Raw genomic sequence first — 70313 nt, 5'->3', positions numbered from 1 at the left:
AAAAATAAAAATAAAAAGATAAATTGAGAAAAAGCTGGTATATATCTGCCTCAGAGATAAGACTTCATAGTTTTTCTACTCTTCCAAATATGAACATGTTAACTTCAGTCCAGAAAACCCTAATTTCACAAGATGAATGTGAAACTCACGCCCAGTTGTTCAAGATATCCTACCCACCCACTTCGAACTCAAACAAACAATCCATTCTAGGAGCTAACGTTTAAGTTGCCACTGTTGTTCTTATTGTTTTTTCAGATTACGAACTCTTGAAATTTCAACCGTAAACTCAAGCACAAATACCCGAAACACAGATAGATGCCACGAAGCCATGTTTCTAATTCCTCCAGCACGATTAATCAATCACTAAACCCTAACAAAAAATAAATGAAAGAAACAAAAGATGCGATGAACTCAAAAAACTTCACCGAACGAATATCTAGATAGCACTCTCCACAGACAAAATAATCAACTTCCAAATAAATATTACGAGAGAGAGAGAGTACATTGCCCATGAATTTCTGGATATTCTTGGTATTGTTGGCGAAAGTGTACATAAGAAAGATAGGAACGGTCACATAAACACCGAACTTTGCGATCTCCAAAATGCCCTTTGATGTTCCCAGCGATGACATTTTCCCGGGAAAATTTTGCCCACTACAGAAACTCAGCAGGCAGGAAGATCTCTAGATTATAGATAAAAAATCAGGCCGAGCCCTTAACTCTTTTGGGTTTATAACCACTCATAGACCCAATATTAGACAGGGCACCAGAATCCATAACCAGAGCCCATACAACAAAAGCACGGCCAAAAAAATCCATTGAAATTAATTTTATGGAAATTTTTCTTTGAAAAATATTTTTTTAAAATCATATTTTAAACATTCATAGATAAAAAAATATTTAAAAAATAAATAAAATATTTATGTGTGAGTGAAATTAAATATTAAAAATTAATTCATTAATTTTATTTTCAATAACCAACCTTAACCAATCAATTTTAACTCAATAATATTAAAATAATTAATTTAGCGAAACTCCTAATTGACATTTGCACTTTACAATTCGGTTAAAAAGATTAAAAACTTTATAAGATTTCGTTAATATGTAGAAAATAATTTGTATTTAGAAAAATATTTTATGTAAATGTAAAAATATAATATTTTATTATTATATTTTAAAATATAAATTATAACATGCGAAAGGGTATATAAACAAAAAGGAAAATCAAATATATAATTCTAAAATTAAGCAACTGATTCATTTATTAATATTTACTTCTTATATTAACATATTTATTTTCTATAATCTATAATATTTCGATCAAGTTAGAGCATAAATGTTAATTTATGTCAGACTTGTCACATATATAATCAATTTTAACATAAAGAGACCCAATCCAAAATAATCAAAATAAATAAAAGATAAGAAGAACAGAAACCGATGAATAGTATCTGTGAACAGTAACCAATGAACTGTGTCCAATGTCTCCAAATGTTACCATTTATGGGTGATAAAAAATAAACAGAACTCTAAATCTCCAAATATTACCCTTTATGGATAATCCTGATAAATAAAATCATAAATCTCTAAATGTTTTCCTTTATAAATAACTCAAAATGAACAAAATTTTAAATCTTTATGGATAATAAAAAATGAACAGAGTATTAAGTACCCAAATATTACCCTTTATGGGTAATCCAAATAAAAAGAGTTCTAAATTTTCAAATGATACATTTATAGATAATCCAAATGAAAAGAGTCGTAAGTCTCCAAATATTACTTTTTATGGTTAATCAAAAATGAATAGACGTTTAAATCTCCAAATGTTACTTTTATGGACAATCTAAATGAACAAAACCCCACATTTCAAAAAAAATTTAAATCTCTATGGGTGAGTCTCTAATACCATATAGAAATATAATATTTTGTTGTTATATTTCATAATAGTGATTATAATCTATTTATACATAAGAGCCGATATCTAAACAGAAAGGAAAATTAAATTTATGATTATACAATTCTAAGATTAAGCAAGTGATCCATTCATAATATTTATTTTTTATATTAATATATTTATTTTCTATAATCTATAATTTTTTAACGAGATAATTTATTTTTTATTATTTAATTTTAATTTAAAAAATAAATTTTATTAATAAATTTATATATATAAATTTTAATGCGTCAAAAATATTTATTTATTTTTAATTATAAAAATATTTTCTGTTAACTAAATTTTTTAAATATTTTAAATAATAAAAAATATAAAAAAAATATTTTCTATAAAACAAAAGAATGCAAAATATATATTTTTTGGCTTTAAATATTTTATTAACAATGTTTTTAAAAATTTTTATATAAAAACTGTTTATGCGAGTGTTATATTTTGCTGGTTTCACACTGCATCACTAACTCATGGAAAATACTCATGAAAAATATTTTTTCTTTATATTTGTAACTTTAAATTTTAATTATAAAATTTCAGACTTTATTTGATTAACAATTTTTTTTTAATCTTTCTATAAAAACTGTTTATGTGTGTGTTACATTTTTCAAGTTTCACACTGCATGAATAACTCATGGAAAATAACACATGAAAAAATATTTTCTTTATATCTGCAACTTTAAATTTTAGTTATAATTAGTCATATTTGAACATGTAATTTTGATTCACTGATCAATGGCTTCAACAAAGTCAATTTATAATTTATATATTAAACAAAAGTGTATAAAGAAAGTCAGTCATCCATGTATATTCCAAAGTCAACCTCCATTAAATTCATGTTCTTCTTCTATAATAGAAATATTCCAGTTAATAATTAAAACTTCGTCGCTAAAAGCTTTAAAATTAAATAGAATTTATTTATTACTCAATTAAAACTTCACCACTAAAAGATATTAAAATTAAATAGAGTTTATTTATTACTCATTCTATTTCATAATTTTTATTTATTTTTTTAATTATAACTAAAATTATTATCATTTTTTTAAACTATAATGATATATAAATTAATTATTATAATTTTATTTAATTTTAATATGTATTAAAAAATAAAATAAATAAAAATTATAAGATGTAAAAAATATATTTTAAATTTATCATATATTAAATTTAAATTTAATGTATAAATTATCTAATTTAATTTACTTTAGTGATTAAAATATAATTTGAATTTCATCACCACCGATCTTTAAAAAAAAAAGTTTTTCAAATATAATATTGTTTGATCCTATTGGGTGTTTCTTACCCAACTTTATTAGTATGATAACGACTTCTTTTTGCATAGTTGCCCAACAAGGCATATTATACCTAATGGTGCCTTCTTATTGGTCCAAGTAGATAACCCACCCAATCATCCTACCTGCTTTTTGTCAAGTTGCTATATTTAAAAATTAGGATTTTTATACAATGCCAAAACATTACACTATAATTACTCGTTAAAGCTAAATTTTGCCAATTCTCATATCTTATTCAGCAAGACTTCTTATTATCAAACGATATATTCTCTTCACGTTTCAGATCAACCGATGTTAAAAAACATATTTGAGTCTATTTATACATTTGAGTCATTTTAGGCGATGAATTTTGAAAGCAGTGGAAGATATAATATTTTTTAAGATGCAATTTTAAAATAAAAGTTATTATTTTTCATTGAACATGCTACTATGATACAGTCAATGTTATTTATAAGTATGATATATTTGATGTTTATTTTATTATATGTTAAATATTAATTTGCTATAATATTTTTTGTGGAGTGGTGTAGAGGATTTTTTGTGATATTAGTTGGACCAATTGGAGCGTTCTTATACTTCAAAATTCATGAGAGACTTAAGTTTAAAGGACTTTGAACTTTTTAATCTATCTTGTCTAACTAAACAATGTTACATCTTCTCTGCAACCCGCTAGCTTATGGATTTGAGTCCTGAAAGGCTATTATTTTCTAACGTATTCCTTTTGGGAGGCGGATTCAAAACCCAGCGTTCTTGACTTTGGTCTAGTCTTTTAGCAAGAATAAATGTTTTAAAGCAAGGGGTATGCATGAACATTGGTGATAGTATTGTTGATTGGAATAGTATGATCCTTGAGTACCTCAAAGTCAAAACTTGTTGGCTCCTCGACCATTTCAACAGTTGCCTGATATAGTTAAAGTTGTCGATTTGATTGATCAATCTACTCTTGATTAGAATTATAAGTTAGTGTTTCGGTTCTTTTTCTAACTTTAAGTTACTATATTCATTATTTCTGTACGCATGATGTTTTATTTTGATATTATGCGAGGGACAGTATAAGTGTATTCTGATTATAAACTTTTGATATCTCAAGCCCCCCATACTGCTTTTAATCTTTCGTATTTTATTTCTGCTTCAACTACTCTTTGATAAGGGGTTTTGGTCTCTAGATTATGCATGAATTGAAGCTATTTATTTGAAAATATTTACATAACGCCTTACCTACTATGGTCAATTTGGAACGCCGAGGTGGTTATTGTGGATCTACATTCTCTAAATGTCTTTTTATTTCATAAACTTTGGAGCATATGCTTTTTTCTCTATTGCTAAGTGCATTTGGTTTATCGGTTCTTGTGCATATAAATATGTTTCTATTGGTTGCACTCATTTCATTATCTTGTTGATTTTTTAGTTGATAATTTGAGTAGAGATAGTGACGGCCCATTATTATTAATTATGATTACTATTATTTTGTGGCATATATGAAAAGTGCGCAATAGATTAATTTTTGAAAATATTTATTTGGATTATGTAACTATGGCATATGTTCTATTTCGTTTGATTTTTCTTATTTGCATCGTGCTTTTTTCGATCCTTCTCATCCCTAGCGAAATTCATAGTCCAGTTCTAATTGGGTTCTTTCTTTGTTTTTTTTTTTTTCTGTTGACGTGGCTATTGTTACTGCTAATTGTGATGGTTTTATTTAGGAATGGTAACAGGTTTAGTATTTTCGAGTAATTGATCCAACTGAATCCTAATAGGACTATTTTAAATAGTTATAATAGTATTTGGGATGGATTAAAATATAAAAAATATTAGAGTTCTTATTTTATTTATAGGTCACTCACCGTTGAAATCTATTTACATAAATAAATAATTTAATATAAAAATATATATTTCACAATAATATTTATAAATTTTTTTATATATTTTTATAAAAATATAAAATTTAAATATTTTATAAGAATATTAAATTTTTTAAATAAAAAAATATTAATGAAAAATATTTCTTATATAAATTATTAATTAAAATATGTGAAATTAAATGGGTTTGAGTTGTATTCCGGAGATAATAATCGGATTTGAAATAGATTCAGATAATTTATATTAATTTTTAATTAAGTCTAAGACGGATATAAATATTGCTAATATGAATCATATTTAAATAGTTTAGTTACGAGTTTAAGTATTACTAATATGAATTGTATTTAAATCTATTAACTGATTTGTCAAAATTGGTGAAACTAAAACTCTATTAAAAAGTTTGGAACTAGCACTCTCCCTTAGTTTATCTCCATTGACTGTAAAATGGATTCAGACATATTAGTTCATGTTGTTCGCTTATGATATGGGATATTTTTGCGTCAATAGCATCCATTCTTAAACTTAATTTAGGTTTTCAGCATTTCTCCTTTGAATTTGCTTCTGATTAGGTAAATATACTGTAGCTAAGTTAACTTTAAAAAATCAATTACCACTCCAATAAATGTCATGATTTCTACTTTTACTTCATAGATTTTTATAGTGTCAATACTTTTTTAGTAGTTTTGTATTCAATTTTCTATCGTTTAAAAAGAAATACTAGTCGAAAGAGTTCTTATTGGTTTCTTTAAAAAATTTTCAATAAAATCAAAAATTTTTATTTTTTATAAAAAATAAATAAAATATAAAAAAGTTGTCAATAAATAATAAATAATTCTGTATTCAAATAATTTAAAAATATTCACATATTTAATTAAAGGCTTATTCATCTAAAAAATTCAAATTTTTTACAAATTCTCAATTATATTCATTTTTTTAATACTCTATATTATACTTCAAATTTTATAATTTATTGGAATTGTATTCGATTCCTCAAATTAATTCTGACCACTTTCAAAATTATAGGTATGCCATAACACATGAAATTTAAATATATTTTTTTAAAATAAAAAATTCCACGTCAAAAAAAAAAGTTAACCATGGTTAAAATGTTTAACAAAAAACTTTTCAGGGCCAAGATCGGATCCGGACCTGAATCCCAATCGGGATTCTACGTCGCCGTTGTTGTTGACCGAGAAATCATCCTTCTCGTTGGCGATTTGACCAAACAAAGCTTGTCCACGGCAACAGAGTCTACTCCACAAAGGCCAGAATTTGCGGCAAAAACAGAGATATTTCGATAGATTGCACCGCCAATAACGATGCAAGATTGTGTTTTAGCGTTGATAACAAGAGGGTTTTGCAGATAAAACGATTGAAGTGGAAATTTCGAGGGAATGAGAAAATTGAAGTAGATGAGGTGCCTATACAGGTCTCATGGGACGTCTACAACTGGCTATTTGAGGATATAAACAATAGCCATGCAGTGTTCATATTCTGATTCGAGACTTCAGAGAATGAAGACAAAGAAGAAGAGGAACACGAAAGACAAACTGAAAGCACATAAATATGCAGTGGGCAAGATGGGAAACACGGTATGGTTCCATGACAACAAAATCCATTTAATAGTTTTGGACTGAGTGGAATAGAGTGGATGAAGAGGAGAAGGAGTTTGATGAAGACGACAAGGAGCTCATCTTCGTCGTCGATTTCGATGTCATCTGCATCTTCAGGGGGCGGCTTTTCGTCCATAATGGAATGGGCAAGCACCGAGGAGAATGAGCTGAGTGCCCCTATTGGCTTCTCTCTGCTTGTTTACGCCCGGGGGAAATGGAAGTGACACGGAACAACTAGCCTTGAATTTTATGGTAGATTTGGACCGGGGCTAATTTTTATATTTTAATTATTATTTTAGATATTTTGAATATTTTGAATATTTTTATAATTTTGCATATTAGAGTTTTATTTCTATTGTAAATAGCCTCCCTTGGCTATTAGGATTTTAGACTCCTATTAGGATTAGGATTATTTTGCATATTAGAGTTTTATTTCTATTGTAAATAGCCTCCCTTGGCTATTAGGATTTTAGACTCCTATTAGGATTATGATTATTTTATTTCTATTATAAATAGCCTCCCTTAGCTATTAGGAACTCACTTTTCACTTTTCAATCTTTGAGCAATTTCAATAAGACTTTTAGTCTTTCAGCTTATCTTTTCTCCTATTTCGTCTTAGCCAAACGATATTGGTTAAACCTCCTGACGGAGTCTAAATAGTCATTCTTTTCTCTTATTTCGTCTTAACCAAACGATATTGGTTACAACTCCTGACGGAGTCTAAATAGTCCTACATCAGATTGGTATCAGAGCGAAGTTCGACCATGGCAGATAACCAAGAGGCGCGATTTGCTGCGATTGAGGCATCCTTGGCAGAATTGAGGGAGATGATCGGACAGCTGACCCTGCAACAGGGAATCCACCAACCCGCCGCCGCCGCACATCCTCATGTGGCCGCCAATCCTGTGGCCGCCATTCCTGTGGCCGTCATTCCTGTGGCCGCCATTCCTGTGGCCGTCATTCCTGTGGCCGCCAATCCTGAAGTCACCTATGTGGTGAAGAAAATCTTATGTTCAACAAAACAGGAGGATGAAACGCAAAGGAGGAAGATTTTTCAAGCAAAGTGTCGAATAGGAGAGGCAATTTGCAGGCTAATTATAGATAGCTGCAGTTGTGAGAATCTGATAGCTAAGCAATTGGTGGAGAAATTGCAGTTGCCTATACAGCCGCATCCTTCGCCATACAAAGTCGGATGGATTAAGGAAGGTCCGACAATTGAGGTCAACAGAATCTACAGAGTGCCTATCTCGATCGGTAAATCTTATACTGAATTTGTTAATTGTGATGTTGTGGATATGGATTGTTGTGGAATTTTGCTAGGCCGCCCTTGGCAGTTCGATGTTGATGCTTTGTATAAAGGGAAGGAGAACTCATATATGTTCACATGGAATCAAAAGAAGATTACTATCTTGCCTTCCGGTTCTGCGAAACATTCTAAAGTGAAAGAGAAGAATGTTGTTGCTATTTCTACGGGAGTGCAGAAGCTATCAGGCGCAGTTGAGAAATCTGAGGACACACAGACTTTATTGGTGAAAGAAAAAAGTACAATGGAGGATGTACCATCTTTACCACCGCCCGTCAAAGAGTTGTTAAAGGAGTTTCCTAAGATAGTGGAGGAATCATCAAAGCTTCCACCCCTGCGGGATATCCAACATCAGATTGATCTCATTCCTGGATCAAAATTACCGAATCTGCCTCATTATAAGATGAGTCCAAAGGAGAGTGAAATCCTCCAAGACCATGTGGAATTTACTTACAACAGTATTGCAGCAAGCAACTTGGCAAAGCAGCACGTGGATGTTTTCAAACAGGTACAACAATACCTTACAGAAGCCGATGACAAATATAAAGCTACAACTGATAAATATAGGCGTTTCAAGTCCTTCAATGTTGGTGACCAAGTTATGGTGTATTTACGCAAGGAGCGTGGTGGAGGACAGAAAAAGCTTGACGCCAAGAAGATTGGTCCATTCCGGATCATTCAGAAGATCAATGACAATGCCTATGTTCTTGACCTCCCACATGAAATGAAAATTTTCAAGACGTTTAATGTGACAGATTTATTTCAGTACTACCCTGCTGATGACAACTCGAGGACGAGTTTTTTACAAGTGGAAGGGAATGACACGGAACAACTAGCCTTGGATTTTATGGCAGACTTGGACCGGGGCTAACTTTTATATTTTAATTATTATTTTGGATATTTTGGGTATTTTTATAATTTTGCATATTAGAGTTTTATTTCTATTGTAAATAGCCTCGCTTGGCTATTAGGATTTTAGGCTCCTATTAGGATTAGGATTATTTTGCATATTAGAGTTTTATTTCTATTGTAAATAGCCTCTCTTGGCTATTAGGATTTTAGACTCCTATTAGGATTATGATTATTTTATTTCTATTATAAATAGCCTCCCTTAGCTATTAGGAACTCACTTTTCACTTTTCAATCTTTGAGGAATTTCAATAAGACTTTTAGTCTTTCAGCTTATCTTTTCTCCTATTTCGTCTTAGCCAAACGATATTGGTTAAACCTCCTGACGGAGTCTAAATAGTCCTTCTTTTCTCTTATTTCGTCTTAACCAAACGATATTGGTTATAACTCCTGACGGAGTCTAAATAGTCCTACATCAGGAAGGATTTGTGGTTTCTCTAATTTTCCAGTAACAATAATTAAAGTTTCAATTTTTTTTTTTTAGTTTTTTTTAGTTTATATAGGATTAGGATTCTCTTCATAGAAGTTTTTACCATGATCAATAATTTTTACTGCGATCAAATTTTTTATTTTAAAAAATTATACTTAAATTCTATGCATCATGACACATCTGTAATTTTCAAAATGGTTAAAATTAATTTGAGCATTTAAATATAATTATAATAAATCATAAAATTTGAGCTATAATGTAAAAAATTAGAAGAAATAAATATAATCCAGAATTCACGAAAAAGAATAGTTTTTTTTTAAGCCAATAAGCTTTAATTAAAAGATAAATCATTATAAAATATATTTAGAAACTTATTTTAGTTTAAAATTTTTAGTATGCATTATTTATAAAAGAGAATGCCAAAAGTGCACACATAGTTATATTGATATGATAAATATTAATTCATTTAATAATTAGTAATTTAATTTTTTTTTTAAAATTATTATTATAGTTAATATAAAAAAATAGTATTATTAACTTTTATAAGTAAAAATAATATTAGAAGTTTAAATAATAAATTTTCATTTTATTGATATTATGATTATAATACATTTTATTTAATACAATAAGAGTGAAATTAGAAGATACTCGAAATTTAGATATTCAAACAATACATTTCAAATCAATATATATGACACATAATAATATTAGCTTTATTTATAGTTTTAATTTATTTTAATTTTTTAATTATAATTAAATTATTTCATTTCAAAATCAATTAATTCAAATTTTTACAAAATTTTTAATTCCGGGATACAGTATTAATCAAATGATAATAATTTACTCATTGAATTGCTTTCTTTAGCCAACCAATTAAGCACTGAAGGTTTTCTGTATAAGTTATTTCAATGTTGGTATATTCCTGTAGTGGCCTGCCTGATTCTCACTACAAAACTCCAATTAACCAATAATGGGACCCCACCTAGAGTGGAGATTCTCTTGCTTGGGTTCGCTGTATGTTTAACAGCAAATTTAAATACTCCCTTTAAAAACTTGGAAAATATAATTAATTAAAATAAATAAAATTCTGTTATTCAATTAATAATTTAATGATAACTTAAATAATTTAAAATGAAGTCAACTAATTCATCATTATTTAGTTTCTTTTTTCTATGAAAAGGAGAAATTCGGTAAAAAAAAAGAATTTAAAAGGAAAAAAAATACATATATATAAATGGAACCACCGTGATTTGTTAACAAAACATGAATCTCAATAATGTTAACAGGTCACCGATGCATTTGACGTGGCACATCACCAGCCGTCCAACTCAACACAAAGTGACGCAATAACCATGGAAGAACATGACAATGAATGCCACCCCCGACTTCGTAGGTCACGCCACCCACCAATGAGTGAGACTGCAACCGTCATCAAGGACTTGCGACTCATAAAGTTACCAAAACGACCCTACAGTCAATACTTCCGTGAATACGACTCAAAGGTCAAACTACAACTACAGGTGCACAAGTAGCTCGTGAAAATTTCCTGGAAACTTAGAAACCGCCTTTTTATTTTCCAGTGGCTGCTTGGAATGCGCAATTAGAGTTCTCCAGAATCCTGCAAGGTGTAGCTATCAGAGAAAAATCTAATGGTCAGTTAGATTTTTCCTCATCCCCCCCTTAGTAAAATCACACAATTAACCTCGTTCAGCAAATAAAAATATATTATTTATTTGATAAATTTAAATATAAATATAAATTTCTATATTTTCAGTTTTTTATTAAAAACAGAAAATAGAAAGTGACCTTTTTATTATATTAAAATTTATAACAGAACACAGAGAAAAAGGCAAACATTTTTTAGAATATCTTTTGAGGAGAACGGACGGTGATTAGCAATTTTGTTTTGTTTAATTTGGTCGAATCATAGTAATTATGATGATTAATTGTGATTTGGTGAAGTGGTTGTCTCTTTCAATCACGTTTTTAAATATTTTTTTCGTCTTTCTTCTTTATGGTCTTCCACCTGTCAATTTTTTTTATTAATATTTCTATCAATTCATCATACTCCATTCAATAATTAAAATTATATTATTAATTTCATTTTAATTTTAAAAATTAATAGTATTTTTTTTCAAACAAATTAGCTTTAATTCCAATCCAGATATATGAATTCTATTTTAAAAAATAAATTATTGATTATATCATTATTAACTTTCGTATGAATATTCTCAATGTAATTTTAAATCTAAAATATTAATAAAAGGTTTAATTAAATTATGTGAGTGAAATAAAATTGTAAAACGGTGATCCAACGGTTAATAACATATTATCAATGATTCAAACGTCTAAACAGTCAATACAGCTAATAAGTACTTGATTCCTTGGTAGATTCTATAACAATCACAACTAAGGAGGGAGAATTTGGGAAAACAAAAAAAATCTAGCCAACCCTACGAGCCAACAAGCTGACTGCTCCGTCTCTTATATAAAACCCACCACTACAAATCACAGAAGCCTGTCCCGTGCAGAGTCCCTTGGGTTTCCTGCCACCCTCAGGCCATGGAACCATCACGGGCTCAGCCATCACCGCCGTCGCCCCTCCCCTTGAGGACCACCTCCTCCAGCATCCCCACCACCCTTCTTAACAGGTACGAACTCGGTAAATTATTGGGCCGCGGCAGCTTCGCCAAGGTTTACGCAGCTCGTTCTCTGACGGATGACAAGCTCGTAGCTATAAAGGTTATAGACAAAACGCGCATGGTGGACGCCGCCATGGAACCTCGGATACTTTGTGAGATTTCCGCCATGTGCCGCCTCAAGCACCATCCGAATATTCTTAAAATCCATGAGGTTATGGCCACCAGGACCAAAATTTACCTCGTGATTGAGCTGGCCTTGGGTGGCGAGCTCTTCTCCAAGGTTCTTCATCGTGTTAAACTCAAGGAATCTAAGGCTCGCCGCTACTTTCAACAGCTCGTGTCGGCTCTCCACTTTTGCCACCAGAACGGCGTAACTCACCGCGACCTCAAGCCTCAAAATCTCCTTCTCGACGAAAATGGTAATATAAAAGTATCCGATTTCGGTCTCTCGGCCTTGGCCGAGGCGCAGAAAGGCGATGTCCTTCAGACGGCTTGTGGGACGCCAGCTTTCACTGCGCCGGAGGTGATGGCACAGCGGGGATACGACGGTGCGAAAGCGGACGCGTGGTCTTGCGGGGTCATACTGTTCTTTCTACTATCAGCACAGCTGCCCTTCGATGATACGAATCTTGTAGCCATGTACAAGAAAATTCGTCGAAGAGAATATCAAATGCCTTCTCCAATCTCAAAATCAGCTAAATCTATCATAACTCGGCTTCTTGACCCAAATCCCAATACAAGAATGAGCATACAAGAACTAATGAATCATTCTTGGTTTCTGAAGAGTTATGAATTACCAACTCAAAATAGCATGTTCGAAACAGAACATACAAAATTCTGTAAATATGATCCTTCAAGTGTTAGTGCATTTGACATAATATCTTTATCTTCAGGGCTGGATCTCTCCGGCCTTTTTGATGTCACAAGTAGAAGAACGAAGAGCTTTACTTCAAGGGAGACGATGGAGAGAATGGCGGAGCGAGTGAGAGAGGTCGGCAGGCAATTGGGTTATAGAGTTGAGGAAGGAAAAGGTGGGGCAATTGGGTTGGGGAAAGGAAGGGTGGTTGTGGTGGTGGAGGCGGTGGAAGTAGCAGAGAAGTTACTGGTGGTGGAATTGAAGGTTGTGCAGGGCGGCGGTGTGGAATTTGGGGAGGCCCAGTGGGGAGAATTGAAGGATGGACTTCAAGATGTTGTTCTTCAATGACATAGCGATGCCATGTGAAAAGTGGAAGGGGAAGAGTACAGGGGACAATTCTTTAGTTTCAGCCTAGATGTTTAGTGTTAGGTTGGATCATTATCCTTTCTTATTACAAGTTTGTAAATGCAGTCTTGATTTAGTTGGATTGAGATTTGATTTTTGTTTGTGTTGTTTGATTTGGAATGATACAAAATCAAAATATGACTGCAAAATTATGTTCAGTAAATGAATAAGCGTTTAGTTGTGTAAGGTATCATCTAATTGTGAGCTTCAGTTGGTATATAAATCACACGTGACCAATAACATCATCATCAACCATGTCTGAGAATCTTGTTGCTTTCAGCTTATTAGTGGCCTGCTTTGATATTCCAAATTTCATTATATAGCTAGTTCAAAACTACAACTGTAAGTAGAATCAATCAGATTGTGTAGAAGCTCCTACCCTTTCCTTCGAAGTTCCCATTGCTTCTTTGAATCTGCCGTCCACCACATACAGCCCAACCACATTATGAAGTTCCCATTGCTTCTTTGAATCTGCCGTCCACCACATACAGCCCAACCACATTATGAAGCTTACAATAGCTAGTTTTCTCACATGTTTTGCAATTTGAATGCTTCTTCAAAACTCCCAAGTCTTTATACATGCATAACATCGTTCCAGAAGGAAAATTCATTTACATCCCCCCACCTTTTCTCTTCATTCATGTTCTCATAACAAATAATATCTCCCCTTTCTTGACCATAGATCGCTCAGTTTACATATCTATCACGCAATTTAAAGAATGTATAACAGGATTCACATCTGATGATTTGTCTAGTTTGTCCATTTGATGTGTTTCTCCAAATAGCTAATTTAGTTTCGAATAATTTAAATAATTTTTTAATACATAATTTTCATTTCAAATAAAAAAATAATTATTAAAAAATAAATATTAATGGCACTTTTTTTTTTGTTTTGGAAATTTTAAAAGTCATTAGAGAAAGAAGAATGAATCATTATATCTATACTTAGGAAGGAGAAGATTATGAAAATAAAAATTTTATATATTGAAAAGGAAAACAATTGTCATCTACCAGCGCAAAAAATATTCCTCATAATCTCCTAATTAAAAGAAAATACCTCCTTTTTTGTGTTGCTAATATGAATAAACAAAAAAATTTATTTTAATACTTAGGCCCAAGTTTTATTGCTTTTAACCCTTTGCTTGAATTATGCTTCAAACTCGGCGTTAAATTGCTGCTTTCTTGTGGGGCCAGAATTATTTAATTTCAAAATCTTATCGCTTTTATCACTCCTCCATCCTCGTACCACTGACAATGCATATAGGGGTTGTTGAACCCGGCTGTGGGTTGGACACTCCATCCCCTCCCCTACCCCTTATTGGAAAAAAAAAAAAAATGTCCATCACATAATTTTATTTTCTTTACTTTTCCATAATAAAAAAAAATAATTTTTTTATTAACTTTTTAAATATATCCATCTTAAAAATATTAAATTTTATTAAATATTAAAAAATATTATTATTTTAAAAATAAATAGTTAAATAGAATTATAATAATTCATTTATATATAATGTAAAAAATAATAATAATTTTATGACAATAAAATAAAAATATAAAAAAAAAATTATGAAACGAAATGGAGTATTATTTATTTAAAAAGCCACTTAGCAAGGCCACATTCATCTGAAACTTGGCCTGCAAATGACCTTAGTCATGCTAAAATGAAGTACATCAGGAACTGAAATTCACAAACTGAGGTACAATAAATAGGCTTAGATCAAGCAATAACCACATAACCACAAGAGACGGACTGAAAGAATCCTGAGAAGCAACGAAACCCAGCAAGTCAGTTCAGGTAGTCTTTGTTCTTCAAATTTTAAGAATGATAAATCTTCCATGCTGGATAACGGAGCTGAGAGAACACCCTCAAGATCAAGGTTTTACGAGTGGATTTCATCTTTAAATATCTTTAGGACCAATAATGGGTTTAGAATCCGCAGGCATTACCCAATCTGATATGTTCACTTACAGTATTTCTTGAACCACACCCCTATATTGAGGAAGCTTTCAAAGTCTGACTGCGGCCTGCAGAAAAAAGAAGACGCATTGAGCTTCGTCTGAAACATTGATGAATTTTGAAATATGCCCAAACAGCATTTGAGGCTCATGTTTTTACCTATCAATTCCATGAATATCATTGGGAAACATGAGGATTTTGACCTCTACTCCTTTCTCTTTCAATGCCCTTGCATACTGCACATACAAACATCAAATGCATTAACTTCGCTGTATTATTAATGATAACATTTATACAGAAAATTCCCACCAATTCAGGTCTCAGATTTTTCAATCATGTTATCATTCCTCAGTCAGAAACAGTTATCACTACCAAAAGAACTAAAATAAATTGTCTGCTGTAGATCATACTTGGAAAGGGTAAATATCTTACTTGCAAGCCATTAGACATTGGAACACGGAGATCCTGGGCACCTATAAGAAAGATGGTTGGTGTTTTGACCTGTAGAATCATCAATCATAGTTCAACGGCAAAGATCTTCTTCAAGGTATGAAAGCTTAGTCCCACCATGCACCAGATATGATTGCAGGTTTTGAATCTAGATATTATAGCCTCTCAAGTCAAGTCGTCCAGCAGCATTGAATAGTTATTCTTGCAAATTCATTTCACAGATTGCGATGCAACCATATATGTTTGATAAGTTATTTTTCTAGTTCATTTTATTTGGATTAGAACATACTGCGCTGCTTTTTTTTTTTTTTGGTTGGCCTCGGTGCTTCTACCAAAAGCCCCAAAATCAGCAGTAAAATACTATACTAGAAAACCTGTTTAGAGTACCTTTCCAATGTGTGATATGGGGGACTTGCTATAAAAGAGACGCAGGTCCTCAGCTGAAGGTGCTTCTGTGAATTTATGTTTCCCATCAAGCCCATAAGTTTCCACATAGCACCAATCAGGAATGTCTGTTGTACCAACCATTGATGCGAGATTACAAACAGGATTTCTCGCAGCTGCTGCAACAAACTTATCAGGTGCCTGCAGAAAGTTATAAAGAAATATCCTCCATTCAGAACACATCCATGGAATATCACAAGCCTTCTCATCCAGTCTACTACATGCATTGACCATCGTTAACACAACAGAATTATCATGTTAGAAACCATTGCACCTGGCCAATTAAGTGTGTTGTGAGAAAGCCGCCATGGGAACCACCAAGCACAGCTATGCTAGAGGGGCTAGCAAGACCCATGTCAATGACATGATCTATAGCTGTAAGTACATCATTGACATCCTGTGGATAAAGAGCTAATGTTAAAAGTCTGAATGAAATGGTTTAGCACAAAATCTGCTATATCATTTAAACATATAATTATGGGCTTTACCATATAAAAGATTGGAGGCGGGAAAAATTGCAAGCATGCAGAGATTAAGAACAATAAAGAAAAAATAAATGGAAGATAAATAGGAAAGAAGTAAAAGATAAGAGAGAGAGAAGTGGAGAAACTACAAAGGTACCCCCTCAAACTCAGCAGAAAAAAGGGACTCTTTCAAAGAATTATAACCTAATGTGATGCAAATAAGCCTCAACTTCAACTTTAACAAAACTACTAAATCAAATCGCATTATTAAGCATGCATCGCAAACTAGATAGAGAGCGAGCACCTGGGATCCGATTTTTCCTGGAAGAGATTGCAATGCTTCCTCACCAAATCCTATTGAACCTCTGAGATCAATTACTGTTAGCAAAATGCTTCAAAGAATATCAATGCATAATTTCATTCACAAATGGAAGACAGCCTTTGCTAGACCACAATAAAAATGTGATTCAGCAGAGTACAGCATACATTCAGCTTGAAGGTTGTAAAGGTTAAGTTCAAAGCTTCCTCTAACCTGTAATTTACAATCAATAAGCTATAACCTATTGAAGAGAGAAATGCCAAAGACTTTGAGAAGCTTGACAATGAGGCAGAATGCGGGCCTCCATGAAGCATTACTATTAGTGGATCACAAACACCATTCTTCTTAGAATTGGAAGACACAAATATAGCTTCAAAAGGTTTGCTAGAACCTGAGAAGAAAGGCACACAGGTCTCCAATCAATTTTATCAAAACAGAAACATATGATGCACATAATTCATATCCTCATATATGATAAATAATTTATTTTATAATAAAACATGTTCATCCAATTTGCTGCAAGATGGACTAATACTTGAGGAATATGTGAGAATCTCAGAAGCAGATTTTGAGAATATGAAGGAAAAGTTCCATTTTGTCTCTCATACAGTTCATGAATTTAATTTTCACCATACTTCTCTTTAAAACAATGTTTAGAGATAAACTGAAAATCATTAATAAATTCAGATTACGCATGTTTCTGTACCTAACTTGCTTTCACACAAAACAACTGCAATAAACATCCCATTTTACTCCATAATGGACTAATATACACATGCAATATCTTTCTATCTTGAGGGGATTTTATCTCAACAGTCCACCTTTACACAAAAGTTGTGATAACCAAATACTTAGTACTACCGTCACAATCAATTGAGACATAAAGTAGTCAGAAGGCTATAGGAAATAGACAACCAGGAGTTGTCTGAGAGGGGAATCTGTTTTCTACTGGTTGGTTGAAAAAAACAAAGCTCATATTTCTTGTTATACCTTTTGTCAGGCAAGTGGAAACATCCTTGATTGGGATCTTCAGTATATCAAACTGCCGAGATGAAAGCAAGGATCTTACCTGTACCAAGAGGAGGCTCTGCCATTAAAAACAATAATCTATAGAGTGATGAGCAAATGCAGTAGATAGGAAAGCCCAGTAATAGAAACCTTCTCAGAGCATCTGAATATTGGGCTTGAAATATTTAACCAATTCCATGCTGCATTTGTAGTTGCTTTCTCAACAAGACAACCATATCTGATCTCAGGCAAATCAACTGGACTGCTAGATACTGGCATAAGGAAAAAAAGGAAATCTTTTATTTCAACTCCCTTCACTTTCAAATAATAGATTAGGAGCATTGGGTTCTACCAGCAATAACGTTGTCCCCATCAAGAGCAAGAAGATTCCAAGAAAACTTTGAGTCAGCAGGACTAATGCGTTTTACATCCCCACTGTAGTTTGATAATCATATCATGAATCAAATATGAAAAAGATTACAAAGATCATTAAAAAAAAAGAGACAGACAGCTATTAAAATTTACTTTAACACATTCACAGAAATTAAAACTTGACTGCTGCCCCATACTGAAGATAAAATCATAGAGCACCCATCAGAAAGCCAGGGATTTCTAAGGAATTCTGAACAATAAAGCCCAGGGAAACAACCATCCTCTGAGCACTGCACAACAGGAATCTGCAAGGATGATAGAAGAAAATTCTCAGTACAACTAGACAATAAATATGATAACAGAAGGACGAGAAAAGCTGAAGAGAAGAAACATATGTGATATGACATTATTGATTTCCATAGTTTTTTATCCTTAAATAGAAAATGAAGACAATCCCAAGAAAGGTTCAACTTATTGTTTTGTTTTCCTTGGTTATTGTTTAACTTAATTGAATAAGCTAGTCATATCTTAATTTAATAGAACAAGGTAGTCATTAAAACAATAATAAAAAAGAGACAAATTCCCAAGTCGAATTCATCACATTTTCCAATCAATGAGTTAAAACGGTTCTTCCTTGTCATTCAGTTAAATGATCATATTTCTAGCATCTCCAATGCCTACCGGCATGGCAAGGTTGCATCACCTCCGTCCCTATAAGTTGTTCACTACAATAGAGAATTCAAAAGTGCTTGATTTATATCCATTACATAATTTCAGGGAGAACGAATTGTTACTGATTGGTCATTTATGATCTTGTTGGTTAATATGAATATCAGTGATTAAAACATGCAGATTGCTAGGTAGAGATATAGTACATTTAACATCCCATTAAAATAATTATATAAAGAAAAATCTTTCCCTCCTAAATCTGAAAAAGTAAAAGGACAAGCAAAGAAAGTATCTGGTTCTGATTACTTTGTTAAGTGAGCTCATAAGAGGGCCATTGTGGCAATTTAAATGCTTAACTAAACATTTCACAAGGAAATAAATGTTTGTAACTTCTCACACATGCATAACCACGCAGTTACACATGAAATGAGTAATTTTAAACTTGCCAACAGAATCACCAAATTTAGATTGAAGGCAATGAAGAGCTCACCACATCAACAATTTTCGCAGGTGAACTCAATTGTCCATTAACCGGCCAATCAATTTTATGGAGTGATTCTGTTGCTGAATGCGCCCCAGAATCTACAGAACTTTTAGCAGACAAGAACACAAGGAACCTTCCATCTGGGCTGGATATGAAAAGTTCACAAAATAATAATGTTATCAGCTACAAGGGTTTTGGCTAACTTTTATGCAATTTTAACAGCCACATGCATGATGAAAAATGCAAATTGTATATATTAAGTCTGCTAAATACTGTTTAAATTGTACATAGATTATATTTGCAAGTTATTCATTCTTACACTTTCCAATTACACCACTCGAGTGCTCAATGGTTATGAAGGATATACAGAACATGTGGATAATTAGTTGATATGCCAACACTTTAGAGTTAGTGAAGCCACATTTCACATAATTTCCAACAAATAACGACTTGCTAAGATTCAATACACCTGCACAAGCATGTGCAAAAGAACTCCACGACACACATATTCACACACATACACACACACACACAAATGCAAACATGCAAGAAAATTAGTCTAATATTGAATCTCAGAGTTATGTGAATGGTCCTTCCATAAAAGAAAATTTGTAGGCAGAAATTTTTTAACTATAATCAAAGACGGAAATCCCATAAATCTGTTTGCTTAGAATACAGTGGGCACAGAGAAAGAAAGAGAAAAACAAGTGTAGTGTGTCAAACAATAACTGGGCCAAAACTAATGTCAAACAACTAGAAAACAAAAAATTCCACTATATTTATACATAAGCAAGATAGTGTCCCTCAAATTGAAAACAGGACATGGAACAAAAACTACATATAAGATCTATTCCAGGCTAAGGATTTAGGAGAAATACAATGTTCCAGAAAAGTTACATTTGGTGCAGCTACAGATATTCCTGAAAAAATTCTTTTTTTCAACAGCTGAAGGAACGCACTTCAAGGGTTATAAGTATGACACCTTGAAATGGATTGAGAAGGATAAGATTTATAGTCTACAGTGCATCCCCAAAACCAAGCCTCTGAGTGGCATACCTGAACAAGGGATAGAAGGCGCTGCTTATGCTTTGAGTGAGGTTGAGCACCTGTGAACCTTCAATAGGACTATCTCTGGAAGATTGAAACAAATAAAGAATTGGATCCATACCATAGTTAGAATAAACAACCTCCTAAAGACATTATTTACAGGCAGAAAAAAGAAATATAATAAATAACATAAGCACTACAAAAAAGATCCCACTTGAGTTCAAATGCATCAGCCTCTGATTTGTACACTGGTGCTTGAACTGCATATAGTGCACAGGGCCTATTGTAGCAGTATTTTATGCCAAGCTTTCTTGGATCTGATGACCAACCCACAAAAACTAAATACCGGCTTGGGCCTTCAGTTGACGGAGCCCACACAACTTGGCCAACACTCAAAGACTTTGCAATTCCTTTAACAGACTGTATTTCTCCACTGTTGCACGGTAAGGCAAGTTCAAATTATGGATTGGATATCCAAAGAAATATGATCTTTTGCCTAGTCATAGAACTAGGGAAAACAAAGATAGAAGCACAACACCTTCTGGTACTAATGACAAAGAGAGCAGGCTGCTTTTTCCCTGCATAGGTCTCCCCCCAATCCTCCTCCCATTCCCCTTGACCTTTCCAGCTGCCACTGTCCTTATCCGTGGATGCACTGCCTTTTCTGTAGCCCAGACCACTGAACACAGGCTTGGAGGGAGATGGTTCCTCAGCAACATAAGCAATGAGAGTTTCATCAGAGTTCCAAGATATTCCCTCAAACCTATAAAATAAAAAGGTATTCCATATTTTGAGGTTCCATTCCAAAGACATACTTGTGAAAATGTATCAACAGCATAATAGCAAATACTCAATGGAGCCACCAGTGGAAAAAATAGATTCACATGATCACTCACCATCCATCAGTATATACTGAACCATGAACAGATTGTGGGATGTGGAATTCCTTTTCTACCTGTCCTTGGCCCCAGATTTCAAATCGAGTCGGAGATTCATTTTCAGGATTCCGAATTACAAGAAGCTTTGAACCTGATGGTGATGGAACTGTTGTAGACACACCTCCCATCTCAATGGGAAACTGGGCCCACTGAAAGTTCACAGCACTGTTACTTTCTTTTGAAATTCTAGCTGATAGAATGAATTTCCTCCTTTTATTAGCCAATAGATTTGCCTGGCTAATAGAAAACATTGCCTGGGAGCCCATTCCTGCATGCATTGGCTTTTTCCCAAATAATTAAATGTATAGAAAAAAAGAAACAGGAATAGAGGAGAAATGCAAAGTTAGAAAATCACAAGTCATACCGCTGTTAGACTTAAAAGTCCACGCCTTGTCAATACTGGAGATACTTGTGAACTCTTGAAGCAGCTTGGACTGGGAAGCATACTCTTCCTCAGTACTCGCATCCAATCCCAGTGGCAATTCCTTTGGCGAGGCATCTTTTGAAGCATCCATGGCTGAAATAGCTAAAGATCTTTTACTGCAAATAAAAAAGAAAGTAAACTCAAAATAACAAAAATAACGAATATTGAACTGGGTTGGGCACGTTAAAAATGAAGACGTGTCTCAAAATCAGAAACAAAACCATCAATTCGTAGTAAAGAAAGAGTAACAGAAGCATACGAAAAAGACTTGAGACGATCATCCAACAAGTTCTTCTTCACACAAAATATAACAAAAAGCACGTTCCAGTGAGTAGAAGTTGAAAGAAATATACACAGACTACCAGCTGGTACAAGAACAAGCACATTCAGTACAGTTACTGGATTTTAACCAACTTTTTAAGAATCTTTCTTGTACATGAAACTAAACCCATCTAATTTTCCCTTGAATAAGATATGAAAATTCACTCACCATCAAAATAGCATTGGCAGTTCTTTTTTCCAATATTAATCACCATGAAGAAAATCAATTTGAAAAAAAAAAAAGTCAACGGAAAATAGGGATTGAAATAAAAAGGAAGAAAATAGATAATTTACCTAAACAGAAACAAGTTTCTAAGAACAAATTGAACTGAATGCAATGAAGAGGAAAGATATGGATTGCTTACGTGAGTAAAGGAATAGGATTGGGAGCTCTAAGCGAAACAGTGATAGTGGGCGAGTGAGAAGATAAAAAGAGAGGGAACAAATTCGGAAGAAAATTAGCGCAAGAGGACCAATCACAGCTTCTCATGCAATTGTGTATCAGGTATCGTCTTGCCATTTGGAGAATCCGTCGTCTCTAGATATCTTCTATTCGCCCACAGAGCTGGGCCTAAGCATGTTGACCTTTTTTTTTTTCGTTAAGGCATGGTGGTTGTTGAAGCATCACGGTTAAAAATGTTAAGGCGTATGAAAGCCCCATAATCGTTAAAATTGAAAGACATTGGGCCGAGAAAATGGCCATGTGATCACGTTACCCTAAATGATTTTAATTGATGTAATTTAAGTGTTTAATAAATTATACTTAATTGCAGTTGGTATTAAAATATTAATAAAAATATATATTAATTTATTATATAACAAATATAAAAATATCAATTTATTATATAATATATATAATAATAAATAAATAATATTTAATTTTTTGAAATGTTTAATTTTTTTTTATTTATATATAATTTTTATTATATAATAATAAATATTATAATTAGTTTAATTATTATTTATAATAGTTTAATTTATATTATGTATTATAATTCTAAATAATTTATTAAATAAAAATTTTAATTTTAAAATATTATAATTAATAAATTATAAAAAATAATATGTCAAATTTAATCTGATGTTCAATTTCTATTTAAAAAAATATATAATTTAATAAAAAATAAAATTACAATAATTATCAGATTAAAAATAAATTTAAAATTATATTTAATTTAAAATATAACTGATAGATGTTACATCAACGGTCTACGATGCTGTTCCGTTGTTAATTGTATTTAACTGCTAAACCAAATACTCTTTAAATATGAATTTATTTATTTATCGATCATTTAATTTTTTGAAAATTTGTTACAGACTTAATTGGACTGTTCGGTTATTAATTGTATTTAACTGTTAAATTAAATACTCTTTAAATATGAATTTATTTTTATTATATTATTTTATTTAGATCCTCTTATTCTTAAAAAATAATAATAAAATTAATTTTTTTATTAATCTAATTAAATAAAACTTTAATATGTTTAAATTTAATAAATTAAATTATATTTTTACTGGATATAATATTAATTAAATTATTATTAGATTAATATAATTATATTAAATTTAAATTTATTAAATTATACCTCACTTCTACTAAATATAAATATATCCTCAATTAATTATCTAAATATAAATATTACGTTAACCCCTTAAATATAAATTTTGTATTTTTAACTACACACTTTAGCCTATATCATAAAGAGAAAATTACTATATAATTTTTGTAATATGATAAAATTAATTAATTAATTAATTAATTTCTTAATTTTAAAAATATATTAAATTTTTCTAAAATTTTAAAAAATAATACTAATTAATCACAGCCATTAATTTTAAACTAATTTTGTGATATTTAATACTTTGTTATAAAATTTATGTAACTGAAAATATTGAAAAAGCATATTAATGGTATACTTGCCGTTAAATTTTTTTTTTCTCCTATAATTAGATTTAACTTTTTCATTTAGTATGATTTATTTTAAAAAAATAATTCAAATAAATTCTTATAAAGTTATATATAATTATAATTTTTTTAAATGAATGTTTTTAAAATAAAAAATAATTGAATTATTTGATTATAAATAAATTGTTAAAAAAAATTAATTTAATTTAATTTTTATGAAATAAATAAATTTCTCACTAATCATAAAATAAATGATTTGAACGAAAACAAGATTTTCAGTATAGTGTTAAGATTTGGTTCATATTTATCATGAATGAATGCCTATATTTAAATTGGAAATTCCATTTTCAATGATTTCTTGTTTTGTAAGACATGTTACGTATATTTGATTTATATGTTATTAATTTTTAAAATTTTAAATTAAATTATAAAATTATAAAAAATTTATTTTTCATGTAAATAGACCTTAAACCTCAATGCCTGTTTAAACCGTTGGACTCTATTTTTTGAGTTGCTTATATACGAACCTTCATCATTACCTTTAAAGAGTTTATATATTAAAAACAGATTAAGAGTGAGAAATTTCTTTTTCCTTTTTTCTAAAAAACGATTTGCGTCAATTAACTATTAATAAAAAAAAAATATTGTTATCCCTATTAACAACTCCAGATATATTTTGATCGTCATTTATAATTTCTGTATGGTGAGATATATCTCATATACAATTCAATCAATTTTCAAAATATGTAGATTTATTTGACAGATTTATGGCGGTAATTTTCAGACAGTTATTGTATTGAAGAATCTGGTTCTTAATTACAAGTCGGACATTTTATTTTTGATGAAAACAAAAACTCTTAATTCTTGTATAATTTTTTTTTGTAATTTTTTACATTTTGATGGTTGCTTCTCAGTTAATAGACAATAATTGAGAAAAGATATTTCATTAACATGGAAGAGTAATGAGTGGTTGACTTTTCTTCAAATTTTATTGATTCGGTTGTTTCAGAATGTAATATTTAATGAGGATTTACTAAGTATTATGGATTTTTGGAATCGCAACAATAATGTCAGTTTTGAAACCTTATTCGAGCTTTATTTAGTAAAAACTCTATTTTGATTTTATTTGGGAGATTTTAATAATTTATATTTGAGAGATGAGAAAGAAGTTGGAGTATTTTTGTCAAATTATCTTATGCAGAGGTTTAGACAAGCACTTGAAGAGTATTTTTGCCAAATTATCTTATGTAGGATTTGATTTTGAATGATGTTAAATTTTTATTGGACTCTAGAATTAATATTTTTCTTAGATGGGTTCGTCGTAATAGTATTATAACCGCTCATATTTTGTCTAGAGAATTTATTAGGTATAATCGTCTCTTTGTTTAGAATGATATCCTTTTATATTTGATGAAATTTTATTAATACAGTTGGTAGTTTTATTTTAAAAAAATAAAAAACATAAGTGGGAAAGAAAAACCAATTAACATGTGTGATTATATGTAGAAACAGAGGCCACAAGACAAAAGCGTTGTCGGGACTCGTTTAAGTAGGGCATATACAACGTTGCCACTTTTGGGGCGTGGCCAAATAGAGGGTCCTGCGACAATATGACGGGCTTGTCGCAAACTGAAGTGAAAACACATTATGGGTTTTACCGACCGCTCATTATTTAGCGGTTGTGATAAAAAAGACAACTCGGACGACATTTTCTTAAATAGATGCCATGTTTTTAATTCCGTGGGGAATTTTTGCAGTGTCTGAACTTGTCAAATTGGAGAGCTATTGTCAATTCGTCACGAGTGGGCTTTAATTTGGCTGTGTGGTACATCGCTGCATGTTTGTTATATTTACTGTAAATTGTACAATACATTTCATTCATAATGTGAAATGTACATGTGAATTTTAACTTGTAAAAGATAATTTTTTAAAATATTGAAAATAAATAAATTCATTGTATAAAATTTTTAAATTCACATTGGTGCAATACTAGTTGTCTAATTGATGAGACTTTATATTTTAATTTTTTATTAACAGATATTAAGATAATAAAATAATATTTAAAATTAATTTTAATAATATTACTTTTTTAGTTCTTAAAGATTATATACATGATTTTCAGTATTATTAACTATAAAATATTGAACATAAGTATTTCATGAAACTTTTAATAGATTGGCTTGTTGATAAGATAATGTTAAGAATCATCAAAGTAATTATATTAATGACACTTCTTTTTTTAGGTTTAAAATAAATTTAATTAGGATATGTTATAAAACTGACTTAATCTGCTTATAAGTTAATACATTTTATTTATAATATTTTTGAATTTACAAATTATTTATAAAGTAAAGAAAAAAGTAGAGGAACCACATTTTCACTTTGATATTATAAAGTATTAAATTTATTGTTTTAATAATAATAAATTTTTAAAATAATTTTAAAAATTAATTAGTAGATATTTTTATAAAAAAATAATTAATTATTTTTTTATAAATTAAATAATAAAAAATTGAATAATTAAAATTAATAAAGATTAATTAATAAATTTTTAATAATTTAAAGATATTTTAAAATATTTTTAAAATTTAAAAAGTAATTAATAAATTTATCTAAATAATAAATTTTATTAATAATAAATAATAAGAGAAATATAGGAAAAAACGCTTTTGAGCTTTTCCTGTACGAAAGATGTAAATATAGGTTTTATGGTTTATGTGGCCCCCAAATGCATCCACTGTATGATCAGTGATCAGGCTGGACCTGGACTAGTAGATTCAACGAAAAGGACGCTTCCTTTTCCATTCCTATTTCAGTCCATCTCTTTCTGTTCTGCTTCTTTCTCTATAGGTGAAGGATCCACCTAAAGATTAATCACATTCTCTTTTTTCTCGTCCTCTCATTTTTTCTCTCTCAGTATTTTCTTCAAGCACATAGAGATTCAGAACGAGAGGAAGAAGTGGGATGCGTCTTAGTCAGTTGCAGAGCTCTTCTCAGGCATGGATATCTCCGCCTCGATTCCCGACATTAAGTCTCCTTTCTCCCTCTTCCAGAAAGAGGTAATTACTTGTTTATGTTCAGTCTTCTCATTGTTAGTGGAAGCATTGACTCCAAATTTGTCGAAACATAAATTCTATGCATCAGCAATTTATCGGGTTGCATGATCTTTTGCTTAGCTATCCTTGTTTACCTGCTATTGTTCTTAAGGAAATATTAGGCCTATGCGATTGAGAATTCACTTGTCGTTTTGCATTTTAACATTTTAGTTTGGAGGAAAAGGGAGTAAAATCTAAATCGATTACATGCTTTTAGAGATTAAATGTTATTCTATATACAGGCAATTGGTGTTGTATTTGGGCAGGGTTTTCTTTAACTGCTTTTATCTGTTTGTTAAATGGATAAAAGGGGTGCATCAATCTCCTCGTATGATTATTGCTTGGATTGCCAATTTGGAATACTGATAGGAAGTTGTTTTCCTCTTAGTGCTTTAATAATTACAACATGTGCAATGTTGTTCATGGAAACATCTCACATGGAAACGGAAAATTGATTTATTAATTTCTTTATTGTCGAGAATGGCATTTTTCTTCGAGGTAACCACCTTTTCGGGGAGCTCATCTCTGTAGCATTAATGGTTACCTAAACTGGGTTATTGTGTGTGTGTTTTTTTCCCCCTTTCCTGCAATGAATACGTCCCCAACTCATATTCCTAACTGCTTTTTCAAGCCTTTAATAACCTGTGATTTATTGAGTGTGCACGTTTCCCAAGAGAAACATGTAGTCTTGTTCGAGCAACTGTTCGATGACCATTTATTTATTAGTTTGTTCATAATGTTGTATCAATTAAGCATTATATGATGTATAGACTGCTAGGTGAATCTGTTTATGGTGCTTTTTCTCCTGCTTTGTTTCTTTTTTAATTCTATTACGTTTTTGCATATTCGTAACTTACCTGTGGCACATGGCTGAAGTCTTATCAGCTAAACATTACACACAGACACATTGACACAAAGACACACAAAACAATGGCATCTATTAAGTTTTATGCTGATGTAATAGTTTAACAGGAAGTCAATGCCAAACCAACTTTGGTGTATCAAGTCTTCTGCTTTACATGCACGGGATTTCAGAATACGCCTTGGTGGTGAGTTAAAAGCAAAATACTTAAAAAATACTTTTCTTGATATATAGATATGCATTTGTATGAAGATGGAGATCTCACATGTTAGCTCGAAAAGACAAAGGGGGTCTTATGTCATGATGAGCATATCATTTTGCTCTAGATAGACTCCAAGCATGGGATACTAGGGATCATAAGTTCATAACAGCAAAACAATTATATAAGACATTTCTCTTTAAAAGCCAACTAAACTTAACTATATGAAATTTCATTAGCTTTCTGATTAAAAATGGTGGGCTAGAGCTATATAAGTCAGAGTTGTGATTGATACTGTGTGTCAACCCTTTTTCATGAGTTTTCTGAGAACCTAACAACTTTTCCTATTAAGTAGGCCCACGTTGTAATAGGAACTTCTGGAGCACTTAAGTGAGTTTTCATTCTAAGTGAATTGAATAACCTTTTCATCTATTTGTCCTGTTAAATTTGGGTCAAGTCTAACTCATCCCAAGAGCTAACTCAAGGGGAGGAGTCTAGAGCCATATAAGGGGCACATTACCCCTTTTCACAAACCGATATGGGATTCAACACACTCTCTCACGCCTAGACTTTTGCTGGTGCGTAACATATTTATAGGAGGCCCAACATCGGATGGGGAGGTTCTAATACCATGTTAAGTTTGGGACAGGTCTAACTCACCCCAAAAGCTAGCTCAAGGGGGAGGAGTGCCTATGGCCCATATAAGGGGCACATTATCCCTTTCTAAAACCGATATGAGATTCAACACACCCCTCACGCCCATAATTTTACTGGTGCGTGACATATTTATGGAAGGCCCAATATCGGATGGGGAGGCTCTGATACCATGTTAAATTTGTATCAGGCCTAACTCAGCCTAAAAGCCAACTCAAGGGGAGGAGCCTATGGCCCATATAAGGGGCACATTACCCCTTTCCACAACCGATGTGTCCCTCTTCATGGAAGTTTCATATCAATATGCTTAATTGGTCTTTTCTGTGATTGTACTATCAAATTCTTTATTCCTTGTTAGTTGTTACTTTCATTATACTAGATGATGGAATGACTTGTCCAATACCAATGTGTAAGGAAGCTCAGAGATCACTGCAAGCCAAAATTATGCAGTGGAAAAAGATTTCTATTTTCCTTTCAGGATCTGAGTACTTCATTTAATTCGAAAGGAAGGATAAAGAGACTAACCTTTTAGACTTGACGAAAAGAAACTATTCCAGACTGATGGTGCTGCTTCTGAAACGAACACCCTCAATGGTATGCACACGGACGTTCCCGTCTGGAGTGGTAGCTCTCTCAACGGATGGATTAGCTATGTGCTCCAAATCTGCAACCGTCACAGTATTGCAGATACTAATATATCTATGCGATAAGTCCTGTTCAAAAGAAAACAAAAAGATTTTTTATCTGTAACAGTTACAGATAGACTGCAGATCTTTTAAATATTATTATCTTATAATAATAACAAATAATTAATATTAATAATAATAGCATCTTAGTCATTAATATGACATAGCACATCAATGATCTTTTTTTGTGTGTGAACCATTAGACTCACATTAATTGGCAATAGGCTCAGTCCAACAAGACCCACAAATCATAAGCGGCCTTTAGCAAGATGTTATGACTACCCAATTAATATGAGGATCGAAAGTCCGATAAAACCTAATAAACAGAACATGTATTAATTCCTTTGTCACATGATATCTAATTTGAACGTAAGTCATGGTCAATGTCAAACTTATAATGTTCAAACTTATGATTTCTCGATATCTAAGTAGATTAATAAAACCAAATGATATTGATCACATTATCAATTCATTTGAGCACGACCATGCATTTCTTAGTCTCACTTATTAAGGGGCCCAAAAGATATCTTTCTCAAAGATAGGGACAAATTCTATTTTGATTGTTCAATATCCTTTACATAATTTCTATTATACTCAATCATAACCTTTATGATTATCCGATTAAAGACAATGTTTGGTTATGTCAAAATATAACGGTCCTTATGTTGGAAACTATGACAATTTCAAGTCAAAGGATTAAAACATAACTATCTTGAGATTCACTTATGACAATAACCCGTGTAGTGATCTCAATGTGAGTCCATCCAAGACTTTGTTCTCTAACAAGTATCTATGATTATTGATTTATATCAACATACACATGATCATTTCATGATTATCAATCAATAATCATACTAATATTTTATTATTATCATTGTAATAATAAGTAACCGGGGATGTTAATCATTATTGTGTAACATGCAAACAAACAATAATAATAATAAAATCTCTTTTATTAATAAATAAAATGACATACAAAAAGGTTCAAGATAATGGCCTAGGGCAAATATACTAACACAATGATGTTATGCATTGGCTTATTAGAAATCATAGTTTGCAAAGACAACCCTGACCTCTAAATGCTTATTAATACAGTTCATTAGAGGATTAACCACATGCCAAGGCAACCACGACGTGTGTCATGCCTATATTTTGTTGCTTGCGTCTCTGGTTACTTCACAGAAGTCTTATGCATTCTATATATTATTTCTGTGCTGAATCCAACCTGGAAGTGGTGGGTATATTCCAAAAGCACTGTGCATAGCTATATGTCTAGTGCTGAGATATGGAACCTGATGCTGTTAAATACCATAGACTTGAATATTTCTGTTCTGTTGGCTGTTTTTAGGTGGTAATTGACAATGAATTGGGAAGAGTGGGGTTGGGGCAGTACTTAAGAATAAACAAGGCTGATGGATAGCCTACTTAACTCCCAGGAATACATGGACTACAGAAATATAATAAAACATTGCCAACACTAAAAAATCAACTAAAACAATTAGTTAACTAATCTGGGAAGTCGGTTTTTGATCAAAATAGCAACATGGTTCAAGACTTCGAAAATGGTCATCTGTTTTGCAATTGTTCATTATGCATTAGCCTTAGCTTTGTTAGCTTCTGATGATATTTTTACAGGGAATTGGAAAGCTAGTTCTCCGAGGCTGGGGGATAAGATGAAATGTACTGCTTACACAGACAATACAGATGATTCAGATTCCAGGTTCCTTAGAATGAGGCAGAACAGTGGTTCTCAGGTGAGAGTTAAGTGAACAGAACCTGATATGGAAAAATAGTTAAGATATGAATAATTTGTTAGAATGTCCTAGTTTACTTCATGATCTTATGTGGACTGATTTATAACATGCTGTTATTTTTGTTATAGAAGGTATTGACGTAGTGTATGCTAGAGTTCCACAGTAAAAAGTGATCAGCATTCATCCTCGAGCATGCCTCTGTTGCTTAAATAGATTGTGGATAATTGTGTATTTTTGGTTGTAAGTTATAGTAAGTTGATCCAATTCACTTTATGTGCAGGCTTATGGAGCTGAACTCACAATTGGATCTATTTCATCATATTACATATTCAGATTAATGCAATTGAATTTTCTAAATTCATTAACAAAGATTGTTCAAGACTTATTTCCCCGTTTCGATTTGACTTTTGGAGGCATGAGTTCACCTTTTGCTTGTGTATCCAATTCCCTGAGCAAACCCACGCCTCTTGGGCTGGATGTGTCCTTCCCTTCTTTTCAAGATCTTCGGTGGACCCTAGCACGTCTAATCTATCTGTTCAACATCCAACTGGAAAGAAATGTGGCCACGTAAGTGAAGGATTGACTTATAAATTGACTCATGACTCTGCATCTTTAAATCTGCTGGTTGATAAGAGGATACCTGAGTCAAATTTCTGATGTAATTATAGTTAAGGCTTAAATGAAAAATGAAATAGACTAACAAGTGTTGGGTGTAATGTTAAGGCTCATTGCACTCCCAATTGCACTCCCAAGGATATAACCCAAGTTCGATCCTTGGAGATGACATTGTTGGGAGGGCAGCTATGAACCTCGAGGGATTAGTCTTCTTTGGTCCATAAAACAGACAGGAAGGATACCCAGTCAAAGAACAAAAAAAAAAACAAGAGAATGAAATATGCATTTTCTCACCTTGAGTAGAAATGTGACATCATAGACTCTAATTGTGATTCCAAAATCAAGGATCTCCATCTCCTTTTATGCCATATTAATTTTCTGATGTAATGTCATTAATCCTTTTGTTGATAATTTGAGGAAAACTAGGCTGCCTTGTAATCAATGGCAATTTCTTGTATTATAATTATTTATGGCCTAAATTTATGGCCTAAATTTATATGTCAAAAGCTTTTGGGTTTGATTGTATGGTTTAGCTTTGTAGATTAGTGCATTCTTGATCTTTAGTGTTAAATCAACCTTACATATAAACCTAAAGTACTAGTTCAAGCCTTGCAGGCAAAACTTGTGTAGCATGCTTCTATTTTCATTCTAGTTAGTCTAAAGCCAATAAGCCACTAAAGGTATTGAAGATTTTCGATCTCTTCATATGAACTTGTGGTTGTCTTTTCAGAACATAATAGATGCTGTAGCTGTATTAATTTCTTTTCTTTCATATACTTAATGACTGTCTCCAAAAATCTCCTTGTTAAATATTAATGGGTTATAATTGTTCTGTAGATTCTTTATAGTGCTCCTTGTGGCTTGCTTCTCGTTTGTTATCATTGGCGGGTTCCTGTTTTTCAAGTTTAGGTAATTTGCGACTGCTCTTTCTGGAGAATACTATGATATACCAGCAACTACTTCCCATATGGGGAATTGCAAGGTTTGCATGTGTATGTGCAAATGTATGTACATGTATGTCAATAGATACTTTATCCTATTTTGTCAATTGCTATTTGCATATGAGTTCGAGACGCTCTTTTTAGCTTTAGTTTGATCATACTTTAGTTTGATTATAGACTTGCTAATGTCATTAGCAGATGTAAAAACTATTATACTTTAAGTTGGAGGTCTTCATCACTTGTTTTTGTTGTTTGGTTCTTCTTTGAATTGACTTTGTTGCATACATTCTCTTGATTGTTTGCTGTTCTGGGTATTTTCTATGCTTAATGACACAGAGGAAGTACACAGTCTCTGGAGGACTGCTTTTGGGAAGCTTGGGCATGTCTATGTTCATCATCTACTCATCTAAAGGTGTACTGATTTTTCATGAATATCATAGTGCTGTTCACTTGAAGTTTTGTCTCCATTTCCAAAACTGCTAATTGTTTTTTTTTTTTTTTTTTTTTGTGTGTGTGTGTGGCTAAATAACTTCATTTGATGTGAAACTGCAGCAAAGAACACGTGTTGAACGTGTTATTGGCTTTCTTCTTGCCATCTGGGGCATACTGTTCTACTCTCGGCTTTTGAGTACAATGTCAGAGCAGTTCAGGGTAAACTACTAAACAACTACTACTGACTTATCTTACTTATATTTAAATGGCATCTTTAGGACTATCACTTGGACAGAATAACATGCAAAGGCTCAGGGAAGGTGCGCAAATGCAAGTACTTGAGACAGATCATATCATTATTTGTGGAGTAAACAGTAAATTGAATTTCATACTAGAGCAGCTAAATAAGTATCATGAGTTTGCTGTTCGCTTAGGAACTGCTACAGCTAGGTGATTGGCTCTCCTGCTAAATCACTTGTCTACGTCTTTGTTATGTGCTCTTTTTCTGTTTCCTTTGACTTGTCTTATGCTTGTCTTTCAGGAGGCAGAGAATTCTTCTTATGTCTGATCTTCCAAGGAAGCAAATAGACAAGCTAGCTGACAATCTTGCCAAAGATCTTAACCATATTGATGTCCTTACTAAGAGGTGACTGTTAATTCTTTTCTCTAAGTTGCAGTAGAATCTAATAGGCTTTCTTTCTATTTTCCCAAGATTTTCATGCATGTATTCTTCTTCCTCTCCTCCAAATTAAACTCCGATGTTGTCATTTGATTAGGAGTTCCTAGATAGAAAAGGATCTAATATTGGTATTCAAGGTTCTTGTAGTAACTAGAAATCATTCCATTTCTTTTGTGGACTCACTTTCTGTATAGTTCATCTTGGAGAGAATAAATATATGAATTCTGTGTCCTTTATGCACCACCTTCGACACCAAAGCCTGAAGCATCAGAATCTGTATTCCTGAAGTTCAGATTGATGCTATCTATAATCTTGCATGTGAGATAATGCCTTGTGATTTTGACTGATTCTATAGACTGGATTGTGAGTTGTTTAATTTAAAATGTTCTACTAATTCAGACTGCGTAGTCAGTGTTTTCAATCAGCAACCCAAATTGAGGGTTTTTATGGTCTGCAGATATGTATTTCTGTGTAAATATTTTATTGCTTGTCATTCCATGGATCAACTATTAACATTATCCTTCTGTGAATTGTTACAACTAGTACAAATGAACAATAACTGAATTTCATATTTTCTTTTTGGTATTTGTTTGCCTTTATTTCTTACATTTTGAGTTTCATTTCTACAGTTGCAGCCTTAGCCTAACAAAATCATTTGAAAGAGCTGCTGCCAATAAGGCACGTGCCATAATTATATTGCCAACAACAAAGGGGGATCGGTAAGAACTAGGAAAAAACATTTGAGAGATATCCTATTATTTATTTATTTACACAGGTGCGGTATAATTTTTAGGGAAACTTCTTTTTGTTTCTGTGAAAAGCATCTGGTGGTAGTTTCAAGAAAAACATAGGTTGCTTTGCCATGATAGAAATATGATTTCTATCGAAGGGTCGTGCTTTATGTATCTAGATTGAAAGGATAATGATTCAGATCTTCATTTTATTAGGTATGAAGTGGATACCAATGCATTTCTATCTGTGCTAGCTCTTCAACCTATTTCAAAGATAAACTCTGTCCCTACCATTGTTGAGGTACATAAACTAGTCTTGGTTCTTTGTGAAAATGTATAATGAGAAGTATTCCGCATGATTTCAATATGACATTAGTTTGGAAATACAGGTCTCAAACGCCAATACATGTGAACTCTTAAAGTCAATTTCTGGGGTGAAAGTAGAGCCGGTGGAAAATGTGGCATCCAAATTATTTGTTCAATGCTCTAGGCAAAAGGGGCTGATAAAAATCTACAGACATTTGCTTAATTATCGAAGTACTGTTTGAACTTTCCTTTCAAATTTTGATTTCCAGTATTGTTTGCTCCTCTTAATGTTTTTGAGAGAGATTGGGAGAGATGATAATACTTGAGGGGAAGAGACACAGAATTCCTTTCACATTCCTCTTTTGACTTTAAACACACAGAAACACACCCACAGAGTTGAAAAGCATTTGGCTTTTACTTGATTTTAAAATAATAAAAGCATGCTGAAGGAATAGTACTATAATTTCTTAAGTCAATAACAGTTAGATTTGATCTTGAATAGGTTTTTGGCTTCAGAATGCTGCTCCTCTTTCAGCTTCATGATTTTTTTTTTTAATTTAATTTTCAAGACATGTTGTGTACACTTTTTATGTTCTATTATTAGAGTTTCACAATTCAATACATCTTTTGCATTTGGTCTGCTCAGTTTTTGTGTCAATTTGTTCTGCCTTCTCAAACTGTAGGACGATAATATTTGTTGTATTTCACAATAGAGATTACAATCTATTTATACATGAGAGAGGGTATCTAAATAGGAAGGAAAATCAAGTCTATGATTATACAATCCCTAGGATTAAGCAACTGACCCATCTATCAATATTTACTTCCTATATTAACATATTTACTTTCTATAACTTATAACACTCCCCCTCAAGTTGGATCATAAATGTTAATCATGCCCAACTTGTTACATATATAATCGACTCGAGTCCCATTTAGAGCTTTAGTGAAAATATCTCCTAATTGTTCTCCAGTTTGGATATATTCTGTTGATATTATCTTTTGTTGAACCTTTTCACGAACAAAATGACAATCAATCTCGATGTGTTTGGTTCTCTCGTGAAATACTGGATTGGAGGCAATGTGGATAGCTGCTTGATTATCACACCACAACTTAGCAGGCACCGAATTTGAAAACCCAACTTCTTCCAACAATTGACGTACCCACAAGATTTCACAAACGGCTTGTGCCATGGCTCGATATTCAGATTCAGCACTAGAACGGGAGACCACATTTTGCTTCTTACTTTTCCATGAGACCAAGTTACCTCCCACAAAAACACAATACCCAGTAGTTGACCTCCTATCAACTTTCGAGCCTGCCCAATCAGCATCAGAAAAGCATTCAATATTTGAGTGCCCATAGTTACCATAGAATAGGCCTCGCCCTGGGGCCCTTTTAAGGTAACAAAGAATCTGTCCCAGAGCATCCCACTGGGCAATAGTAGGAGAGGACATAAACTGACTTACCACACTCACTGAATATGCAATATCAGGACGAGTCACAGTCAAATAATTCAGCTTACCAACTAATCTTCTGTACCTTCCAGGATCTGCAAATGGCTCACTGTCTTCTGTGGTAAGTTGAAGGTTAGGGGTCATTGGGGTACTACAAGGCTTAGCACCCAATTTTCCTGTTTCTGCCAACAAATCAAGAACATATTTTCTTTGAGATAAGAAGATGCCTTTCTTACACCGCATAACTTCAATTCCCAAGAAATATTTCAAGGAACCCAAATCCTTTGTATGAAACTGTGTTTTAAGAAATTCTTTTAGGGATGTGATGCCAGCAATGTCACTTCCTGTAATAACGATATCATCCACATATACTACAAGCAGAATTACTCCACTATCAGAATTTCTATAAAACACTGAGTGATCACACTTACTCATCTTCATTCCAAACTGTTGGACCACCTCACTAAACCTGCCAAACCATGCTCGAGGACTCTGTTTCAAGCCATAAAGGGATTTTCGCAGTCTACAAACCTTACCTGACTCCCCCTGAGCAACAAAACCAGGTGGTTGCTCAATATAAACCTCCTCCTGAAGATCACCATGAAGAAAAGCATTTTTAATATCCAGTTGATGCAAGGGCCAATCATGAGTAGCCGCCAAGGAAATAAACAATCGGACAGATGCGAGCTTGGCAACTGGAGAGAATGTATCAGAATAGTCAACTCCATAAGTTTGTGCATAACCTTTGGCCACTAAACGAGCCTTGAGGCGAGCAATAGATCCATCAGGGTTTACTTTTACTGCAAACACCCATTTGCACCCAATAGCCCGCTTTCCTGGGGGCAAGGACATCAACTCCCAAGTACCATTAGTGTCAAGGGCCATCATTTCCTCTTCCATTGCAGCACGCCAACCAGGATGGGACAAAACCTCAATAACAGTTTTGGGAATTGAAATAGAATCTAAAGCAGTGACAAAACAACGAGAAGAGGAGGATAATTGATCATAAGAGACACAAGATGAAATAGGATAAGTGCAAGTACGTTTACCTTTGCGAAGAGCAATGGGCAAATCCAAATCAGACGGTGAAGGATCAGTGGGAGCAGGATCTGTCGACGAAGAAGCAGGTAGCGGAACGGAGTCAGAGTCCTCTAAGCGTCTGGAATACACATGAAAGATGGGAGGGCGACCTGGCACATGAGCGAAAGGTGTAGGAGTAGTCTGAGGAGACAAAGAGCGAACAGTGTATAACAAGAGGTCATCTTCCTCCCCCTCGGTGTTATAAACAGATGATGGCGGAAAAAATGGAGTGGACTCAAAGAATGTTACATCCGCAGACACAAGATACCGATTCAGATCAGGAGAAAAACAACGATACCCTTTCTGACGTCGAGAGTAGCCAAGGAAGACACATTTGAGTGATTTAGGATCCAATTTAGTAACCTGTGGACGAACATCACGAACAAAACATGTACAACCAAACATACGTGGCTCAATAGGAAACAAAGATTTAGTGGGAAATAAAATGTTATAAGGGATATCACCATGAAGGATGGAGGAAGGCATGCGATTGATCAAAAAACAAGCAGTGGATACAGCATCAGCCCAAAAACATTTAGGTACCTTCATTTGGAATAAGAGAGCTCTGGCTACTTCAAGAAGATGTCGATTTTTTCTTTCAGCAACTCCATTTTGTGAAGGAGTGGCAACACAAGATGACTGATGAAGAATCCCTTTTTGTAACAAATAAGATTGAAATTCCCCAGAGAGATACTCTTTAGCATTATCACTTTGCAATATACGAATGGAAGTATTGAATTGGGTTTGGATTTCAGCATAAAATGCACAAAAAACAGAAAATAATTCTGAACGACTCTTCATTAAAAATAACCAAGTAGTACGAGAGAAATCATCAACAAAAGTAACAAAATACTTAAAGCCAGACTTAGACACAACAGGACAAGGACCCCAAACATCTGAATGTACTAACTCAAAGGGGGACGAAACCCGTTTATTGACTCGAGGCAGTGTAGGTAAACGATGATGTTTGGCAAATTGACAAGACTCACAATCTAGAGTAGACAAAGAATGAAACTGTGGATATAACTTCTTTAAAACTGAGAGAGAAGGATGCCCCAAACGACAATGAACATCAAAAGGTGTTAAACGCGTGGAGCATACCAGAGATCGAGGAGATCGAGGTAGTTGCTGATCCAAGACGTAAAGACCCTTTGACTCACTCCCTCTACCAATAATCTGCTTCGTCGAAAGATCCTGAAAAACACAGTGATCAGGAAAGAATGAGACACAACAATTCAATGCACGAGTGAGTTTACTAACGGAAAGCAAATTAAATGCGAACTTAGGGAGACATAACACAGAGGATACAGAAAGAGAAGGGGTTAAGTTGACATGACCAGAACCAATGACAGAAGATTTAGTGCCATCAGCAAGAGTAACATAAGAAGGCGATGTACGAGACTCAAGATTGGACAAAAGGGTAGAATTACCTGACATATGATCGGTAGCACCAGAATCAATAACCCATTTTGAGGATGAAGACACAAGACATGTAGTAGAGTTACCTGACTCGGCAATTGCAGTGATAGAGGAGGAATTAGAGGATTTTAGAGATGTCTGGTATTGGACGAATTGTGCATACTCATCTGCAGATATCAAAATTCCTGGATTGGAAGATCCATTCAATTTGTGTTCCGTGATTTTAGTCATCATAGGAATCACATCAGTTACGGTGGTGGTTTTCACTTCAACCATGACAACAAACCCAAAACGACAGCAACAAAAGAAACACAGAATCAGAAAACAGTACCCGCGTGAACAGTACCGCGTGAACAGTACCGATGAACAGTACCACGTGAACAGTGTCGATGAACAATACTCGTGAACAGTACCGATGAACAGTACCCGTGAACAGTCCGATGAACAGTACCGATAAAAACACCTCCCCCAGAACCCGAACGGCAAAGAAACCTCAGATCTGACAAGGGAACGATGTGGCGACTCCAGCGATGGTGAGATCCAAATATTACCCGTTATGGGTAACCCAAATAAACAGAGCCCTAAGTCTCCAAAAAAAAATTTTTTTTTTTTTTCTTAAAAAAAACTTTGACGGGAGAGAAAAATTAAATCTCTAAGAAAGGCTCTGATACCATGTAGGACGATAATATTTGTTGTATTTCACAATAGAGATTACAATCTATTTATACATGAGAGAGGGTATCTAAATAGGAAGGAAAATCAAGTCTATGATTATACAATCCCTAGGATTAAGCAACTGACCCATCTATCAATATTTACTTCCTATATTAACATATTTACTTTCTATAACTTATAACACAAACAAAGTAGTACCAACAAGCAACACTTGAATTTGGTTGGTTCAACTATGATGCTAGTTATAATGAGCGAGTTAAGTTAGTAATGTAGATTGTAGAACCACAAGGAACGCTCATAGGGGAAAGAAATAAACTCTCAAATTTGATTAATTCTCAATTGTTGATAATATTAGCTCTGCCAAAAGTACCTAGATTAGCATAGGTATTCATATATCCCAAAAATAGTAATTGCTGAACCAACACTAATTAGGAATACTGCCTTCTTGACTAAATTTCCTTCTAAAATATGTAGACCCAAAATCTCCAGTAAAAGGTCCTGCATCAGTTAGTTTTTATGCTTGTAAAGACTTATCCAATGTTAAAACCTGATATTGCATATGCATTTGCTGTCAGATCTGTTGTACTTTTGCTTATTAAAAATAATATCTTCACATTTTTCTTCTTCACCATCTTTTTCTTCTTCACCATCTTTTTCTTCTTTCCTTACTGAGATTCTTTTCCATCTGCCGATGCTATAGTTTAAAGCTAACTTGTATCTCGTTTACTTATTGCAGAAAATGTATTTAATCTTTGCAGTTTGCCTGATCTAGCAGGAATTAGGTATAGGCAACTGAGACACGGATTTCAAGGGGTAAAGCTATCTGTGGAACAAATTTCTATTAGAAGAAAACTTCTGTGCAATCTGATATATATATATATTTTTCTGAAATGGATTTTTTTCAGGTAGTTGTATGTGGTCTTTACCGGAACGAAAAGATATATTTCCACCCAAATGATGATGAAATCCTGCAGAAAAGTGACAAAGTATGTAAATGATATATGTTTTCTGATATTTCATCCTTGTTCCAATTAATTTCAAATTTAGGACCACAACTTCAGGATGCAATCTAAGTGAGAATTTAATTTGAATAGATAGCAAGAAACAATTGACTAGAATCTGAGATGTTGACCAATTTCAACCTTTTGGTTGGACCTGGCCACTTCTTTACAAGGAAAGATATGATTCCTAGTCAATATATTTGTTTAAGTATGCTGCTTTTCTCAAGTTGTTGAGTTGATTATACTTCATTCTTGATCTTATGTTTTACATTTTCTAATTTCAATTTCCTCATGCAGATCTTGTTCATTGGACCTGTTTATCTGAGAAGGAAACTTGAAATTGCATCATCTAGAATTTTCAAAGAAGGAACTCCTTTGCAAAATCTGAAAGTTGGAGATGATAATGAAGATATAAATTATGCCATAGAATTGATAAAAACTCGACTAAAAAATATTGTAAAGCGTCCCAAAAAATCAGGGTCTAAGGTGTCTATTTGGCACAAGAATTTCTCAAACTACATGCTTGGATGTGTAAGCATGTTTGATTTGTTTGTTTGCCAGTGCAGGCATCAGATTCGTCTCTTGGACCAAAAGAATGTATACTTTTACTTGGGTGGCGCCCAGATGTTGTAGAAATGATTGAAGAATATGATAACTATCTCGGACCAGGAAGCACATTGGTATGCTCTTATATTCTTTGGAATCTTCATATTTCTTAGTTCGGATCTACCTGCTTCAAATTTACTCGTGTTGATCCTCATTCTTTGTAGTTTGATTATAATTGCCCCTCAATTATGGTTATTGGAAATTTGGCTGATCTATTGCAATGGATGTGAAAAGTTCTCTTCCAAAAGAACTCTTTTTATTTCTCTAGATTGTGTGCTTTGCATAAGAATTAAACTCGTGCCTGCATATTGTCCATGCTTATTCTTTTATGTACTTTCACTATTCTTTTCCTTTATTTTGTTTAAATTTGAGCTGTTAATGCCATTAATAACTACAAAATGAAAATTCACTTTTCCTTGTAAGGAACTCTGCACTAAAGGTATGTTAAACTTGGTGCAGTTTATCATAGGTGTTAATTCAGCCTATAATGCAAATGCGTCCTGGTGTTGCCCCAATTGGCTGGGTTTCTGAGTTGTTACCAAAATGGCATTACAATACCGTTGATTTTGCTTGCTGAATATGACTAAAATCGTTCATTGCCAATCCTCTTGGAAACATCAAACCATATGCTACTAAAATGGCATCACCGAACTGTTGATTATTTCTTACTGAATATGACAAAAATTGTTCACTGCCAATCCACTTGGAATTTGGAAACTTCAAACCATACTTCGCACTTTCTTTGTTTCCTTTCTTCTCTGTCTTTCTTTTTTCCTTGGCAATTAGGATATGTATGTATATTTTTGGGGCATTTTTGTCTCCCTTCACCAATATTGTATTATTTTTGAAACTTATGGAACCCTAATTTTGTTTTCACATATCACATGCTTTAACTTTTTCCAATCAAACACATAGGTATAATGTTCAGCGTCAGAATCTTGATCTATATAAATGCAGGAAATTTTATCAGATGTACCGTTAGCTGACAGGAAAAAGGCAAGCAACAGTGCTGGTCAAGACAAACTGAAAAATGTCCAAGTTTCCCACCGGGTACTGCCTGATTTACTAATCCAAAAAATAGACTCATCTGCATTTTCTTTATTTCTCTGTTTCTTCAAAGACTTTGTTTGCTCTCCATCTTATGGCTTTCCCAATGCTGCAGATTGGAAATCCGATGGATTATGATACCTTAAAGGAAACCATTATCAACATTCAGAATTCTTATAAGAAAGGTGAAGATATTCCCTTGTCAATCGCTGTAATCTCAGATAGAGAATGTCTTCTTGGAGGTAACAATACTCGATGAATGGCTTCCCAGAATTAGCCAGATTTTATGTATTTGGTTGAAGGTAACCTTGCATGCATTATTCTCTCTTCAGATTCATCCAGGGCGGATAAGCAATCCGCATTCTCTCTTCTTCTTGCTGAAAACATCTGCAATAAACTTGGAGTGGAGGTAAACTTGATCAATATGGATCCTTGCTTTTGACTTCTGAAGATTAGCTTTCAATATCAGCAGATCCTAGAATGTCAGTGACAATAATCTGTGTTCTGGATGAAAAGATAATGAAGAAAATCAATAACTGTTTTCAGGTACAAAATCTAGTTGCGGAGATTGTCGACTCAAAATTAGGCAAACAAGTAACACCATCCCTCAAAATGCTTGATAAGTTCTCTTTGACTGGAGCATCATGATTTTTACATGTATATTAAAAACTTATGCATTCCCTTCAGATTACTAGAATCAAACCTTCCCTGACTTATATAGCAGCAGAGGAAGTAATGAGCCTTGTCACAGCTCAAGGTAATCAATTTACACTACGTGCTGTTGTAGCATTTCTACTGCTGTAGTGTTAAATTTTTAGATCGCTTGCTGTTTGCATGACAGTGGCAGAGAACAGTGAACTGAATGAGGTGTGGAAAGACATTCTAAACGCAGACGGTGATGAAATATATGTTAAGGTAAAATCATTTCTAATATAGTCTATTGCTTTTGGTATGCTTCGGCCTGAGAATAATCAGGTGGTTAATAACTAATTATCCATCTGCATGTTAGATCTGCAAGCATTGCAGCATCTTAGGGTCCCTTTTCTTTCATTGTGATTTGGATTTTATGCTGCAAAGGTTGTGCTGCTATCAATTCATAGGAAAACTGGACTTTCTAGGTTAACTGGTTATATTGGTGATACAATCATTCTTTCTTGTGCATTTTGTTTAATGTCTAAGTGGATAAAAGCAAAACAAGGCGAATAAATGAACCCAAGAACATTTGTTAAACTCAAATAACAGAATGATGAGAACCCTCCCATTGCTGTACAAACCTTTACTTGTATATGATTCTCTGCCAGGACATTAGCCTCTATATGAAGGAGGGGGAGACTCCTTCATTCTTTGAGCTTTCTGAAAGGGCATTTTTGCGGCGTGAGGTTGCTATAGGCTATGTCAAAGATAATAAAAAGGTATGGGTTAGTGAGAAGGTTATTAGCATCTAGATTTCATTAATTACACAAATATGTTCCAGATGTCTTATTCGGGCCTCATTTCTTCAGGTTATTAATCCGATTCCCAAGTCTGAACCCCTCTCACTGGGAGTGATGGACAAATTAATTGTTATATCTGAGCTTGAAGGAGAACAACCTATCGTTTATGAAGTTGAAACTTGAATCATCATCTATTGGTGCCCCATTGATTTCTTTTAGTTGTTATAGGAGCTGTCTAACTTAAGTTCAGACTGAAAATATGAAAGAAAATTTCCCAATAACAGTAAGATAACATGAAAGAAGGGTTCATTGGAAGTTTTGACCGGAGATCGTTGAATCTAAAACTGAATAATGGTAGTTTGGCAATTTGTAGACTTCTCAGCAAAGGAGCTACCCTGTTAAAGATTCAGCTGGCTTGAAGTCTTGTGATTTTAAAAGTACTATGAACATCTGGACAAAATCACAAGACATTGAAGAATAGATGATTTCATAGATCCAAAACAATGGATCATAATGAACAGGAGAAAATTTGCAAATGTTCGTGGCATAACAGGTGCGACATTTGGGTAAATTTTCGTTGGCGCCATTGTAGCAGTAGCACAATCGTTCATAAGGGAGTTTAAAGCCTCTGTCTGCATGGTTCATGCTGCATCCTCTTCCATTCTCTTGTAATGCAGTGAACTGAATTTATCAATCCCGCGGTCGTGGGTCATGTGGATCTCTCTTTTCCCATGCAGGTTTGGGTGATTGTTAATATACGAAGAATTTTGGATCAAAGTTGTAAATGATCTGGAGAGGAAAAATTATTCATTTAATTTTTTAGGTCGAACGTCGTAATTGAGTTTATCCAAAATAAGTTGCTTCGTAGCAAGGGTTGAAAATTAAACCGTAAATTTTTTGTGGTCATTTTAATTTTTGTATGTATTAAAATAAACTAGAAATTATTTTTGTACGAGGAAATTGAAATGGAGTGCAATCGAATTAAAATATATCACCACTGCTATTATGTAAATTTAATTTATTTTTTCCTTGTAAATTACATGTTACATTGGGAAAGAGTTTGGATTTATTTGCAAGAAAGTTTGTATGGAGTTCTCAGCATATTGCATTGGCGGTACGGTCTGTCATTGTATGGGGTGTAGCTGTTGCTTTATTTAAGGTAAATTACATCTAAATCTTGAGATTGAATAATAAATGTAATTTTAGAATAAACTTTTTTTAATTACATTTCTTTCTTCACTTTTCTTAATAAGTAATTTCGCAAACTAAAAGGTTATGAAATGTAAATATTCATATAATTGCATTTATTTGCGTTGAACAATATTCATGTATTATATATATATATATATTTATTGATTTATTTTTAACAATACAAAGCTAAGATTGTATTTATGAAGACCTTGAAAGGCAAGAGTATAGAAGGAATGAAGATCAGCATACAACTCGAGAAGGAATAAAGATCAGCATATAATTGGCGGAAAATTAGATAAAAATTTCAATCCGAATTAGAAAAATAGACTAAAATTAATTATAAATTAACTCAAAATCAAGATTCAGTCCAATTCAATCTAAACTATCCATAGAAAAACGCAACACCGCTTGAAATTAACACAACGATGCATTGTTAGAAACCATCATTAGTATCACTATTGCACTGCTAGAAATCGTCACCAGCATTACTGATTAAAGCAATCCACGTCATAACATTGCTGATCAACATTGACCGACAACATTTTGGACGGTCAGCACCAAAACCAGCAACACCAACAACAATTTCAGAGTATAAATCAGTCATACAAATCACATTTGAAAACTAAAAACAAAGACAGATAAAAAATAATTCATATTAGAACCATGGTATGCGAGAAGAAGACGCTGCGGAGACTAATGAGAGGTTCGCTCCCAAACATAGCGAGATGATTCAAGAATATCGGTGTGATAGCAATTAAAAGCTTCTTCAACCGTCGAAAGTGAGCCACTAATTTCCATTTAAATTTGAAAAAACAGTAGTTACTTATAAAAAAATATTTCAAATTATCAAAATAAAAATAATTAAAAAAATTTTTAAAATAAATTAATAGTATTATTTATGACGAAAAAAAAAGTGCCGCCCTTGTAAAAAAAAAAAGACAAACGAAAAGAAAAAAAAATTTAACATCGATTTAAACTCTTTCCCAAAAATTGATTTCTACATCACGATTTCTCACTTTTTTCTCTGACCTTCACTCAGAGAGGATATTCCTCTCCTTCTTAACGCTTCATAATAGCCGACATCACTTGTGGACCAGGATTCATGTTGAAGTGAATGAAAAACATTATATATGATTATCTGCTTAAAAATATTTTTCACCCTGTCAATAATCGGACAATTCCTTTTTAATATTTGTATTCACAATCCAATTTCTCTTTTGAAAAAAAGTCCAACCAATCAGCTGCCTTTTCAAAATATAAAAAGATAAAGGTATTGAATTTGAATTTCTTTGCTTTGTAAGTAGACCTAGATACATAATCGATTGTGAATTGGAATCAAATTGATTTAGATTGTCAGAAAAAAAAAATTGATTTAGATTAAAATTGACATCGAATTAAATTTAGTCAAACTATAATTATTTGTTTATTTTTTTTAAAAAATAAGATAAATTAAAATTGTAAATTATTAAATTTAATCAAAATTAAAATTAAAATCGAACTGAAAACTAAAATGAAAACCCTAAGAGATCGATTTTTATCCCTATGCCTTCAATCCATTGGCGAGCCCTTTTCATGAAAATACCCGGAGAATCTTCAAGGATTCCAAAATACAGAAAAATATGCGATGTAATAAAGTAACAGAGTATAAAAGGCAAATAAAGGAGAGGGGAAAAGGAAAGGGAAAGCCATCACTGTCAAGCGGAGGCTGCGGAGCTCAGCTCAAATTTTACTTCCAATGAGGGCTCCAAAGGCGGTCCTTATATTATCGTAACAACCCAGGCAGTAACATCAAGACATTGTCTTTTTATCTCCCTGGTGCTGAGCCGCGGAAAGCAGCTGATAGTGAATTGAGGACAGAGATGGCCCATGGTGGCTACGGGAAGCGCAGGGTTGCCGAACGGAAGCCTCATGTGGGGCGTCGATCCAAAGGAATAGGTGTAGAGAAGAAGCCGAAGCCCAAGTCTGTGTCTCTTAAGAATCAGATTCGCTCTATAGAGCGCATGCTCCGCAAGGTACCCTGCAAAAATCCATGTCTCCTGCTTCTTTTCAGTTTTAGCTCCCATATTAAACCCAAGAAAGAAAAGGTGAAGAATTCTATGTGCTAGTGGAATTCACGTCCTATTTGTGTTGTGTCTGTTTGGGGTATTTGGAGAGAAAATTCCCTACTTAGTTGAATTTAATGTCTCATTTAAATGGGTTATATATTAACTTGATGTATGTGTATCACGTATAGTCGGAATGAGTTGTATATAATATAAGATGTTTAGGGATAAGGCTGTTAGTGTACGATTACGTGTGCTTTGATTTTGTAATGGTGAGTACTGGAGATTTTTTTGCCATTTGTTTCTTTTTCTTTGTGGGCATGCAGTGGTGGTGAGAGGGGCGGTGTCCTCGTTCTGTGTTTCAATTGAATGCTAAATAAATTTTAATTCCTGCTAGGAACTTCCTCATGAAGTCAGAGAGGCTCAAGAAAAAAAGTTAGAAGGGCTTCAGAAACAACAAGAGATTCATACACGTCTGGCATTGGAACGCAAAATATTCTTGAGAGATAGGAAGATAAAATTTTTTGGTAAGTTTATTTGCATATGTTATAATAGAATTATGGACGTACTTTGTTGTATGCTTTTCTCCTTATTTGCATAGGACACAAGTTCTGTGGTTAACTTTCAAAGCAACACTTCCATTGTTTAGAGAGAAGAAAGATAGAAAGAAGAATACGCCGCCTCGAGAAACTGCAACGTGCTTCATCTGTTCAGGCACAGGATACAGAGATTTCTGTACAGCTCTCTAAATTGAAAGAAGATCTTGAATATGTTAGGGTAAGCTGTTATAATAAAGTATGCTTCATATGTTTGCCGTTCTTTCTTTATTACTTTCTTTTTTTTTTTGTGCATTGTTCATGAAATTTGTATTAGCAGTCTACAAATAGATTATGTTTTAAATGTACATTCCATGAGTGTTGTGCTTAATTTTTTTGTGAAGCCTAATTAAATTGAAGATGTGGTCATGTTAAATTCTAAGTCGTTTTCAGAAAAGAAAAAAAAAATCTTTCCCATAGATCGAGTGTTATTCATTTGAATCCATAATTAGAAGTCTCCAAGTAAATATACATGGAATTGTACTTCTTATTGAGAATAAAATAAATGATTACAATAATAAAATCTACTGCAAGCTTATATTTCTTTAAATTTTTTCCAATTGCAGTTTTTTCCCAAGACTGAGAAATATGTAGCTTTGTTTACTGGAAATGATGATTCGGACATAGTTGATCGGAGAAATGGATTGCGTAAACAGATTAAAGCCAACTTAGTTGCTGCTGCAGCTAGTGGGAAGGATTTGGAAGGTATCTTCTTTCCTCTACTTCCACCAGCAGAACTTTTTCTGGTTAATGTTTTATGAAACTTAATTCTTTTTGCTATTGTGCCTTTGTGTTGATAAAAGGGGCTTAATAGTGAATTCCCAGAAATCGGAGGTTAGATGCATCCTGTTTGAGGGACAGTCATTATGAAGAATCTTAAATAAATCTGATAAATATTTTGACAAAAAAATATAAACAATGTACCTCCATATTCAGTAAGCAAGACACTGTAATTTTTAGATAGAGAGCGGGTTTTTCCTGTGCTCAAGCATTGATGAACTGTATGAAACTTGATGGATTGTCCACCTCAATCTTTTTCAAATTCACACATGGCTGAGGGTAGACTAACTTTATGTTGTATTCTGGGCTTTACAATATGTGGTTTATGCTAAATTAATCGTTGACCTCTAGCAGTAGATGCTGAATAGCTTGAAATCAGGTACCAAAAAGATTTTTTTTTTCTGTGTTATTGTGGTCATGCAGAAAAAGGTTGGATGATCCTCAATGATGTGAAGATTATGTGGAAATGGTTTGTTCTTGCTAGACATAGTTAATATATTTAAGTAGTCTGTCAACTTCTATTTTATAGGGAATCTGGGATTGACTTGATGATAATCAGTGTAAACATGCTCATCTTAATCACTGTTCTTTTGAGCCCTCCAATACACTTTCTATTTGTGTTATGTGAAGTTTATGTACTTCAAAACATGACTGTGCTTTTAAGTACGCATTATAAGCATTCTTCCCCCACCCCTGTGGGAATCCCACATTGAAGTAGTGGATTTAAGGGAATTATATAATAGCTAGCATAAAACTACTAAATAACTTAGGTTCGCCATTTAGAGCCAAGTAGAAAATAGGTCCAAAAAAGTTATTTAGGTCAGTTTTAGTGGGCTGTTACAACCCTCTCTCTCTCTCTCCTTACCTCCCCTGTAGTACTTGTGCTAAAAGTGAGGTCTTGAGTAAAAGCTGGGGAACAACAGGGCTCTCTTATTACGTCTCTTATTTTTGGGCTGAATGGACTTTCTAAAGCATAGAGGTTTGGTTAAAACTGACATTGGTCAAAAGGAACCATCAATTAATCCTTTCCGCAATATCAAGTTGTATTATGCAATATGCACTTTTCATAATGTTGTTTCGCTGCTAAACATATTCTTACATAATATTTGTTACTGCAACCAGCTTTGATGTCTTATTTTGGACTTCATTTCAGAGACAGCTAGTGAGGATGATGGACTTTTGGATTTGAGTGAAGATGATTTTTTCTTAGCTGGAACTTCAAGTGATGAAGCAGAGGCAGATGATGAATGGACTGATAGAAGTACAAGGTATGTCTTGTAATTGTGAGTGGAGGATGGAGATTTCAAGAATTTTACATTTTTCCTCTTTTTATCGGGACTGCATTTACAGTTGCTCTTTGTTTTCACGAAGCACGTACTAACAGATCAAGGCCCAGAAAGTTATGTAACCTACTGACATGTGATCGGCCAGTTGCTGTGCTATCTTTGTTTATGATCCTTTGAATTACTTATATGTGCATATTTCGTTATCATCTATTTTTCAGGGAACCTGCTTCTAGTACTTCTGGAAAAGCTGCATCTGGTATGTCCAGTGATGAAAAGAACCAGGTTAACTTTCTAACCTGAAATGGCATTCTCATTCAAAAACCTGCGCAACTAATAACTATTTCTAGATTTTAATCTTTTTTCTGACTTGAACTTCTCATACAGAGGCAGATGTCTGCTAGAGCTCTCATGCCTCCTCCTCGGCCTCCAAATAACTCTGTGTCAAATTCAGTGCATGCTCAATCAAGGTTTGGAGCTTCATCAAGTAAAAATTCATGTATGCAGAGGTCTGAAATTTCTGCATCCAGCAATGCATCAGGTAGCATAAGCAGATCTTCTTCTAAATTGGGTGGGTCTTCAGATAGAAGGACAGGCCATAGCAGTAATCTAAGTTCTAATTCTGATGCTCACAAGCCCCGAAGGAAGAGGAGGCCAAAGAAGAAAAAGCAACAGGTATATTTTAATTGTGCCCCCTTCAAATATTGTTGTTTTTCTTTTACACATATTTTTGCCCTTTTGCAATTTTGCCATTTGTGCCCTTCATATTTGTTGAAATACTAATCTATCTCAATGATTATGGTTCCTGTCACCAGGGATCGTTATTCACTATGTTTTGTATATTGAATGGAAAGTCAATCTTAGCATGTTCTCTTACTGAGTATTGCGTGATAACATGTACAATTCTTTGCTATGATTTTTACTTTTTGCTGTATGATAAATTTGTTTTCTCCTCCATGTGCAGGCATGAATTCGATGAACTCAACGTTATGTAACTTCAGTATAACAGATTGAAATGTATTATCAGAAGACAGTTATACAATTTTTATGGTTCTGTTTTGACTGTCAAGCACTTTTATCATTTTATGTGGGTAGATAGTCAAAAGTCTGTACTTACTGCTATCTGGAACTATCATCTCAACAAATTCCTATAAAGGTGCTGGGTTTATCTGAGAATTCTTTCAACAGTTACTTCTATAAAGTCTTGTCTCATTAATTCTCTTTCTGCATCTCCCTTCTTGTTGAGTAAACTGGCAGAAAGAATTTTGAGACTTCAATGAGGCAGTGAGACTTACATGAGGCAGATAAAAATTATGGTGTTCACTCCTGGTGTTCACTCCTGCCCCTTTCTTGTCAGAATGAATTGTGAGACTTACATGAGACAGTTAAAATTACTATGTTCAGAGGTAGATAGTCAAAATTTACATGATTACTATGTCCAGCATTCAAGATCTGCATTTTTTTTCATTATATTGTTTTCAAGGTTGAAATTAACTTGATTGACAAATGAGAAGCCTTTCTCTTTCTGTTTTTGAGCTCTTATTGATAATCTAGTATGAAGTTTTGGGTGTTGAAAATTGGATGTCAATGGCTGTTGATTAGCGCTTATATTATGCTTAGTAAACAGATGACATTGTTATGTGCTTTTGATAATTGCATCAACTTTGAGGTTACCTGCACTGAAAATCTCAGAGCCATGGTGTGTATTGTGCAATGCAGTTCTTGTAGTGCAGCATTAAGTTTGATCTCAGAGACTGAATTAAGCATTAAGTTAAAAGTAATTGAATTCCCTCAATTGATGGAAAAAAATCCAGTGAATTTAGTTTTTGTAAAATTTTTAATTTGAAATACAGATTAATTATTTGCTTAGATCGCTTATTCACCCCGGAAATTATATGGTGAATCCATGAAAGCCTTTGAATGCCAATTTTTCTATTTTGTTTTTAGTTACATATTTGGATTTCACTAAAACTATTCAAGGGAGGCTGAAGTAATTGGATCAGAACTTTTGAGTATGGCTGGGGTAAACAAGAGCACGTATAAAATTAAATTATTTACTTTTAAAGTTTTGTATTTATTTAATTATAAATTTTAATATAAATTTCAATTTGATACTTATTAAACTCATTTTCGTGAATGCCTTGGTCACTCTATCCACCGCTTCGTTTAAGTTCAACCAATTAAATGCAATATTTTTTTTTCAGAAAAAAACCATACAAAATGCATGTAAATTTTTAAGAATGAGATGGGTTTGAATTTAACAAAAGTTATTGACATATTGAACAATGATAATATATATAAACTAAAAAAACAATAATAATAATAATGGTGATTTTTATTAAATAATTCAATTATTAATCATATTTTTACGCTGGTATTAAATAATAATAATAATAATAAAAAGTTACAGTTACTGTTGTGTATAGTAGCCCATGAGAGTTTGGACAGATTTTACCTTTGTGAGTAAAAAACAAGGCAGGGTAGCTCTGAAGTGTTGAAAAAGAGTTTCAATTTCACTCTAAATGTTAATCCTTAAACCGGAACAAAAGAAGCGGATGTTGGGCGCGATACCAGATGACACGAATGGAAAAACCTTTGAAACTATCGATTCAATTCTTTTTTTTGCTCTCAATACTATCTCCTCAACACAACCTCCTCTTCATTCACACAGCCCTCGCTGATGGCGTCACTTCTCTTGAAGCCAAACTTCTCCGGGACGAGGTACCTAATCTATTCCTTTATTGTCTATATTAATCGTTAACCCTTTGGTTGCGATGGAATCCCCTGTTTTTTCTTATGATATTGCCATTTATTATTTTGTATGTTCATTTCCTTTTCTTATGTCTGTTTATACCCTGGATCTGGCATTAGTTTTACATTCGCCTTTCTGGGTTGATTCTTGAATTCCAGTTTTTTTATTTTATTTTATTTTTGTTATTATTATTATTTTTATAATTGTTGGTGCTGGAGAAACCATTGTGAGAGTCTTTCTTTTATCTGATTGAGCTCTGGCAGTTCATTGGTTTTCTTTTTGTTGCTTTTATAAATGGCATTTTACTTGATGGATTTTTTTTTTCATGTTAATTTATTACTGTTCTTTTTTAAATTATATCAAAAGCACTTTTGGAAGCCATTTTTAAAAAATAAAACTTGGTTATTTTTAACGTTAGAAAACATTGATCTATCAAACTATGGCATTGAGCTTATAGGTTGTTTTCCTTATATATTTATTTGATGGTGTAGGTTCGTGAAATGTTTTATCATGCTTTTGATGGATACATGGAACATGCTTTTCCACTTGACGAATTAAGGCCTCTATCATGTGAAGGAGAAGATACACTAGGTGGATATGCCTTGACTCTGGTCAGTTAGATGGTTGTTTCTGTTTCTTAATGAACTAGTTATTTTCTCAAAACTTCTTGTTGTGTGACATTTCTGATTCTGTCGCAGATTGACTCCTTGGATACATTGGCTCTACTTGGTGATCGAGAGCACTTCACTTCCTCTGTTGAATGGATTGGTAAAAACCTTCGGTTTGATATAGTGAGTAAGCTTCTTTTTTCTGTTTTTTCTTTGAGCTCACATGTTAATATAATTCTGAAGGATTAGTAGTTTCCTGAAGCTGTGAATTTTACTTTTTTGAATTTGACTTTTGTGCTTTTGTAAGTTGGTTGGGCGTCCAAATATCATCTTCAACAACGCTATGAAAAACAAATCTTCTCTCTCATTAGCTGGCCTTCCTTTTGTGACCTAAAGCTTTCTATATCTTACATTTTGAAGACCGTTTTCCATGTGCTATCTCTGCATATGCTATAGGATTGTTCCAATATATAGTATTCTTGCAAGCTCCAGGAATTCTAAGTGACCTATAAACACATTATATTGAAGCACGAGATAAAAAGTTGTAATTCTAACTGTTATTGATGGTTTAGTTTTTTTCATATATATATATATATATATATGTATATGTATGTATGTATGTATGTTGCTTCATCACAGTAATTGTTTCAAGACAATCACATGCATAGAGCTATGAGCCCATCCAGTTTTTAGACATGTTACTGGATGTAAAGAATATTTTGTCATTCAGTTTACTTCATTTATTTGTCTTTACATTTTCTCCTCAAATCAAACCTTTTTCTTGGGTGGGTCTGTGTGCAAGCCTGTGGGAGCATAGTTGTATGTGCCTATTCCATATCAATTCATTATGCGTGTCCTTTACTATTTACTTCAAATGATTTTGTCAATCAAGCAATTGACTATTTATTGGAAGGCTAGATATTATTTTAGTTTTATAGGTTGCTGTTTGTTCTAAGTTTTGTAGTTTCTTCTATGACGTTTGCAGAATAAAACGGTGTCTGTCTTTGAGACTACCATCCGGGTCCTTGGAGGTTTACTCTCTGCTCATCTTATTGCAAGTGATTATGCTACGGTACTTTTAACTTTTACCTTAATGTTTTTCTCTTTGTCCCTTCAAGTTTCATTCTCAGTAAAGCATGAATGTGAATTTAGATGGAGCATGTGATGAAAATTTCATTGGCCTTTATATTAGCTTAAAATAATTATGCATTTCATGTGCAATTTGAATGCTTGCTCTGGAGAAAGTTCACAAACTATATATTTTTAATATACCAATGACATATTGCACGAGCATGCACACTCGAATATAACTCCTACTTCTGAGTTAAAACTACTTGTAATTATGATATATTGCTCGATCAACTACAGCCTTTTGGGTTTGGCAGTAGAATCATTTTACATGATTCCATCTGTTGGTTGCAGGGTATGAGAATCCCATCATATGACAATCAATTGCTTGCATTAGCTGAGGATCTTGCTCAGCGAATCTTGCCTGCATTTGACACTCCAACAGGTATTATTGCTGGATATAAATTTGTCTGCACTGCATGCCTAGGGAAAGTATTTTGTAGTTTTTACTTTCCTTTCTGTAGCATTCCTTGCAATTACCTCATAATTTCAGTTGCCAAAATATTACAAATATCATTCATTGGCCTTCCAAGTTCTTAATATTTTTGCTTATTTTCTGCAATTTAAGTGAAAACGGATTGCAGGAATTCCATTTGGGTCTGTCAATCTGTTGCATGGAGTTGACGAACATGAAAGCAAGGTATAGTTTTCCTCTTGTTTTTACATGCAAAATTTAGATTAATCCTTTTTATTTTACTGAAAACTTTTATAAGCTTGGGGCAATTGCTAGTATGTCTTGTAGTGTGACAACTTGTCAGCCTGTTATTTGCAATATATATCACTGCTACATGTTATGTTATCAATTCAATTGCAATTTGATTAATTGTTACCAACTAGTTTGTGATCAATATTTCGTTTGAATTAAATATCATTACATGCTCTTGTCATGTAACTCTTACCTGTTAACTTTTGGGTATGTTCTAAACTACCAATTTTGATTCATTTAGATAACTTCTACTGCTGGTGGGGGGACTTTGACCTTGGAATTCGGGGTGCTTAGCCAGTTAACAAACAACCCTAGTAAGTGTTGACAACATTTCCAGTAGGCTATTAAATTATTATTTCCTGTATGCAAGACTAGCACCTAACTTTAGCTGGTTTCTAATTCTTTTCCTTTACTGAAATGAGATATCAGAATTCAATTGTTGAGGGAAAAAATGCTGAGTTTTGCCATTTTAAGGGATATGACGAACATGTTGGTGAATAGTTGGAAGCATCTCTAGAATTCAATGTAAAACATGTTTAAGCATGTCTTTCCTGTCCTGTGAATGTACTTGGATTGGATGATTGTAGATTCAAATCCACAATCAGAAGAGATCACTGAGAAAGGTCAAAAAGGTTGTAGGAAAGTAAGGTAAAGGTTATGTTGCATTGATTGGTAATAAGTAGAAGGTGGCTGTGGGAAGCCGGTGGCTGTGGGAAGCCAGTGGCTGGGAAATGTATGGCAAGTGGTCTAATTAGCTGCCTTGCTATTCCTTTTTATTAGCTTTGATAGTTATCAAGAGGCTCAAAAGTAAATCTTTACATTCTTTTCTTTCATCATTTCAAAGTTCAAACTGTATACAATTGTTAACTTCTTATTGACTGGTTTATTGTTAGTCTCTGAGTCCTTTTGCACATGCTCATTGTTGACTGTAGATGTAATTTTTCTTATTTTTTCCCATTTTTGTGGTAAAACAGTTTATGAGCAAGTTACAAAGAATGCTGTGCGTGGATTATGGGCGCGTCGTTCAAGACTGAACTTAGTTGGTGCTCATATTAATGTATTTACAGGTGAATGGACACAAAAGGTAACATTTCTACATCATGTAGGGCCTCTGTTTTCAAATTACCTGCCTCTGTTTTCAAATTACCTCCACCTAATGTCAACAATTGCTATGCCTACATATCTCTCTTTTGGAAAGTTGAATGATGAAATATGATTAAATTGCCTCATAGCATTCTTGTAACAGGAAAATAGGAAAAGAAAAGAGCATAGAATGAGAGAACATAAGAGAAAAGAATAAACATTTACATAACTCATGAACTTTATTTGTTGATGCCATCTATTAATTTATGAGTATGTTAGCAAACCACCACTTCAACAGATTCTTCATCACTGATGTAACAGTGGACAGTGGCACAGATTATGGATTTATGCGTAGTAATGGGCTAGAAAATTTCTAAAAGTTTGAGTACTCAACTCAAGAGATTCAGGTTTTCTAATGAATCTGATTAAATTTTCACCATAGGTCGCAAGAAGAAAACACCTCCTCATCCTTTCCTTCCACCTGATTCCTTAGACCATAGATCCATAACTAGATCTATTTCGCAGGACCTTAACATTTTGGTATCAGAGCTAGGGGTTATGGGATTATATCCAGCAGCAATTAGACCAAATTCTCACCTTTGTTCTTAGAAGAGCAAGCAGCCAATAAAGCCTGGCACGATGAATTAAATTCAAATTAGAAGCTCTCACTTGTGACATCGCCAATTTAGCACAACCCATAGAAATTGGTAGCCACTCTCGCACCCAAAAGAGGAGTAACAGGTTCCAAAATTCAAGTGGTGGCACCATTATTCCAAAATTTCCCAAACTTTATTTTCTCCGCTTCAATGGACAGGAGGATCCTTTAGGGTGGCTCAGTAGATATGGTCAATTTTTTCAACATCAACAAACTTCAGAAGAGGAGAAGGTTATCTAGGTTCATTTCACCTGGAGGGCATAACACAACTATGTTTCTTGCAATTGCTGCAAGATTATCCAAACTTGACATGGGAATATTTCAAAAATCGGTGCAAAAAACTATTCAGGCTGGACTTAGCAAATGATGAACTGGGAGATGTTGCAGTGGACCAACCACTGATTGAATAGTTCCTAGAAATTTTCTGAGTTTGCGCTCAAGGACAAATGCATAATGAAAGAGGGGAGTAATGTTAGTAAACCACCACTTCAACAGATTCTTCATCACTATGCAACTATGCAACAGTGGGCAGTTATTCAATAGCGGGTACTGGGTAGTGGTATAGGTTATGGTTTATGCATAATAATGGATAGTGGCAAAGATCATGAGTTTTATGATATTATCGCTAGTTATTTTCAAATTTTGATTTGTAGGAGGTTAGCCTCCACTATGCTATTTTAAGTTGCTATTTTTTAGGAGGTAGTTAAAACTCTAATACATTGTATTTAAGCTAACAACAGATTAATAAATATCAGCTAGAAAATTTCCAAAAGTCTTTGAGTACTCAACTTAAGAGATCCAATTTCTTTCTAACGAATCTGATTAAATTTTCACCACACCTTCTCATCCTTTACTTCAACCTGATTCCTTAGACCACAGACCCATAACTAGATCCATTTCGCAGGACTTAACAGAGTATGAAAATATGAATTTATTTATCGATTCTAATGTTAGGTTGTTCATTGACTTGTCTCTTTGTAATGTCCCCTTCCCTTCTCCCAATTGCAAAAAAAAAAAAAAAAAAAAAAAAAAACAAAAAAAAAACATAAAACGTAAAATATCTCATGCTGATATTTGCCTTGGAAAATGTCCTCTGCATTTTAAAGTTAGGTAATTTGGCTGGAATTTGATATTGGAAAGTTTTACTTTGGTCAAAGTCCTGTACGTCTGAAGTTGACAACTCTGTGTCAGCTTTGTCAAAAGGCCATAGCTTGTATGCAGTTTGCTACTTCTCTTTGGAGATGATTTTGCTGTTCCTTTTTCCCTCTTTCCTTTTCACCATCTGAAAGACTTCCCTTTTCCAGTCAAGCTGCTTCTAAACATATTTCTCTTATAGTTGAGAATTTATTATTATTAGGACTTTTTTTTTCTTTTTTTTTTGGTTAATCAAGCAACTACGAATTCTCTTTTCTGCTTTGCAGGATGCAGGAATAGGAACAAGTATTGATTCTTTCTATGAGTATCTCTTAAAGGTATGCAATGGCAACTTTATGATGTCAGAAGATACTTCCTGGGTTACCACCGTCAGTAGCTCAACATCATTTCTTATATGTAATACCTATTTATGTTGTGAGGCAAATACATAACTAATTCAATTAAATCTTAACCCAAACTGAGGTTGGCTGTTTGCATGAATCTTGTGCTTCCTTTCTTCCCTGTGTAGGGCTATTACTCCACCAGTGTTGAATAACTATGTCAATATTTACAGAACGGCCAAAATTATACTGATTATTTTGAAATAAATTGTGTTTATAGGTAATTGTAGAATTTTCTTAATCAGAATAAGCAAATGGGAGTCTGTGGATGTAATTGCTCATTTTAAGGAGCTTGTTACCGAAAAGTTTCTTAAATTTTCAGGCTTATATGTTATTTGGAGATGAGGAGTATTTGTTCATTTTCCAAGAAGCTTATACGGCTGCTATGCACTATCTTTATAATGATCCTTGGTAAATGCTTGTTTCGTTCATGTTTCTCTACATAATTATGTATTTAATGCAATTTCAAATATTTTATTTGTTTAGTTTCTATTTTGTTTTTCTCCCCTTTCTCTCTCTCGCCTCTGGGGATTTTTGTACAAATTTATGTTAAATTTACTTCTTTTGTAGGTATGTAGAGGTAAATATGGATTCTGCTGCTATTGTTTGGCCATTATTTAACAGTCTTCAGGCATTCTGGCCAGGCCTTCAGGTTTTTGCTTTGTCTCTATTCTTAATTTTGAACCATAAAATAACAGTTGATTATTGAAATATATGTTAATTGGGTTATTATGGGAACTGATTCTATCAATTTTTGCCAGGTTTTAGCAGGAGACATTGAACCCGCTATTCGAACACATGCTGCTTTCTTTAGTGTCTGGAGAAGATATGGTTTCACTCCAGAAGGTTTTAATCTTGCTACTCTAAGTGTTCAGGTATATGAATCATATGGGAATAACAAGATTTTTTGTTTTTTGGCTTCATAACTAACTATGATTTTATATGCAAGGTCTATAAGGTATCATGCTATCGTAGTTAAAGAGTGAAATCATTGGGTTCTGCCAAATTAAACTGTTTTGGTTGTGTGCTAATTCAAGTTGTAGGCTATTAAGGTAAAAACCAGTCAAGGTGCAGATTTTGTTGATGAAGAATTTAGCTGGCCGACACAATTTAGTGCTCTTCGCATGCACCACACACATGCACAATAAGAAATATAACTAAGTCAGGCTTTGTGGCATTGAATGATGGGGCCATTCTATAGACTCAAAAGTAGCTATTCGTTTGAGGAGAACCTTGGGCTGATGGCCAAACTGTCACCATACCACCTAGTGCTTCTATTGACTATCCTGCATTTGTTAGCCAATGACATTTTCCTTGATAATAATTCTTTGTATTTTTCTTTATCATTTTTGGGTAACTTAATTCCTTTGTTTGTTTTGCAGCATGGGCAGAAGAGTTACCCACTCCGTCCAGAGTTGATAGAAAGCACATATTGGCTTTACAAAGCAACCAGAGATCCCAGGTGAGGATATCCTTTAACCTGTACGTCCTGATGCTGCCAAGCAAGGGGAAATTTGTTAACTATTTCTATGTAATTATTAATTTTGTATTATTTCTTTCTTCTAGTAGATCAAATTAACTTTGGTTTCCCTTTTACCTTCTTCTTTTCTAAAACTGGGAAGGTTTCTTTATCATGATAAAGTCTATTACATCTCCCGTGGCTGCTGTTTTAGGAAAAGAAGAGACAAAAGTAAATCTATTTCAGTAGTAGAAGTTCTAGAAAGAACCTGATAATTACAATGCTGAAATTGCAAATGGGTTTTAAATTTTAGGTCCACATAGGCAATGAGGTCCAAATGAAAATTTTGAAGGTGCCTCAAATGTCAATATGAAAACTGTTTTTTTGATGATATTTTGAGGTCTTTACTTTTGAACCAACAATCACCATGAATATATCCGGTTGTTACATAATCAGTTGTAAAGCAATACAACCAGCAGATAGGGAAGTTGCAAAAGTTGAGAAAAGTAGGCTAGAAGTTGGAGGGGGAAGTGGTTACAGATTCTGGCGGGAATGGATGGATAAAGAGGGCTGAACAGTTCCTCTAACTCTCATTCAGAAATTAAACACCCATAATTTCTTGTTCTATTCTCTGTTCTCTTTCTGTCGACTCTCATTCCTCTCTCTTCTATATGTTCTTCCTCTCCTTTCTCTTTTTCTTTTCTTCTATTTGCTGTAACTACTGGAAGTTAAGGTTCTAACCTAATACTCCACATTGCTGGATTCTGACTACCAACTCCTGCCACATTAATCTCTCTTTTAGGGAGAAAAGGTTAATTTGAAGGCAAATAACATGATGGAGATTAAACTTTCTGTAATTTATTTTACAATGGAGAAAGTTGAGAAAACGTTTTGGAATATGCAGTTATGCACTGCTCTTACAAATAATTAACCATGCAGAGCTTCCTTTCTTGATTATCAAGCTCTTTGGATTTAGCCTCTTCCTTTAGTTAATTTGGAGAACTTACTATCGCATATTGTGATTTACGTTTGAGTACACATCTGAAGTTACGTTTTGTAGATATCTTGATGCTGGGAGGGACATGGTTGCCAGCTTGCAATATGGAGCTCGCTGCCCATGTGGATATTGTCACATATCGGATGTGGAATTTCACAAGAAAGAAGATCACATGGAGAGCTTTTTCCTTGCTGAAACAGTATTTGCCTTCCACTTGAGATGTGCTCCATGAATTTCCACTTTATGTACCTTGATTATTTTATTGCATTTTATTAATTACCTATCGGACTTTCTTAGGTCAAGTATCTGTGGCTTCTTTTTGATTTGGCTTCGGGTCCAGATAACCTTGTAGAAAATGGGCCATACAAGTAAGTGCTGTGTGCTTGTAAGCTGTAATTGCGATTCAGTGGTGAACTTATATCCCTACTATTCCTTATCTTCACTCATATGTTGAGGATATTTATTTTACTTATTTGCAGGTACATTTTCACAACTGAAGGGCACTTACTGCCTACAACTCCCCAGATATCTATGGTAGGCGAACATTGTTCATATTTTGGTGCTTACTGTAAAAGTGGTGGCAACGAACAGGAATCTCCTAAATCTGATGTTTCATTGAATCCCCAAGGAACGAATGCTAGTACATCATATGGAGGTCAAGTTCATACTGGGTATCCATTAGATTCCACTTTTTTCGAGTCAACTGCTACATCAGGATTGATGAAGGTCAGTGTGGATTCTTTCTTTCTTCCCTTTTTTATTTTTTTCATTTCTTTTAAGCTCCCTCTCTGGACCTTTATATATGCCACTTAGGAATTTCTTTTATATTATCCCATGGCTTCATCCCTTCATTTTTTAGTTTAGCCACAATTGAAGCGCATTTTTAAAGACTTTTTCTTTCAGTTCTTTCTTTTTTTAAAAAAAAGAAAGCTATTTTATTATGATACACTCCTTTCTGCTGAGTTTTTTTTCTTCTTGAAAAATTTTTCAGGGGATTTGTCCTGGATTAACTCATGGACAAAAATATGGCATATCATACGTGGACTTGATTGATACAGCTCAGGAGGATAAGTCCACCCACCAAAGTGAGAATGCAGCTAAGAGCCATTCCCCTCGGGTTGTATCTGATCAAACTGCTGGTAGTTCTCTTTCTAATAACAATGATCGCGGTGGGAATGTTCACGAATCAAGTGAAAGAGGGTCAGAGTGAACCATCTCAAAAATTTACAAGTCCCTTATAGTTGAAGCTGCAGCCAAATAATTATGAGCCTATATTCACGTCCCAACCATCTTTTGCTGGGAAATCGGAAATAGCAGTAGACAAATGGCGGGCGTTGCTGACCAATTAAACTGGATCTCAGTTTTTAATTGAAGCCTAAAATTGTTTGATGTTTCTGCTTGGGACTGCTGGTGTTAATTGATATCTTTTAAGAGGCAATTGTTGATAAATTGTGGAGCCCGCGGGAAGGACTTTGAAGCAGCATTATCTCTCGTTGATGCTCATGTTGCCCAGACGAATGCAGATGCTGGAACTATACTTGATTGCTTTAGTCATTTGTAACTAAGACCTGTGTACATTGTACTTAAATTGATCGCAGCTCATCAGCTTAGTGTTAGTCTACATTCATTCTGAAGTGAACCGTTGGTACTAGGTAGAAGTAATTCTGATTCCAAGACTAATACTTTGGTGCCATCGTCGTAGAGGCAGGACATTCTCATTCAAACAAGTAGAGCATGGAGATTGTTTAGTGGAGATGGAGCCTACTTTTTCAAATTTCAAATTGATGTTTATTTGCCACATCTTTATTAATTTACAAGCTATCAATTGCTATCTTCATAAATTCATGGGTATAACTATAAAAATAAGTTAAAACTTTTTGCGTTTGGTATTTTAATTCAAATGTTCATGTTTATCAACTTGTTCACAATTTGAATTTCATAATCAATGAGTATTAAATGGTAAGGAGATTTTTTTTTTGTTTAAATGGGGATTGGGGATTGGGTGGGGAGTAGAACCTGAGATCTCTTAGATCTACTCAGATGTATTTACCAGTGCAATAGTAAGGGGATTTAATGTTGGTAAAAGGGAATGTATATGATAAAATCACTAAATTTGATAGTTTAAAAAGGAATGTATATGATAAAATCACCAAATTTGATAGTTTAAAGTGCGAAAATGGAATTATTCATGAGGTGCAAACATGTGCAAAATGTGGAAGCCTGAGAGGGGCTGGTTGAACCCATTCAAGCATTAAGTTCTCAAGGAATCTCAGTTCAAAGCATCAGCAGTGAGGTTAATGATTTTTTCATTGAAATAAAATTTTTCATAGCTTTTTACATATTTGCTTCAAATATCTGGTTTTTGAGAGATGGCTTTCAGAATTTGGTAAGAGGTGCAAATGCCGCCGCTTACAAATTGATTAAAGAGTATATAATAGCCAGCTTATGATCTAGTCTTATCTGCATTGCATTTAGACATGTTGGCTGATGACTGGTTTTCTAATCCAGTATTAATATTGAAGGGTAATGATGCAAGTTGAATTTTATATCATTAATTTTATCTTTTTAATCAATTTTTTTTTTAATATTAGTATGCTGTCGTTTTCTTCTATAGATTCTAAACCATTTACCGACAACCATATCAGTTTAGACACTGGAGTCAATAGCTCTGGAATTATGTTAGATCTTGTTTTCTGATATCCATTATAGTTTATATAGTTACCATTAACTAAAGCGAGAAAATTGATGATGTTGATGTTAAAACATTATTCTATTGTCTAAACCTGCAAAAGCCTGCTGTAACAGTTAGTAACAGCAAGTTGTCTGGTAATTAATCTTATATTTAGTGACTGTAGTTCAATGAATATGTACACTGTAAGTCCTGGGGAACAATGGATCCATAGTTTTGTTTAAGGCAACAGTGTAAAAGCAATTAAAAAATTAAGTATAAAAAGCATAAATGCATTGCATATATTGCAAGACAGAGTTTTATTCTTATAACTGGAAAAAAAGTTGATGACTTTATTCTTATAAACTGTAAAAAGTTTTTTAAAAAAATTTAAAGGTGCAGTTGCTTGATGGGTTGTGATTCCCAACCCATCCCCTTTTGCCAAAGATTATCAGACAGAACAAAGTTTACAAAATCCCAAATATCTTCTCCTTGCTCGATAAGATTTCCCTAACAAAATATTAGTTAAACTCCATTTTTAGAGTGAAGACAGATTTCTTAGGAACCCATGTCCTGCAAGGCAACTTTTTAAGGAAAGGACAAGAAAGCTATAATAATTACAGAAAATGTCTTCCAAAAACAAAGCAATACCTTTGGACTATAGCTCTCTCCATGTGTCTACAAAACCAGCATTTTCAGTTGTGATGAAACTTTACAATATTACTGATATTTCAGAATGAAAAAAATGGCCAACTTGGAGAGGAATCTAACTCAGTGGTGAATGTTTCTGAATTTGAAGTCCAGCCACTGTTGCTTGTTAATTACTTCTGACTACTGACCACCATGACCCATACTTTCTCTCTTACCATTGTCATGTGCATTTGTTTTGGTCTTCACTATTCCCAACATCACTTTTCTTGTCTGTGCTATGATGTAGAAACAACTGAAAGTGATAAAAAGATGTGAATCTTTCTTTGCTAAAAGAAAACCTTTTACTTTTCTTTTTTGAGGATGTTATAGCACACCCTTTTTCCTCTTAGTTCACATGCAGCTCTTGAAACCCTAGTCCTCAAAGGACTCTGAATACCATGGAGTGCTGCATAAGTTAAGCCCAAGCACATGAAAGTTCTCTTTCATTTTTGCATCCATGTTGTGCAAGAGTATTTTGTGGGTTAACTTTTTATTAGTATAGAGTGATGGGATGCATTGATAAGGTTTTAGCTTTTCTAATCCTTGTCTTGTGAGGTTTCAATCATATAATTCAGGCTCTGAATTCAATAACTCATTTGTAAGAGACTGACTTAGCAGTTTATTGTCTTTGGCTGCTTAGATCCAACTCTCAATGTCTCTCTCTCTCTCTCCCCCTTTGATGCTCTATCTTTTGTGGGGAAAAAAAATGGGAAAGAGGGAAAAAAAGGGGAATCTTATTCTTACCAGATTTGTTGATGAACATAAGATAGAGGGAAAAAGAAAAACATGCATAAAGGAAGAAGTTAGAAAAATGAAATCTAGAAATTAAAAATAAAATTTTCTAAATATCCAAACAAGTTGAGGGTTTTTTTTTTGTTTCCCTATTTTTTATTATTGCTTTCTTTTTACATAAAATAATTTTAATTATTACCCCAATTGAATTAATATAAGATGAGTTATTCAAGTTCTATTCATAGCCAACGAGACATTCTCTTATATGGATTAGAGCTATGAAAATATTGATGTGCATGAGAGTGAATGTTTTCATTCAATGGATCATAAATCAATTCATATGATGAAAATACTGAATTAATTAGCAGCCTTTAAATTTTATACATATTGGGTGAGCAGAAATAAAGATGATGTCAATCAATTCTAGACATTGAGTAATTGGCATAAAAGATCTTTGCTTCAACACACAAAATCTGAATGAGAATGTGAGATTTCTCATGGGTATAGTGCACCTGTAAGCCCCATATGCTCCATTCCAAATTTAAATATCTTCTATAATATCTTGTGTTCAAGAAGCAAGAACACAAACCAAGAACCACAAATTTCAAACTCATGATAAATTATTGAAATTATAAAATCAGAAACAGAAACAAACAAAATCTTGCAATTAACACCAAATTTAGCTTGTAAATTTATAGTATTGTGGGGATTATGGTGGATCTGTCTTCAAAATTCAATTTCCTCTTCTTCTTTTTTTTTTTAAAAAAAAATAAAAAAGAAAAAAATTCCATTTACACCATTGCATTTGAAGGAATATTTTGGATTGATGAGATTACAAGGACCAACAAAAATGACACCATGATAGATGTCCAGACCACCAAATCTCTTGCTTCCTCTCATCCTATGAAAGAACTGTGACATCTTTTTCCTGTTCAGCTGTGGAGGATCTGTCAATAGCGTCACCCCAGAGATTCAGATTTGATATTTTCTTGAAGAACACAGGCGGCAAAGATTTTTATCTTAATAGGAGACAAAAATCTTGTCTTCTCCCTGATCCTTTGGGTTGCTGCTGTGGCTTGTGGGGCTTTTCATACTCCACAGCCCAAGCCTCTCGCTTCTGATCCTTTCATGATTCTCAACCTCTTGCAAGACGACATGAACATACTGCAATAACAGTAAATAAACTTGTTTAGTTCCCACAAACACAGATCAAGATTATCTTTAAGAGAGAGAGACTAAGGAGTAAAAGAAACTTACTCCCATGGAACATCTCCAACCAGCATCCAGTCACCATCTTTGTCCTCATAAGTAGGTGCATATTCTGATCCTTTGTAGCCTTCTCTCTCTGAGTACTGACCTACGGTGAACTTGAACATGTTCTCTAAGGCCTTGAGGAGCTCGGGATAACAATTGTAAACCTTGAGGTCAATTTTTCTAAGGTATGGTGCTCCATCCATGCTCACTTTCACGTACATCCCAGAAGAGTCAGCCTCAGTCTGCTTTGGCTGCTGCAAACTATTTTTCCTGTAGGATCGAATTGGCGGCCACCCCACTATCTGTGCTCTGCAAGTCACATGAACAATCAGATCAATAAGCATGCATATATGACATCTACAAGGACCTAATATGAAGACTCTTGATACTATTACTTACTTAGGGGCACGGGGTGATTCAGGAGCATCAGATTTGGCTTTTGTTTCACCACTGTGATCTCCGGTCTCCGGCAACGGCCTCTTGTTGTTTCTAGCACAAGAAACTTCTTGTTCTTGATTTCTTTCAGTTCCTGGCAACCCAAGTCTGAGCTCAGTTGCCTTGAGGTTGAGATCATTGTCATAAGCAACAACACCTTCCATTTTTTCCAGCAATTTTGTTTATCAATGAACTTTGATTTTGTTTGGATTCTTGCAGAGAGAAAGGTAGGTTTTGAGTTTGCTAATGTGAATGGGAATCAAAGAAACGTATTTTATAGAGAATAAGGTTAAGTGGATAAACGAAAAATGAATTGCAATTCTGAAAAATGCATGATTTGTGGACAAAGGCAAGCTAAAGCTGTCGGTAGAAAAATAGCAAATGGCAGCAGCTTTGAGGGAACTTTGTCTGTGCATTTAGGGGACAAGAGCAGGACAAGCACGGCCGCCCATATGGAAGACTTTGTAGAGAGAGTTTCAATTGACGGTCCAGATGCGTTTTGGGAGGTTGTGGGAGAGAAATCAGGATCGTTGATTGCTTAGAAAGAGGGAAAAAGATGAGGAAACATCCCCATGTGGGGTGATGGGTCCGTATGGGTGTTGGGTATGGGCATAGCATGGCCATGTGGGACTAGAATTTTGCTGTAAGCTTTGATTTATTATTATTATTGTTATTTCTTTTTTTGGGTTAATGCGTACATCACATGTGTGTTAACATGTGTACATGGTCAGGATCAGGGCCAGGGCTAGGGTCAGGGCAGGGTCAGGCCAAGCCCTGACTTGGTTATTTTTTTGATTCTTGACCGGTTAATGTATTCTATTTATCATATATGGAGGATATTAATTTATTTTAAAAAAATTCAAAATTTACTGCTTAATTGGTATAATTAGTAAATCTATTACAGATTTTATAGATTTAATATATAAAATTCTAATGAGTCAATATAAAATAATTAAAGATCATATATTTATATTTTGAATAGTAAAAGAATGCCCCATTCCAGGCTGCCCAGCCCACAGATTATCAACATCAGGGGGTCCATTTCCAGCTGCTGCAACCCACCCGTGCACCTTCACATCAAATACTTCTTCCATTCCATGTTTTCGTTTTTTATAAATTCATATCAACAAATTATATATTTTTCTTTCTTTCTTCTACAACTTTTTCTTTGTCCCTTTTCGTCTTTATTGTAATTTCCAGTTTGATTCCACCCATTTGTAGAAAATGGATAATTAAGGATTAGACATCACCATCTTCTCCTTTACTCCTTGAAAGTTTTAAAAGTGTCATCCTCCATAATTACTAAAGTTCACTTTTTTTTTAATCAAATATAGATTAAAAGCTGCAAAATATATAAGGCTTAACAAGAAGCCTAACTAAAGTCCAAAAATACAGCGGATAAAAAGAAAAGGAACCCCCAAGCCAACAACAAAAAACAGGACCACAGCCCTTCTATAGAAATCCTAGGGCTAAAGAGAAAGGGGGAAATGCCGTCATTTGTTGAGTCGCCACTGCCACCCCTCAATTTTCCACCTCTTGCAAGAAACTCAACGTATCAACCTAAAAGCAAAGATCTTCCCGAAACCACCATTAACACAACCCAAAAAAAGAAAACGACATTCTCTTGTAGACACTGAAAAGATCAACACCCCGAGCTTCTTCAGCTTCTAGACTCTTAAGAGTCGGGCGATTAAGATAGAGTCGGTTAACTTGGACACCTCATAGTCTAAAACTGAATGCACCTTTCTATGATTTGGTGACTTGAGAAACATCAGATTGACTGACTTGGGTCTTCAATCACCAGAGAAGAGAGCAGGTAATAAGAGGTAGCTAGATCTGATGAGAACACCACTAGATCAAGCCTTACAAAAGCAAAACTTATCTAGAAACTAGATTTGCCAACGCTCATCACCCAAAAAAGATCACCATAAAATACAAAAGGCAAAGCAGGTGACGTGCAAGTCCTCATATTGAATCTCTCTGACCTACAATCAACAGAATTATAGCCAAAAACACTATTCACAGCCCACCCAAAATAGTAAGAAACAATCCACAGTCCACAAAGGAGTTAGAAAAATGGTTTCTTCTGCCTTAAGGGCAGAAGAACTCTCTATAAAAGAGGATGAAGAACTAGTTTTTGAATTCTCTCTCGAAGAAACCAGAAAGGATCAAGGTTGCTAAATATTTAACCTTTAAACTTTCCAAGAATAATTATGAAATCTCTTTGAAATTCACGTTGGTAAACTAAGATCTAGCGGTGTGATTTGATTCGACGAGTATATCAATGAACTGTGGGACGAGGAGTAAATTTGATGAAGAATAAATGTCTTTAAGATTTTAGATGTCCTTCCACACTCAATTTTGATAAAAGAACCGGTAAAATATGAAAAATGGTAAGGAGTCTATTAAGATATTCCGGTGGAAATACTCTGACTTTAACGTTTAAGTTAACTTTTAAAACTATAAACTATACATTAACGAGCAAAGAGAAATAAAATAGAGAAAAAAAAAAAGAAGAAATTTCAGAGATTTAAGTTAACTTTTAAAACTATGCATTAATGGGCAAAGAGAAATAAAATAAAGAAAAAAAAGAAAAAAAAAAAAAAAGAGAAAGAGGAAATTTTGGAGAGAAGAGAGAAAGGATGTGTCGAGGGTCTATGTGAGAATGTGTGTGAGAGAGGATGAGAATGTGTGTGAGAGTGAGTGAGAGGGTGAGTGATTTTTTTTGGATTAGATCAACGTTATAACAATTGATCGTTCCGACACCCTTGTGTCATGTTTCATCCCTTGTGTCATGTTCCATCAAACTAGACGGAATGTTCTTTTCGGACGGTTTATTAATAATGGGCGATTGACTAATAAATGTAAAGTCGGCGAGTCAATATCTTGTTCACCATGAGCGTTACATCAGTCTATTTTACCTATATGTATATTTATAATTTCAGCAACGTATCGAGAGACCTGATCTCATCGGGTAGTATTCGGCTTACCCGATCTGTATTAAAGTGGATTTTCTCTAATTACTTATAATTGATCGAACTTGCATTTAATATCAAGTTTTGTAGAAGTCTGTCCGTCCATTCCTTATTTTGATAGGATCAGGAGTGTTGTTTTAATATTTATATTTCATAGGTTAGACTTTTTGCTACTCGGTAGGATCAGATAATAAAATTTATAAAATTCCTTTAAATTCCATTTAGATTTATCATAATTTTAAGGGGCATCGTTATTTATATGTTATCACATTTATTAACTGATAATGTTATAATTATATTATTTGCACTAGGCTGCAGAGATTTGCCTGCAGCTTGCTGGATCAATTACTCATGAATTATAATGATAATAAGTTTTAATCCTGTAACAGTAAATCAGTCATGTGATTTATGTCCTTTGACCCACATGGCGATGCACATGAATGAATCAGATTCAATTTGGTCCTTTTACTATCGGGTCGACTAAAACTTCCAGCTCAGATATTATCTAATTTGATACTATCAATAGAATTGAATTTATTTAGTTGGCATGTTTTAGGACCTTTGACCCAATACTTTACATGTGACGTGGACCCTTTCACCATTGCTACTTCACATAGTTTCTGATTTATGCCCTGCCAACACATCAGACGTGTGACAGTGATAGGTTTTAATTACTATCTCAATATCAGATTTCATTATTGCATATTTAAATCCTCATAATCTGGGCAGAGATTTTGTCAAGTGATCACAATAAAACAGACATGGAGACCGCTTTTTACGTAACAGAACCTCTAATATTATTGCATGCTTTGTTTAGGCTTCTTTAACACCAACTCTGTGCCGATGCTATTTCAATATTAGAAGCTAATGTTAACTCAAATAATCCAACTTAATGACAAAGATCAAGCAACTAAGCATAAGAAATCAGCCGACACTAAGCATTAACAAGGTCAGTATTATATATAAATGGCCTATTGCTCGCTTGTAGCATAGCCTTAAACGTAGACAAAATG

The 70313-nt window shown here is 33.7% G+C and overlaps 7 protein-coding genes and 1 pseudogene across 19 annotated transcripts in view; 5 read left to right on the top strand and 3 right to left on the bottom strand.

The window, feature by feature from the left end:
* The window catches only part of LOC122723187, a 2108-nt gene extending 1420 nt beyond the window's left edge, over positions 1-688 (bottom strand). The window contains exon 1 of the mRNA XM_043954616.1: positions 504-688. Within this exon, the coding sequence (XP_043810551.1) occupies positions 504-632 (129 nt within the window). The 5' untranslated portion in view covers positions 633-688. The remainder of the gene's footprint in view (positions 1-503) is intronic.
* Positions 689-6194: 5506 nt separating this feature from the next.
* On the top strand, positions 6195-6780 carry LOC110612285 (annotated as a pseudogene).
* A 5075-nt stretch (positions 6781-11855) lies between these two features.
* Positions 11856-13441, top strand: LOC110610282 (CBL-interacting serine/threonine-protein kinase 7). The gene has a single exon (XM_021750134.2). It carries the CDS (start codon positions 11915-11917, stop codon positions 13196-13198), a length of 1284 nt encoding a protein of 427 aa, XP_021605826.1. The 5' UTR covers positions 11856-11914; the 3' UTR covers positions 13199-13441.
* A 1381-nt stretch (positions 13442-14822) lies between these two features.
* On the bottom strand, positions 14823-22763 carry LOC110611758 (acylamino-acid-releasing enzyme). Of its 6 annotated transcripts, none has more exons than XM_021752207.2 (18): positions 22518-22763; positions 21772-21947; positions 21366-21675; positions 21008-21232; positions 20684-20902; positions 20479-20553; positions 19429-19567; positions 18423-18574; positions 18250-18332; positions 18048-18169; positions 17880-17958; positions 17103-17280; positions 16875-16935; positions 16381-16503; positions 16050-16247; positions 15645-15713; positions 15372-15448; positions 14823-15280 (listed from the first exon to the last, which is right to left on the bottom strand). In XM_021752207.2, exons 1-18 carry the CDS (start codon positions 22670-22672, stop codon positions 15217-15219), a joined length of 2505 nt encoding a protein of 834 aa, XP_021607899.1. In that variant the 5' UTR covers positions 22673-22763; the 3' UTR covers positions 14823-15216. The 6 variants fall into 6 exon arrangements, with proteins under 6 accessions (XP_021607899.1, XP_021607903.1, XP_021607902.1 ...); XM_021752211.2 differs by having other exon boundaries at positions 21772-21924; positions 22518-22657; XM_021752210.2 differs by having other exon boundaries at positions 22447-22562.
* Positions 22764-26799: 4036 nt separating this feature from the next.
* LOC110611436 (putative ion channel POLLUX-like 2) lies at positions 26800-44720 on the top strand. 6 transcript variants are annotated; one of them, XM_021751777.2, is made up of 24 exons: positions 26801-27117; positions 28126-28202; positions 31190-31314; positions 31589-31875; positions 32761-32832; positions 33201-33276; positions 33417-33515; positions 33592-33746; positions 33838-33942; positions 34605-34694; positions 34923-35007; positions 35096-35243; positions 40381-40457; positions 40550-40630; positions 40943-41131; positions 41212-41325; positions 42209-42301; positions 42414-42540; positions 42631-42707; positions 42845-42892; positions 42986-43055; positions 43140-43213; positions 43600-43710; positions 43801-44720. In XM_021751777.2, the coding sequence occupies exons 1-24, from the start codon at positions 27023-27025 to the stop codon at positions 43912-43914; spliced, it is 2589 nt and encodes an 862-aa protein (XP_021607469.1). In that variant the 5' UTR covers positions 26801-27022; the 3' UTR covers positions 43915-44720. The 6 variants fall into 6 exon arrangements, with proteins under 6 accessions (XP_021607471.1, XP_021607472.1, XP_021607469.1 ...); XM_021751778.2 differs by having other exon boundaries at positions 26803-27117; positions 31190-31308; XM_021751779.2 differs by lacking the exon at positions 32761-32832 and having other exon boundaries at positions 26800-27117.
* A 1549-nt stretch (positions 44721-46269) lies between these two features.
* On the top strand, positions 46270-50799 carry LOC110612409 (rRNA-processing protein EFG1). Of its 2 annotated transcripts, none has more exons than XM_043955139.1 (8): positions 46270-46934; positions 47362-47491; positions 47614-47741; positions 48127-48265; positions 49500-49608; positions 49845-49908; positions 50011-50298; positions 50588-50799. In XM_043955139.1, the coding sequence occupies exons 1-8, from the start codon at positions 46782-46784 to the stop codon at positions 50591-50593; spliced, it is 1017 nt and encodes a 338-aa protein (XP_043811074.1). In that variant the 5' UTR covers positions 46270-46781; the 3' UTR covers positions 50594-50799. The 2 variants fall into 2 exon arrangements, with proteins under 2 accessions (XP_043811074.1, XP_021608883.1); XM_021753191.2 differs by having other exon boundaries at positions 49494-49608.
* A 1304-nt stretch (positions 50800-52103) lies between these two features.
* Positions 52104-62397, top strand: LOC110611667 (alpha-mannosidase I MNS4). 2 transcript variants are annotated; one of them, XM_021752054.2, is made up of 18 exons: positions 52104-52344; positions 52867-52986; positions 53074-53166; positions 53969-54055; positions 54406-54496; positions 54696-54751; positions 55059-55131; positions 55792-55901; positions 57977-58027; positions 58413-58501; positions 58661-58742; positions 58852-58965; positions 59473-59552; positions 60610-60745; positions 60844-60914; positions 61026-61080; positions 61175-61272; positions 61538-62397. In XM_021752054.2, exons 1-17 carry the CDS (start codon positions 52198-52200, stop codon positions 61226-61228), a joined length of 1509 nt encoding a protein of 502 aa, XP_021607746.1. In that variant the 5' UTR covers positions 52104-52197; the 3' UTR covers positions 61229-61272; positions 61538-62397. The 2 variants fall into 2 exon arrangements, with proteins under 2 accessions (XP_021607746.1, XP_021607744.1); XM_021752052.2 differs by having other exon boundaries at positions 52110-52344; positions 61026-61272.
* A 3043-nt stretch (positions 62398-65440) lies between these two features.
* On the bottom strand, positions 65441-66728 carry LOC110610662 (auxin-responsive protein IAA4). Its single transcript, XM_021750697.2, has 3 exons — positions 66290-66728; positions 65894-66199; positions 65441-65800 (listed from the first exon to the last, which is right to left on the bottom strand). The coding sequence occupies exons 1-3, from the start codon at positions 66487-66489 to the stop codon at positions 65725-65727; spliced, it is 582 nt and encodes a 193-aa protein (XP_021606389.1). The 5' UTR covers positions 66490-66728; the 3' UTR covers positions 65441-65724.
* Positions 66729-70313: the final 3585 nt, after the last annotated feature.

Source organism: Manihot esculenta, chromosome 3, assembly GCF_001659605.2.
Source record: "Manihot esculenta cultivar AM560-2 chromosome 3, M.esculenta_v8, whole genome shotgun sequence".
In the NCBI taxonomy this organism is placed as follows: Eukaryota; Viridiplantae; Streptophyta; class Magnoliopsida; order Malpighiales; family Euphorbiaceae; genus Manihot; species Manihot esculenta.
Note: the sequence above shows the minus strand (reverse complement) of the source record. Positions and strands in the feature narration are given on the sequence as shown.

Coding starts and splice junctions, on each gene's coding strand:
- LOC110610282 (XM_021750134.2), top strand. CDS start 11,915: ATGGAACCATCACGGGCTCAGCCATCACCGCCGTCGCCCCTCCCCTTG.
- LOC110611758 (XM_021752207.2), bottom strand. CDS start 22,672: ATGGCAAGACGATACCTGATACACAATTGCATGAGAAGCTGTGATTGG. Junction 17,959..18,047: donor TATTCAGATGCTCTGAGAAG/GTTTCTATTACT, acceptor CTCTTGGTACAG/GTAAGATCCTTGCTTTCATC. Junction 16,504..16,874: donor CAGGAAAAATCGGATCCCAG/GTGCTCGCTCTC, acceptor CTTTATCCACAG/GATGTCAATGATGTACTTAC.
- LOC110611436 (XM_021751777.2), top strand. CDS start 27,023: ATGCGTCTTAGTCAGTTGCAGAGCTCTTCTCAGGCATGGATATCTCCG. Junction 31,315..31,588: donor ACAGTGGTTCTCAGGTGAGA/GTTAAGTGAACA, acceptor CTTTATGTGCAG/GCTTATGGAGCTGAACTCAC. Junction 31,876..32,760: donor CTGGAAAGAAATGTGGCCAC/GTAAGTGAAGGA, acceptor ATTGTTCTGTAG/ATTCTTTATAGTGCTCCTTG.
- LOC110612409 (XM_021753191.2), top strand. CDS start 46,782: ATGGCCCATGGTGGCTACGGGAAGCGCAGGGTTGCCGAACGGAAGCCT. Junction 48,266..49,493: donor TAGTGGGAAGGATTTGGAAG/GTATCTTCTTTC, acceptor ACTTCATTTCAG/AGACAGCTAGTGAGGATGAT. Junction 49,909..50,010: donor CCAGTGATGAAAAGAACCAG/GTTAACTTTCTA, acceptor CTTCTCATACAG/AGGCAGATGTCTGCTAGAGC.
- LOC110611667 (XM_021752052.2), top strand. CDS start 52,198: ATGACACGAATGGAAAAACCTTTGAAACTATCGATTCAATTCTTTTTT. Junction 54,497..54,695: donor TGCATTTGACACTCCAACAG/GTATTATTGCTG, acceptor AACGGATTGCAG/GAATTCCATTTGGGTCTGTC. Junction 60,915..61,025: donor GTAGAAAATGGGCCATACAA/GTAAGTGCTGTG, acceptor ACTTATTTGCAG/GTACATTTTCACAACTGAAG.
- LOC110610662 (XM_021750697.2), bottom strand. CDS start 66,489: ATGGAAGGTGTTGTTGCTTATGACAATGATCTCAACCTCAAGGCAACT. Junction 66,200..66,289: donor GAATCACCCCGTGCCCCTAA/GTAAGTAATAGT, acceptor TGTGACTTGCAG/AGCACAGATAGTGGGGTGGC. Junction 65,801..65,893: donor GTTGGAGATGTTCCATGGGA/GTAAGTTTCTTT, acceptor CTGTTATTGCAG/TATGTTCATGTCGTCTTGCA.